Source organism: Asparagus officinalis, chromosome 2, assembly GCF_001876935.1.
Source record: "Asparagus officinalis chromosome 2, Aspof.V1, whole genome shotgun sequence".
Lineage (NCBI taxonomy): Eukaryota > Viridiplantae > Streptophyta > Magnoliopsida > Asparagales > Asparagaceae > Asparagus > Asparagus officinalis.
Genome location: NC_033795.1, coordinates 64,916,703 through 64,987,348, shown reverse-complemented (window position 1 = coordinate 64,987,348; position 70,646 = coordinate 64,916,703). Strand labels below are relative to the sequence as shown.

The window sequence follows — 70,646 nt, the reverse complement described above, 5'->3', positions numbered from 1 at the left end:
CGTATAGTTCGTCGACTGGGTCGTACGCGATTCTCCAGTAAGTCAAAGACCCCTCTTACGGAGAAGTACCAGTAACTACTCGACCTTGGACTGCGGGTAGAAAAGTTCAGAGCCTGTTAGTCCTTCGCGCATGAAGGGTGTCTTCAATGAGCGACTTTGAAAATGAATGACAAGGCATTATATCTCAAAGGAAGCCTTATTCATCAGAACGACGATATTAGAATGGGAGGATTATGCCAACACAAGTAAGGTTGTCCGTAATCATATCGATGAGTATATACTATCAGACTGGGGTGATGGATAGATCTGAAGAGAAATATCAGGGGAAAATAGATTCTTCGTATTGTCCATTGCTACTAAACCTTATTAAGGCTAATGTCAGAAGATTGTAACTGATCCAAAAGACTACCTCGCAAAGGATTTCGTGTTTGAAAGATTTCTTACAGAAACGGTGAACACAAATCAGAACGTCTTCCGTAAAAGAAAGCGACCGCTTCCAAGAACCGTGAATTTAGAGAATTCACGATTAACATGCCCAGAAAAGGAAATTCCACGCGACGCTTATAGCCCTGACCTTCTTCCGCAAATATCCCAACGATTGACTCGGCCTTGCGAAACCGGGGCTATTAGGCCTAGAGATTACAACAGAATCAGAGAGGACAGTCCTCAGACGATGAGGCGTCGTGCTGAACTCTGCGATCGCTTCGGATTGCCACTATGTCTAGTTACGGGACAGACTCGAGAGTCATTCATGATCACACTGAACAGATTAGGCTATCAACTTCTTCAAGAAGCTTGGCAAAGTAGAAAGAGGATTTTAAAGTCGAAATGGAGATGGGCTGTTGCCAACGTGTTAAAGATTTACATGCGCCAAAACTCCAGCATGACCAAATCTGTAATCTAGCCGTCGGTCCGACTACTAATCAAATAGATAAGCGACCTTTTAGAGGAAAATATTAATATCGAAGTGCCATGAATAAAATGATTTGCGTGAAGATATCCTATAACGATTTGGGGCGTAGAGGGATGCGCCAACTATCCATCCTCAAAATCGCCAGAAGAGGGAGTGAAGAGGTTAGGCGAAGAACCTTAAGTGAAAGACTTGGAATAGCAAAATCAATGCTTGATGTCTGCCCAAGAATAAAAAAGACTTGGCAATCCATGATCCTACTCAGAGAGTGGACTCCATTCCATTACCGCAAAGTTCAGTTGATTAACATTTCACGCCGTTCGATGGAGCGGCTCCCCTACCCAACACTTGGGGTTCATTTTTATGCAAAGGACCGAGACGATCCGTAATGCTCATTTTAAATCGGGACAAGTCCACGCTACCGTGGGGTTCTACAGAAGGTGAGGAAGTCGCCGGAAGAGAAACAGGAGCTGTCGGAGACTCAAAACTAGTCGCGGGAGGCGAAATTTCTGCAGACGGAGGTGAACCGGCTTGGCGGTGACGCGGGCCAGCAAAAGGTGGCTCGGCCTTGGCCGAGCCAGTGTTTGGTGGCTCGGCCTTGGCCGAGCCAGCGTTTGGTGGCTCGGCCTTGGCTGGCCGAGCCAGCAGCCAGTGAGTTGGTTTTTTCGGGCCTTGTTTTGGATTTTGGCCTCCAGATTTGACTTGATTTCGTCAGTTTATCGTCTGCACCATTTGCTTGTAGTTTCTTGGCCTCTTGCACCAGAATTCTTGTGTGCGCAAGTAAAGCATGGCGCTTCTTGATTCGTTCTTCAAGAGTTGAAAGTGTTCTCTTAACGGGGACTCATTCATTCGTCGTTGGTTTGGACCAGTCGCCAGCTTGCTGCCGTGGCGGTTGGCGTCTTCTAGACTTCAAATCCGCTTCATAGCGGATTCCATCAACTGGCTCAGAGGCTTTGGCCAATTGGCATGCAAGGCGTTGACGCCGTCTTTGGCGCGCCCTCTTGGATAAGGTCGGCTCTTTTTCGGTAGCAACTTCAGCTTTGCAAGGAGTGTCTTGAGCCGCTGCGGGATGAGGTCCTTGGTTTTGCACCTTCAAATCCAAGTGTCCTCGACCTTTCCTCGTGGAGTTTCTCCTATTCCTATGAGGGGAGGATGATCGGGAAGAGGAGGATAAGTATTCTTTATATTTTGCTTGGTCGAACTCGTACTCGACCTCTTCATTGATCGGGATGATGATCTTCGGTTGCGACACTACAGCTTTGGCAGAAAAGCTGTCGGCTCCCACTGTGGTCGCCAGTTTGTTTGTGTCAAAAGTTACCTTTTCCATTGTTTTCAAAACCTGTTACACTGTTTATCGATTACAAGTTCAAACTAAAAGAAGAGTTGATCTTTTTATAAGTTCTCCTTACAACAAAAAATAAAGATTACAACTTTATCAAACAAAACGTTGCAGTAGTTTATCTCCCGCTGCTTTGCGTGGGATCTTTGCCTGTGCCGGGGATGTGTTACTCCGTAGACCACCGCAGATCAAACCCGATCGACAGTATAATTACGCTCTTGTTTCACGAAGGAAACAATTGCGGAAGCGACAATCACGACCAAGCGAGATTGTGGCTCTTCTCGAGATTAAAACCGAGTTTAATCCGGAGGAAAGAAGGGAAAAGAATCACAAACCTTTCGAATGGGTTTTCTTTATGAAAGTGTTCGCCAAGCTCTGATGATTCTCCTCTGAAATTCATGGTTAACTGGATAATTTGATAGCACCTCACCTTCTCAATCTCAGATCCTCTTTAAAGAAGACCCTAGGCTTCTATTTATATGCTTTTGGAGATGTCTCTTGATGTTTAAACGTTATCTGCAGTTTATAACTGTCTAAACGTGTTTAGGGATAACCTCAAAACAGTTGGAGAGGTTTTGGGACGAAAGAATCCTTAAAAATCATCGAAATCCATGTTTGGGGAGGTTTTGTATTCAGTAAGAGTCCTGGTGGCTCGGAACTGTGCGAGTCGCCATTTGGTGGCTCGGAACTATGCGAGTCACCATTTGGTGGCTCGGAACTATGCGAGTCACCATTTGGTGGCTCGCATAGGTGCGAGCCACCATTTGGTGGGGGGAGCCCCAATTGGTGACTCGCGCCTACATGGGCCTCCAAGTGGTGTTTCATTCACTTTTTTGATACTTTGGCGATTTGTAATTCTTCCAGTTCCCTTGTTTTGCGTACACTTCGTCGCTTCGCTGACTTATGCATTCTATTGATCCAATTCATACACTTATTGATGTTGGATAAATTCCCTTGACTTGGATAATAACGTTTATCGTCTTTTCCTTGTCTTGAACTGTGTTTAAGGACTTATAGGTAATTTTTAACCCCTACAATAAACTGTTTGTTAAACATCATCAAAATAAAGAGGCCAACAGATATTAGCAAAGAAGTCTCTCATTCCCTTTGTCAAAGGTTCGTCACTCACTCCTTATGATTATTGTTTGTTTGGCAAACAACATAGAGTTTCTTTTAGTAAGCCTTCTAAAAGAAAAGATAATATCCTAGATCTAATTTATTCTGATATTTGTAGTCCTATTGAGGTGGAGTCCTTGGGTGGTAATAAGTATTTTATCACATTTATTGATGATACATTACGGAGGATGTGGGTCTTCTTATTGAGGATAAAGGACCAGGAGTTTTCAGTCTTCCAGTAGTTTCATGCCATGGTGGAGAGGCAGATAGGAAAGAAGTTGAAGTGTTTGCGCACCGATAATGGAGGAGAGTACACTTCCATTGAGTTTAGAGATTATTACTTCAAACATGATATTCGACATTAGAGGATAGAGCCTGGCACATCGTAGCATAATGGAGTTGTAGAGAGGTACAATAGGACTATTGTGGAGAAAGTCAAATACATGTTGAAGATGACGAAGTTACCTAAAAGCTTCTGGGTTGAAGCTGTTCATACTGTATGCTACATAATCAACATGTCTCCTTCGGTTCCTTTGGGTTTTGATATTCCACAAAGAGTTTAGTCTGGAAAAGATATTTTCTATTCTCATTTGAATGTGTTTAGTTGCAAGGCGTTTGCACACATTCTGAAGGAGAAGAGACAGAAGCTAGATGATAGAGCAGTTCCTTGCATCTTCCTTGGTTATGGAGAAAATAAGTTCGGCTATAAACTATAGGATCCATAAAAGAGACGAATTATCAAACGAGCAGATGTAATTTTTTAGGAGGATCAGACTATTACAGATCTCGGGAGAGTAGAGCAGTCAGAGAGTGTTGCTAATGAGATTCCAGATATGACACCCATTTCGTCTTCAGTACACTTACATCCTATAGATATTGAGCAGGTGCATGATGATAATGTTAGGACTCATGTTTATGAGCCTACTATCTAATCTTATTTTTATGATTTAAAAAAAATGTCTAATATCATTTGGCTAGTGTTCGTACTTACCTATTAGGTATTTTAGACAAATAACATTGTCGGAGCTTAGTTAGACTTGCGCTTACATGATCATATCTATTGGATAATGGAAGGAACATGGATTGAAGCCGTCGCAACTCAAGCCAAGATTCGTATCGCTTCATCCCCACAAACCAAGTCAAGATTAATATCACTTCATCCTCGCAAACCAAGTCAAGATTCATACCGCTTCAATTACTTGGGTATAATATTTTAGGTTTATACTTTGTGTGGTTATACTTAAAGCTCAAAATTATACACACACATTACTTTCGTTTCATTGTTTTCATTTTAAGAAAATAATTTATTTTAAAAAAATAATGTGTTTATGGATTATTAACTTAGTGATACTATTTTACATCTTCTCATAAATCTATAAATCCATTCAAAAGAATTTTCAAGCTTGTTTTAAATCGTTTCATTAAAAACTAAGTGTTTGACATTTTCGTATTTTCAACCGGTTTACAAAATAAATGAGTTACTCATAAATGGGGAATGATATTTCAAAAATTCTTTTTCTAACATGTTCTATTACATGTTTATAACAATTTTCAAAATTTTATCATTTTTGGAGTTGATTAACTATGTCAAATTGATTTTACAAAATCGAGTGTTTCAACAGTTTTTAGAATCTGTAATATCTATTTTAAAATAGTGATTTCTCACAAATAAAATGTTATATTTCTAAAATTCTTTCTCTAACATATTTATCTACATGTTTAGAAGCTTATCTAAAATTTTCATAATTTTTGAAGTTGATTTACTATTTTTAATCGATTTTAGAAAGTTAGATACGCAAAATTCTAGAAACTGTCAAAACCTGAAACTGTCGACTTTATCAATCGACTTACACCTGTAATAAGTTGACTTATGGGCTCTTTTCAGCCTGCAATGGCTAGTAATGGCTAGTTTTGATAATTTCTAGTTTTTAGGGGTTTTTGGCTGGTTTGAGAGGCTATAAAAATCTATCAACTCTCATTTTATTGTTTATGGATGTTTAAGGGAGTTTGAAAAGAGTTTGTTTCAAAGTTTTAAGTGTGTTTAAGTTTAGTTTTCAAGTTGGTTTATGTAAAGAAGTTTACACAAGAGGAAAAGGAGATTATTTATTCTTGTTTGGGCTTCAATTTCTCATCTCTTTCACTCTTGTTTTCAGAGAAGTTTTCTCTAAACTTAATTTCTAGCTTTATATATATATATATATTACACAAGAGGAAAAGGAGATTATTTATTCTTGTTTGGGCTTCAATTTCTCATCTCTTTCACTCTTGTTTTCAGAGAAGTTTTCTCTAAACTTAATTTCTAGCTTTATATATATATATATATCATACACCCTTTAAAAGAGGAAGTTGTGAAAAAACTTTTCTTGGACTACATTGCCCATATTCTTTTTTGATATTATATTCTAATCATAAATTAACTAAATTAATTATCATTATTAATTAATCATATTACATGCCACTACAATTTTGTCAAACTTGGCCCTAAAACTTTCAATGTGTAAAACCCTAAAAATTTATGTTAATATAATTAATATGAGATTAATTATGATTTATGTATATTTATTTTGATAAATATAGTTAAATGGGGTATGAGTATGATACCATGTGTTTTGAGTATAAACAAGTTCATTCATGAGAAGGAAAAGAGTCGAAATATGCACAATGGCCAAATATGTGTAACTGGAAAATTCCAGTCCGGTCGACCACCGCGGTCGACCGCAGTCTGGCGAAACCTGTAGAAAGTCAGATTCCTGTTTTGAGTTGGTTTTGGTTTTCTAAAGCCCATATTCGTTTTTCCTGGTTTATATATCAAACTTTCACGAATTTTCTTAGTTTTCTAAGAACCCTAACGGCCACCAAACCCCCCACAAACCCTAATTTGATTCTTGGAGAATATTGGAGGCTTTCAAGTGGATTTTTCGTGTGATTTTGGCTTTTGGATTGGAGATCTGCTTTGGCTTGGCATCCTAAAACGTTTTCTATAAGTTTCAGGTAAGTTCATCTCTGCTAATCCCCCTCCTAATTTTTAAAATGTTTTAAAGGGTTTTTAACATGTTTATTAGAGCTAAATTGACTAGTTTATGAATAAAAGTCAATTCTTTTGTATTATATGTATAAAGACTAGGTCTTTCCATGTTAAAAAGTTTGAGAACAAAATTTATAGAAGTATTCAAGAGCTGAGAATGATTTAAAATGTTGTTTAAAGTGAAGAAAGATGTTTTGTTCTTGTTTCAAGTTCTCATGCATAAATTAGGGTTTTGAAAATATTTTTTTGCAAATAATCATGTGGTACATGTTGATATTGTTTCCAGAAGTATTTAACTGTTTTTGACATGTTTTATAAAAGTTTCACATGTTTAAAAACAAGTGTATATCACAATTTATCGTCATGATCATTAACTGTGCAGAAATCTGCACAGTCTGGAATTTTGGCTCACGGTCGACCACGCCCTAGCGGCGGTCGACTGCGTGTAGGACAGAGGCCTGGATAGGCCCTGGAACCCGTTACGATCGACCGGCGGTCGACTGCGTGTAGGACAGAGGCCTGGATAGGCCCTGGAACCCGTTACGATCGACCGTCGCAAATTCGCGGTCAACCGCCAAGCTACATATGGCCTGTGCATGTTTTAATTAGACTATTTTGATTTTTGAGTGAGTCTCTCAACCTTACACTGTTATGATAAAATGTTTATGAGCTGTTTAACATCTGAAATATCAGTAAACATCAGATATGGACACGTACACCAAGCTATATACACGTATGTTAAAAATATGATGTGTTAACATGATAAATAAGAAAAATACACAAATATTATGTTTTCGGAATAGGGAGATGAAACCTATTTTCGTAGGGCGATTGAGTAAGAGTATTACAAAAGTATCGTCATATTATGTTTCCGGAATAGGGAGATGAAACCAATTTCCACAGGACGATTGAGTAATAGTATTACAAAAATATCGTCATATTATATTTTCGGAATAAGGAGATGAAACCTATTTTCACAGGGCGATTGAGTAAGAGTATCACAAAAGTATCGTCATATTATGTTTTCGGGATAGGGAGATAAAACCTATTATCGCAGAGCGATTGAGTAAGAATATTACAAGAGTATCGCTAATGTATAAAAGATGCACATTTGTAAGTAATATAAATTATAATTTGGTTTTCATTTTTGAATACCCGCGAGTAGGGTGCTTTCTCTGAGACCGTAACTTACACAACATGGTATTTGGTTGGTTTTTGTTTGGATGAGTTCCTTTTATGTTAGATCCATCTACCCGAGTGTAGATCAGGATGAGATATTTGTTCTACATGTTTGAGGTTTGGAGTGTTTTTCTTTTGGTTTATTGCTTTCATTCATAGGGTTTGGAGTTAGTATTTAGGGAGCCACAATTTGAGACATGGTATATACATGAGGGTTTCCTTATTTTGATTATTTCGCTCGATGTACTAATTCTAGTGTTGTGATTTCCTAAATATTAACTTCCAGCTAGAATTTTATGAATGATTTTATATGTATATGTATTAACTCTATTTTCTATATTCTCCTACTCCTTCCCTTGGGGAGAGGTGGAGATATTCTCGCTATAACGCTTTGACGCTCGTTGTTTCCCCCTTTCAGGCAGCGAGTTAGGCGCACGAAGAGTCGCAGGTTGATGGGATTTCCTCATAGATTCCATCTAGCTATTTACTATTTAGTAGTTATTTCAGAACTCCACAGTTAGTTGTTTATGTTCAGACTCTAGACTTGTATTTCATTTTGTAGAGGCTGAGAGTCATAGTGATATTTTATTTGACTCATTGTACTTGAGGTTTATTTCAGACTCAGAGGTCTTTCTATTCTATTTTAGTTGGGCTCACTAATAATTATTCTCATGCTTCCTCTGTGTATTTCTGGCTTTACTCTATTTCTTTTATTTGTCTGTCTGTACCTTTACCTATTTATTGTTTCCACTAGAGAGATAGTAATTGTGATGATAAAATATGTCGTAGCACGGTGTTTGGTGCTTGACAGGTTTGACAATCTGGGTTTCACCTTGGACTGTAGCCTTGTGTGAACCCTGGGGCGTCACACAATGTTATTGTAAAACTCTCATATTAATTATTAATAATGCTTAATACTATATTAATAGACAATTGCAAGTTAATAAATTATTTTGGAATGAGTATAAAATATAGAATTGTCCTAAAATTATATCGTGACACTCACATAGGAAAATTATAAAGAGTATTCTTGCGTGCATAAGTAAAAACTATAATTTTAGAAAATATTAGGATATCTAAGCGCATTAAGATATAAGTGGAGGTATATGAGTGTAAATTTCTAAAGTTGTAAGCTATTTATGTTTAATTAAGCCTATAAAGATTTGAATCCTTTGTTAAACACAAGCAATAGTTTGTAAGCTATTTATGTTTAATTAAGCCTATAAAGATTTGAATCCTTTGTTAAACACAAGCAATAGTATGTGATCCCTTTGATAAATAATATATTGAATCCTTTGTTAAACACAAGCAATAGTATGTGATCCCTTTGATAAATAATATACATCGTATAATATAAGGCCAGAGACTTAGCTTATATTTATATAGTACAGAAGATGTGAAAAATTTTAAAGATCATATTTTGAATAATTCTCAAGAGATTGAATTATAAATGAAATTATATACTTCGCTTAGAATCATACTCCCTTTAAAAAAATTAGGATATTTTAAATATCCTAATTAAAAAAAAAGGATATTTAAGTGCATAAAGATACAAGTGGAGATATGTAATTGAAACTTTTATAAACTAAAATTTATTTAATTTAATTAAGCCAATAAAGATTTAAAGCATTTGTTAACCACAAGCAATAGTATGTGATCCCTTTGATTAATTTAATTAAGCCAATAAAGATTTAAAGCATTTGTTAACCACAAGCAATAGTATGTGATCCCTTTGATAAATAATATTCATCATATAATATGAGGCCAGAGGGTTAGCTTATATTTCTATACTAGAGGAAATGTGGGAAAATTAAAGTATCATATTTTGAATAATCTTAAGATTTTGAATTATTTCTAAATTTATATACTTTGCTTAGAAAACTTTAGAAGAGGCTTTTGAAGGACTACTACAAAGTATTGGGCATCACATAAATGCCGGACAAATAAAATCCATGATATTGGATTCTAATAATCGGGGTTATGTAAAAAATATCTGGGTGTCATATGAGATAATGCTCATACATAATACAACATTTTAATCTATAATCTTAGATATTGATGAATTTTCAACATAAGAATTTGCGTCAAGATATATGCTTGAGATTTGGGAGAGTTGAGAATGGAGAGATTTAGGATATAAATTGTGACTTTTGTGACTTATGCTTTAGTTTTGGTTTTCAAACACAACCTAATACCAAGCCCACAATCAAATTAATGACTCGATTTTGTTATACCAGTCAATATTTTCGAAGAAAAAATCCACAAAAAATATAAAACCATAAATATTACTAAGATAAAGTATTTAACCTTTGATATCGGTCGATAGAGCGATATATCCGCCAATATTTCATATATTGCCTATAAGAGTAATATTTAAAGGTAATTTAGATATCATTTCATTGATTTTAAATCTCCAATAATTCTACATTATTTCCTTAAAATTTTAAAATTGATTATAATTTAGGTACTAATATAGAATTATAAAATATTTAAGCTAAATTTAAAAGAATAGTTAATTCTTTGAAAACTCTCTCAAGTATGTGGAATGTCTCAAAAAAACCACTCAACTAATTTAATTTGACAGAGCCTCCTAACTATAGAAGTGTTGTAGATAACCACTCTCAACTTTGGTATGATTTTAGAAAACACCATTCAACTTAGCGTGTCTTATAAAAACTCTCATGGTCTTTTACACATCTCTTAACAAACCCCCTTAATGTAAAAGAGTTTAATAAACAATTTTGTCAAAATTGTTAGACCCTAGAGGGGGGGGGGGGGGATTAGGGTCTTATACTAATCTAATCCGATTAAATGCTAATTAAAAAATATTAACAAGTTATCCTAGCAAGTATGAAATACAACAATGTATATGAGCTAGGATAAGCAATATGAACAATAAGATATATCCTAACAAAGAGATATAGGCAATGTATGTGCAAGGATATATAAACTCAAGGGTAAACAATCTAAACTAGATAGTGGGCAATATAATCAACAAGCAATATACAAATGCGATATAAGATATGAACATAAAAGGAAGTGCGCCAATGCAATCACAAACAAACAATATGATTACGGAGTTCGGTCCCCACGACCTACGTCTCCGCTCCTCACCTCGAGGAGATCTCCACTATCACAACCGGGTTTTCTACGTTCATCCGAACAACGTTTACACCTCACAATACAATCACTATGCAATCACACCTCACACACTAAGTATTGGTCCTAGCCCGTGTCCTCCTCCTCAAGTGCTCGGTTACAACCTCTCCCTAGGCACGTCAACCGACGCCACTCCTCTTGGATTCGACCCCGTCTCTCACCACACACTTCTCTCGGTGTACAAGTGTATTACAAGTGAATCCTCACAATTAAGCACAATATAACAAATGATTGTTCTCTCTAGCAAGGTGAGAACTCAATTAGGCTCAACTCAATGTCACACTATCCCACAACCTAATTATATAATGTATGCAAATACAATAAGCTCAATGGTTGTGTGTGTAAACAAAGAGTAAATCAAATCAAGCTAAACTCAATATAAAACTAGCTTTAATAGAAATGATAATCAACAAATAATTATAAATAAAAGCTAGAGTTGAGTTTAGGAAAACTTCTCTAGATCAAGATGGAGAGATGGAGATATGAGCCCAAACAAGAAGATAATCTCCTCCACTTGTGAAAAACAAAACAGCTTTAAACCAAACCCTTAAACAAGCTTAAAACAAGCTTAAACCCTTTTTCAAACCCTTGTTTAAAAACTTCTTAGTTGTTTTGAAAGAGAGCAGCAGTAGGGTATTTATACCCACTCTAAATCTCAGTCAAAACCCCAAGCCAAAAGACAAAAACAGCCCCAGCAACGGTAACAAAACTAGCCGTTGGAAACAGAATTGAACGAGCGGTGGTCGACCGGAAATTCTCGCGGTCGACCGCGATCTAGGTCTGAAACAGAGAATGCAATCAGAACTTCATCGGTCGACCGGTGCGGTCGACCGATGGAGCTCTCAGTCGACCGTATCGATCGACCGACCAACACTCTGCTGCATGCTGACGAAAGAACAAATGAGCGGTCGACCGGTGCGGTCGACCGAAGACTTACACAGCAGAAAACTGATATTAAAACAGATTTTTGAGACTTTTGAAAATATGTTAAAAATAACAAATGAAGTCCAAAAATAATGAAACTTTAGGAAATGTATATAAACATGAAAACAAACATGTTACAAAAAGAATTTTTCAAATTGCATTTCCCATTTGTGAAAAATCATCATTTTTCAAAATGGTCCAAAACACGAAAATGTAAACATGTGAATTTTGACATTTTGGCTAAACCATGTTTTGAAACTTTGCACAATAATTATATAGACTTAACAAAGTATGTATATGATTATTGTTAAGTCTAAAAACTAAGAATACAATATTTTCACAAAATTACATATTCTATGCAATAAATACCAAAACACAATAGTAAATATGAAATATATGATTTCATATTTATAAACATGAAAACTCAAAAACTATGTATGTATATATATATAACTATATATATGCATAGAAACCAAAACTTATGTATATATATAACTATATATATATACGAAGAAACCAATAAATGTGTGTGTATAAGATATTAAGCTTAATGTACTTAACACACATAATATAAATCCTAAACTAAATTACCCAAGCTTGATCTTGATCTTCATTGAGCTCAACTTGGTACACGTTGCGGATGAAGCTAAACTTGGATTTTGAACTTGAATTGTACGATGCTTCACTCCACAATTTTGCCAACCTCCTCTTGATATGATCGTGTAGGCTCAATCCATCCAACCTCCAACAAGTTGTTTGTCTACAATGAATAGATAACACAAGCACTAGACAAACAACATTAGTTGTAAATTGTTTGTTAAACATCATCAAAACAAGAAGGCCAACAAAAATGCCCTATTAAAGAAAATCATTTTAGTTAAAAGAAACTCCTAACCGATAATAAAAGGATTACGGCCAATTTATAATTCTTTTTACCTATAAGTCTTCACTTTTTCTTTCATCTAGCAAAAAACCAAGCCAATTCTTTTATGGTTGAGGGATATTTTGGTCTTTCTAAGTCAAGTACTTATCACATAATGAGTTCGACTTAATGATATTAGTTTTGAGGGGTTGATTGAGAAAAGTTAAAATTAACATTAAACAAAGCATAATTTAAGACACATGTGATATCAATCTTATAGAGTGGATTTTATAGCAAGTCTATTAGTATCTCTAAAAATATTTTGCTACAAAATTCACAGAGAGAAATTTAATTTTTATTTGGGATGACTATGTGATCCTTGTGGTTCTCCTTATCTTTTATGATTTGTAATAAATTGTTTAACAAAATAAATTAAGTTGTTTATTTTATATGTCTCACCTTTATGAAGCATATAGTTTGGATATGAGTGTTATTAGATTCTTTTAACTCTTTATTTTATATGTCTCACCTTTATGAAGCATATAGTTTGGATATGAGTGTTATTAGATTCTTTTAACTCTTTAGCTTAAATTTTTGGATATTATTCAATATTGGATAGATCTATATTATTTTGTTAAGATACAATCCATATGTGTACAAAATATGTTTAAATCATCTCAAATTATATTTTATAGTTTTCTAAAAATTAGAGTGTAATCGTTTTGACAAATTAATTAATTAGTTGAGAAGATGTAGGAAGATTATAATATCAGATTTTGGAATTGATCACATAATTTATATTTTCTTTAATTTCTTGATTGAATTTGCACATCCTAACTTTAAAAATTCTATAAAAAAGTTTTGAATATCTATAATACTCGGTCGCTAGATAATAGAAAGTAAAAGTAGACAATAGGCACGAGTGATTTATTTATAATTAAACAAAACCCTCTATGACTAGATAAACCTATCATTTTACGTTGATGAATTCAAGATTTATTTTTTAATTAATAATTATAGCTTTTTTAGATATTGGTGCTTACATAATTAATATTTTAAAATTATAATTCCAAATCATTTAATTGCTCTTAGATCATTAATATTTTAAGACTTTAAACCTCAATAATTATATGTAAGGTAAAGTGTTGAAACTAACACGATTTTATATATTAAAATATCTGAAACTTTTTAATATATTATGATAATCATAAACTTTTTTGCAACTACGTTATAGTAAATACATAGACTAAAAATCTATTATTATAATATTTGACCACATGCATTCCACCTAGTATATATATATATAATATATATATTAATATATATATATAATATATATATATATATATATATATATATATATATATATATATATATATATATATGTGAATACTTATGTCAACTTAAGTGATAGGGAATAGTGGTGTCCACCAAAGTTTTAACACACTCATATTGCCTAGGGATCATTGTATTATATAAAAATGTGTTTTATATTAATAAATGTGTGGCTACAAACTTTGGTGGACATCAACTTAAGTTGATAGGAGTCTTGCTCTCTCTCTCTCTATATAATATATATATATATATATATATATATATATATATATATATATATTTGTTGTTGATTATCATTTTCATTAAGCTAGATTTCATATTGACTTTAGTTTTGTTATTGCTCATTGATTACACACACCCACTTGAGATTAAGTATTTCATACATAGTATATTGGGGTTATGAGATTGTAACATTGAGTGTGAGCTTAATTTTGTTGTCATCTTGTTTAGAGAAAAAACACTTTGTATTTGTGCCTATTTGTTGAGATCACTTTGTAATATACAAGTACACTGAGAGGAGTGTGTGGTGAGAGACATGGTCGATACCAAGAGCAGTGTTGTCGGTAGTAAAGCCTTGAGAGAAGTTGTAAATCTGAGCCCTTGAGGGAGGCGACACGTGAGAGACCAACACTTGAGGTGATAGTGTGTGATTACATTGTGAGTGATTGTGAAAGTTTTCGATGAGCTAGAAATCCGATTGTGTAAACGTTTTCGGTGAATATTAAAAATTGGTTGTGATAGTGGAGATTCTCCTCGTGAGTGAGGAACGGAGACATAGGTCGAGGGTGACCAAACTTCGTGATCATATTGTGTGTTTGAGTTTGCCTTGACGTATTATTTGTGTTCATTGCTTATTGCTTTCTATATCGTCCTTGTCTTATGTTTATATCGCCCTTAGTTTAATTGCATATAATTGCTCACATATCTTGTTGTATATCATAATTGCTAGGATATTATTAATAAGTTTTAAATGATATTAATATCAAATTAGATTAGCATATATATACCCTATTCACCCCCCTCTAAGGTAATTTCATTTGGTATCAGAGCTTTGTGCTCTTTGATTTGTAGGTTAACCGTATTGAGTTAAAGATCCTAGCTTTATATTTTTGCTAATTTAGTTTTGAGATTTATTGCATCTTGATTTCATATATATATATATATATATGCATAGTGCACCTAGTTTAGGCCATGATGTTAATATTGCTCCTTCATTCAATGCTTTCTCCTATGCTCAATGGTGGTTTAGATTTAAAATATTTATTAGATCTAAAAATATTAAATTGTGGGAAGTCATTGATGAAGCTTATGTTGTGCCTACCTTGGAGAAATCTAAGTGGAGCAAAAATAATAAAAAGATGTTTACAATGAACAAGATTGTGTTAGAATTTATGCTTAATGCTTTTAATTCATCAATTTCTAACAAGCTTGCTCATTTTAATAGTGCTTACAAATTATAGAAATTTATAGAAGCACATCAAGGGAACTTGGAGGAGATTCGACGCGTTTTGACGGAATCGACTTCAAACAATGATAGAGCATCATCATCATGCACATGACCACTAGGCGATAGCCCTAGTGTGGTATGAGATTCGGAATTCAAAAGTGAATTATCCATTGATGAACTCGCATGTGCATATGATAGATTAATGCATGCCTACACTAAGTTGCATAAAATTTTTATTGATTTAAAAAGCAAGCATATTGAATTGAAATCCGATCATGAGACACTAGTATCAAAATTTAATATCATTGCTAATGAAAATGTAAATCTTAAAGTTGAAATCCGATCATGAGACACTAGTATCAAAATTTAATATCATTGCTAATGAAAATGTAAATCTTAAAGAGAGCAATAAAAAATTAAAATTAAAAAAAAAAATTTAATATCATTGCTAATGAAAATGTAAATCTTAAAGAGAGCAATAAAAAATTAAAATTAAAAAAATGCTAGTTTATTTCATGAGAAAAATAATGTCATGTTAGAAGTAGAAAACATTAAAAATAAAGTTAGTTCTTTTGCTAACACTTATATATGTTCTACTTTTAATAAAAATACATTTGTGGAAGTAAATAAGTTGAATCATGTTAAGGACCGCATATCTTCTTTAGATTCAACCCTTAAAATATACATTATAAATAATAACAAGCTTATGAACTTGTGTGCAAAGTTCTGTATAAATTCTTCTAAAAAACCAACACACTATGCACACATGTATAACAAAATTTATAAATACTCTATTTGCGACCGTAAAGGCCATCTTGCAATGCACAAAAACCCTCAAAATCCAATAATATTGACACTTGTGCATTCCATCAAGTTTCATCACATCATACACATACACATGCACATAAAGTTCATCATAAACATACTCATGTATATAAATGTGACTATTATGGTAGATTTGGTCAAATATTGTTTTGATTTGAGACAAGTTTCATTTGCAAAATGATTTTAAAATACCATTTATATTTGTAAATGATTTTCGTGCACAACCACAAAGTCAATGCAAAACATTTCAACATTTTCATTGCATATATTACAATCGAAAGGGTCATTTATATGAATATTATTTTGATCGTGTTAGTGCACTAAATACGCCCAAATGGGATCATAACCCAAAGGCATTAAACTTTAATGATAGGGGTCATGCCCCTAAACTTGTCAGCACAAAAAATATTTGGGTGCTAAAACAAAACTGATTATGTTTATTTTGTATTTTTGGATTTTTAGGTTTTATATTTTTAGCAATGTAAATTGATAAGATTTTTAAAACCACTCATATTTTCTCTTTAAAAGAAAGCATTTTCAAATATATATATATATATGTTTGAACTATGTAGTTTTTGGTATAATTTGGTTTGTACTTATGAGATCATTGTAAAATACTTTTATGATGATATTTATGTGTTTGAGCTTATGGATCATTATTTGTGCTTTATAATGTACCTTTATGTGATTAGCTTTTTATGTTTGCTCATATAATTATCATGCTTACATTTCTTTGTGATGCAAATATGGATTGAAACGAGCTCTAAGAGCTTGGTATGATTATTTATCTAGTTTTTATTATAAAAAATAATATTATTGATATTCGTTTGTTTTATCATTAACATAATTCTTTCAACATTTGTGGATAAAACATATAAATATTTTGACATTACTAGTTGCTTAATCACTTGTTCTTCAAAAATGATGATTTATAGATTAAACATGTTTTAATGGTTTAGATTCGTATTTTATTTGATTGTTTTGATTTTTATTTGGACTTTCATGATTTTCATGATTCTCATGATTTGCTTTCATTTGAAAATATTTTTCATGATTCTCATGTTTTTTTCACTATTTTGATTTAATAAATCTATATATATTACTTTTATTGAGACACTATTTTCATAATGATATATCTATATGTGTTTCTTGTATCATTTTTGAATGTGAGTTGAGATTAATATATTTTTAAATATATCTATGTTTACTCACAATTTGATGCATTATTGCATATATCATCTTGAGTCCTTTATTTGTTTTATCGTTTCCATTGATACATGGTATGTGGCATTTTGATAGGGAGAGCTCTTTTCCCTATATTTATTTTTATACTCATCCATGCTTATTTGTAGGTGGTTTAACGCTCTCTTTCTTTCTTGTTGTTTTTCCCATTTTGAAGTTGACAAAGGCGGAGAAACAAGTCATTTGTGAGTATTTATGAGTATTTTGCTTTATTGCATATTTTATATATACTCTTTGTGTAGATTGTTTGTCATCATCAAAAAGGAAGAGATTGTTAGGACTCATGTTTATGAGCCTACTATCTAATCTTATTTTAATAATTTACAAACAATCTCTAATATCATTTGTCTAGTATTCGTACTTACCTATTAGGTATTCTAGACAAACAACGTTGTCGAAGGTTGGTTGGACTTGTGCTTACATGATCATATCCATTGGAGGATGGAAGGAACATGGATTTAAGCCATCGTAATTCAAGTCAAGATTCATATCAATTCATCCTTGCAAACCAAGACAATCAATTGAAGATCGATTACTTGGGTATAGTGCTTTAGGTTTATACTTTGTGTGGTTATACTTAAAGCTCAAATTATACACACACATTGCTTTCGTTTCATTATTTTTATTTTAAGAAAATAATGTATTTGAGAAAATAATGTGTTTATGGATTATTGACTTAGTGATACTATTTTACATCTTTTCATAAGTCTATAAATTCATTCAAAAGAATTTTCAAGCTTGTTTGATATCGTTTCATCAAAAACTAAGTGTTTGACGTTTTCGTATTTTCAACTGGTTTGAAAAATAAAAGAGTTTCTCATAAATGAAGAATGAAATTTCAAAAATTCTTTTTCTAATATTTTCTATTACATTTTTATAACCATTTTCCAAAATTTTATTATTTTTGGAGTTGATTTACTATGTCAAATTGATTTTACAAAATTGAGTGTTTCAACAGTTTTTAGAATCTGTATTATATATTTTAAAATAGTGATTTCTCACAAATTGGAAGAGATATTTCATAAATTCTTTTCTAACATGTTTATCTACATGTTTAGAAACTTCTCTTAAAATTTCATTATTTTTAGAGTTTATTTACTATTTTTAACCGATTTTAGAAAGCTAGATACACAAAATTCCAAAAATTACCAATACCTGAAACTGTTGACTTTGTCAGTCGACTTACACCTGTAATAAGTCAACTTATGGGCTCTTTTTAGCTTGTAACGGCTAGTAATTGCTAGTTTTGATAATTTCCAATTTTAGGGGGTTTTTGGCTGGTTTGAGAGGCTATAAAAAGCCCTCAACTCTCATTTATTGTTTATGAATGTTTAAGAGAGTTTGAAAAGAGTTTGTTTCAAAGTTTTAATTGTGTTTAAGTTTGGTTTTCAAGTTGGTTTATGTGAAGAAGTTTACACAAGAGGAAGAGGAGATTATTCATTCTTGTTTGGGCTTCAATTTCTCATCTCTTTCACTATTGTTTTCAAAGAAGTTTTCTCTAAACTCAATTTCTAGCTTTATATATATATATATATATATATTTATTTATTTATTTATTTGTTGTTGATTATCATTTTTATTAAGCTAGATTTCATGTTGAGTTTAGTTTTGTTATTGCTCATTGATTACACACACCCACTTGAGCTTAAATATTTCATACATAGTATATTGGGGTTGTGAGATTGTAACATTGAGTGTGAGCTTAATTGTGTTCTCATCTTGTTTAGAGAACAAACACTTTGTGTTTGTGCCTATTTGTTGAGATTACTTTGTAATACATAAGTACGCCGAGAGGAGTGTGTGGTGAGAGACATGGTCAATACCAAGAGGAGTGGCGTCGATAGTAAAGCCTATAGAGAGGTTGTAAATCTGAGCACTTGAGGGAGGCGACACGTGAGAGACCAACACTTGAGGTTGTAGTGTGTGATTACATTGTGAGTGATTGTGAAAGTTTTCGGTGGGCTAGAAAACTGATTGTGTAAATGTTTTCGGTGAAAGCTGAAAGCCAGTTGTGATAGTGGGGATTCTCCTTGTGAGTGAGGAGCAGAGACCTAGGTCGAGGGTGATCAAACTCCGTGATTATATTATGTGTTTAAGTTTGCCTTTGTGTATTATTTGTGCTCATGGCTTATTGCTTTCTATATCGCCATTGTCTAATGTTTATATCGCCCTTAGTTTAATGGCATATCCTTGCTCACATATCTTGTTGTATATCATAATTTCTAGGATATTATTAATAAATTTTAAATTGACATTAATATCGGATTAGATTAGCATATACTCTATTCACCCCCCTCTAGGATAATTTCAGATGTCAGTCAAATACCAGAGCAGGGAGACAGTGATCAAGATCACGAGCAGGAGGCTCCTTAGTAAGGGGAGCATCACCAGCAGTAGGAGTTTGCAGAGCCATAACTTAGGAGATCAGCTAGAGAGCATAGACCATCTATGAGATACCCTCTTTCGGAGCATTCTTTACTGACAAAAAATGAAAGTACCCTAGAGGGGGTGGGGTGGGGTGAATAGGATAATTGCTAATCTAATCCGATATCAATACCAAATTAAAACTTTACAATGTAATATCCTAACAATATTGTAAAACCCCGAAAATTTTAAAAGTATTATTATAAATGATAATCAATGAGTTTTATTATGATTGGTGATCATTCTGGGATGAATGGATCAGATTGGAATCGATTTGAGATCGATTCGTAGTTTCAGCCTCGGTATCACGAGTCTACTGAAAACTGATACTATTTTATTTTTAGTAATTTTTCTATTGATCAGATGGGCATGAAATTTATGCCATTGATCTTAGAATGCTGAGACTGTGCTGTGGTTAAAGTCTCGTTATGTCTTGACAACGGAGACTGAAACACTATTTTAAGACGGTATCAAGTCCGTTAGCATCTGTCGTATTTATATTTTTAATAATTTTTATATTGATCAGATAAATATGAGAATTACACCATTAATAATAGAATATTGAGACGGTCTTGTGGGTAAATTTTTATTACTTTCTGAGAACGGAGATTTAAAACTCAATTAAATTTTTATTACTTTCTGAGAACGGAGATTTAAAACTCAATTTTTTAAATAATATAAAATTATAAATGTTATTATTTATTTATTTATTTTCCTTTTCTTTTCTTCTCTCCACCTACCCCCACCTACCCCCCTCCTATAAAAGCCTCTCCCCCCTCTCTCTTCTGAGCACGCAGAGAAGAGAAAAAAGAGAGAGAAAGAGAAGGGGAGAGAGAGGGAGAGAGATAAATTTTTATTACTTTCTGAGAACGGAGATTTAAAACTCAATTTTTTAAATAATATAAAATTATAAATGTTATTATTTATTTATTTATTTTCCTTTTCTTTTCTTCTCTCCACCTACCCCCACCTACCCCCCTCCTATAAAAGCCTCTCCCCCCTCTCTCTTCTGAGCACGTAGAGAAGAGAAAAAAAGAGAGAGAAAGAGAAGGGGAGAGGGGGAGAGAGGGAGAGAGAAAGAGGAAGAGAAAGAGGGAGAGAGAAAGAGAGGGAGAGAGGGAGAGAGAGAGAAAGAGAGGGAGAGAGGGAGAGAGAGAGGAAGAAAAGATAGTAAAAGATAGAGGGGACTTTGGCTATTCGGAGAAAAGGAACGGATAGTGATTCCAATTTCAGAGTTCAATAAAGGCAAGTTCATCTCTTTCCAAACCCATCCCCAGTAAATTTTGATCTTGATGAATATACATGATATTGATGAATATACATGATATTGATGAAAAGACATGATATTGATAAAAATTGATGAATATACATGATATTGAAGAAAAGACTTGATATTGATGAAAATTGATGAATAGAATATAAGACCAAATTCCTAAAGACATGATATTGCTAGCTAGAACTATACATACATGCCTACCGTTGGAAATACTGTTACTATTTTATACGTATGGTACTATTCATACATACGGTACTATTTATATGTACGACACTATTCATATGCACGGTACTATTCGTAAATACCGTACTGTTCATACGTACGACACTATTCATGAGTACTATTCACACATACTGTGGTACTATTCATAAATACCATACTGTTCATACGTACGGAACTATTCATAAGTACTATTACTATTCATGCATACTGGGGGTACTATTTATACGTACTGTTATTGTTCATACATACGACACTATTCATAAGTACCGACACTATTCATACGCATGGGTACTATTTATACATATTGTTACTATTCATGCATACGGTACTATTCATATGTACTGTTACTATTCATGAGTACGGATACTAGTCGTAAAGTACTGTTGCTATTAGTAAGTACTGCTACTATTCATAATTTGTTATTATAGCAGATAGTCAGGGTTGGTAACCCTGACCATTTACTGGACAGTTTGGCCCAGTTTTATTTTCTGGAGTTTGTTTGCGCCGTTTTGTGACGCGATCGCGGAGTTTGAGCTGCTCGATGTTATACTTACAGTCATGAATATGACGAAATACGCATTTGAGTATCCTACGGGGATTATGACGAATTGAGATCTATTTACTTGTGAGTTAATACACCGCAAATGAGACTGCGATGATACCTATTTGTCGATCCGCACGGTGATGCGATGATACCTATTTGTCGATCCGTATTATGATGCGATGATACATATTTGTCGATCCGCACGGTGATGCGATGATACCTATTTGTCGATCCGCATGGTGATGCGATGATACCTATTTGTCGATCCGCACTATGATGCGATGATACATATTTGTCGATCCGCACTATAATGCGATGGTACCTATTTGTCGATCCGCACTATGATGCGATGATACCTATTTGTCGATCCACGTGATGATGCGATGAGTTGGAAGAAGTTTAGAATGATAATATTATAAACTATATACATGAGTATTTGGCGGATGCCAAAAGTGTTCTATTCATTGTTGAGATACTTTGCTATACAAGTACACGAGATACATATGCTGATGTCTATTATGATGCTTTACTTTCCAGTTATATTTTGATTGCTTAGTTCAGGGTTAATATTTAGTTATTTACTATCTGAGACATACGGTATATACATGAGGGTTTCCTTGTTTGGATTATTTCGCTCGACGTACTACGTCTCAAGTTGTAAGTTTCTAAATATTAATTCCATTAGATACAGGGAAAATGATCTAGGTAGACTATGATTAATAGATAGAGCATCCACTTCATCATCTAGCAGCCCTTCCCCTGGGGGCGGATGGAGGTGAACTTGCTGTAGCGCTCTGACGCTCTTGTTGTTGTTCTTTTTCTTTTATTTTATTTCTCATTTCAGGCGGCTCAGATCATCGGAGAGTCGCAGGGTGACGGAGTTCTTGCATAGTCGCCGTCGCGTATTTTTACTAGTATGTACTCCACAGTGATCTTATGTTTCCATTTAGTCATTTGAGTTTGTACTCATATTGTTAAGGCAATATGCCTTAGTACGATTTCTAATCGATTCATGTTGAGACATATCATGTTATTTTAGACTCCAGATGTATATCAGTTGTATTCCAGTTTAGTTTATTTGGGACATGATTTCATTTATGAGATATATCTTTCCGTATCATGTCTATAGTATTTATTTTCCTTATTTGCCTGTTTTTTACCTTCATTTATATTGGTTTTCACTAGAGGATATTACTGTGATTGGTGAAACATGTTGTTGCACAGTGGAGGTGCATGACAAGTTTGACATCTCTGGGTTCACCTTGGACTACCGCCAAGTGTGAAAACAGGGGCGTCACAAATATGATGTATAACAAATTATATGCAAGGATATGCATGGATAAACAATATGACTATAGGCGATATAAACAATGAGCATAAGATATAAGAGGAATATACGCCAAGCCAAACACAAACACAAGAATTGATTACAGAGTTCGGTCTAACACTCGACCTATGTCTCCGCTCCTCACCTCGAGGAGATCTCCACTATCACAAAATAACTACACAATCGGTTTTTAAAGCTCACCGAAAACTTTTACAATTCACACGTTGTCAATCCCACAAGAATCTCCTCTAAGTGTTGGCCTACCTGTGTCACATTCCTTAAATGCTTAGAATTACTACATCTTCTTAGGCTTTACAACTAACCCACTCATCTAGGAATTGACCTTGGTCTCTCCCAACTAATCCTCTAAGTGTCCTTGTGTATTACAATGTGATTTTACAATTAGTACAAGTAAAGATTTGTTCTCTAATAAGGATGAGAACGAAATTTAGGCTTACTTAATGAATTACTCACAACTCAAATATACTATATGTGAAATACTTAAGCTCAAGTGGTTGTGTATGTAATCAATGAGCAAAGACAAAATTAAACTCAAATCAATCTAGCATAAATAATATGAGAATCAAAAAGTAAATTAGCTAGATTAAAGAGTTTAGAAAAACTTCTCTAAACAAAGAGAGCTAGAGATTTGAAGATGAAATCCTTCTCCTTGTTAAACTCCTCCAAACAAACAAACACACTTAATTTACTCTTAAAAACCCTTAAACAAACTTGCAAAACCTTTTTCTAAACTTCCATAAAGAAGCAAATGAGTTATGAGAGCTATATATAGCCTCTCAAAAGAAAAAGCCAAAGCCAAAAACTAGTCGTTACAGCTATTTTACCGTTGATCGGTCGACTGGTGAAACATATCAGTCAACTGATTTGTTTGAAAAATAAAAGTCTAGCAATAGCTATGGTCGGTCGACAAAAAATGACACCGGTTGACTGACAAGAGGTGATCGGTCGACAAATTTTAAGAATCGGTCGACTTATAACTGATACACAGGTTTGCTGAAATTTTGAGAAGCTGATTTTCTAAATTCAATTTAAAATAGCAAATCAATTCTAAAAATTGTAAAACTTTGGAAAACATTTATACACATTAAGATAAACATGTTAGAGAAGAAATTTCTAAAACATCACTTCGCATTTGTGAAAACTCACTGACTGAAAATAGATATTCTAGTTTCTAAAATTTCTTGAAGAGTTGATTTTGTAAATTTGATTTAAAATAGTAAATCAACTCTAAAAATAATAAAACTTAGTAAATGTTTATATATCTAAAAATAAAAATATTAGAGAAGGAATTTCTACAATATCATTTCCCAAGAGTGATAACTCACTGTTTTACAAAACGGTCAAAAATACGAGTTTGTTAAATACTTGATTTTGATGAAACTTCTTCAAACATGTTTTGAGATACTTTTCAATAGATTAATAGACTTAACGAAAAAGATATAAAATGTGTGTATATAGTTTAAGCTTTTAAGCATAACACATAAAGTAAACACCTAAACTAAAAACACTATACCAAGCAATGTGATCTTCATGAAACTTGATCTTGGTAGCGGGGATGAAGCGATAATGTCGTTAACTTGAATTACAACGGCTTTATTCCAATTTCTTTACATCCTTCAATGGTTATGATCATGTAGGCACAAGTCCAACCAACCTCCAACATATCGTCATTAAGGTACAAATCCTTTCAACCTCCAACAAGGAGGATGTTTGTGTAGAATATTTAACAAACAAATAAGAAACACTCGACAAACGATGTTAGGAATTATTTGTTAATCATCAAAATTAGATTAGACAATAGGCTCATAAATATGAGACTTAACAAGAAGAGGGGGAGCCAGAAAGCTTTCAGGAGGCACATACTCATAAAGACAAGGACAGATGGTTCCATGCTTTGAAGGAAGAGATGAATTCTCTTGAGAAGAACGATACTTATGAGTTGGTGGATTTTCCGAAGGACAGAAAAGCTTTGAAGAACAAGTGGGTGTTCAAGTTAAAGAAGGATGACGACAAAAAGACTAAGAAATACGAATCCAGATTAGTGGTGAAAGGCTTTGGTCAGAAAAAGGCCATTGATTTTGTTGAGATTTTTCACCGGTTGTGAAGATAACGTCCATTAGGGTTATCTTAGGGTTAACAGCTAGTTTAGACCTCGAGATTGAGTAGCTTGATGTGAATACTACATTCCTTCATGGTGATTTGGAGGAGGAGATCTACATGGAACAGCCGGAGGGTTTTGAAGTGAAGGGAAAATAACACATGGTTTGCAGGTTGAAGAAGAGTCTCTATGGTTTGAAGTAGGCCAAGCAGTTTTATAAGAAATTTGATTCTTTGATGTTGAGTCATGGCTACCAGATGACAGTTGCAGATTAGTGTGTATATTTCAGGAGAATTTCAGATTCTAGCTTCATTATCCTTTTGCTTTATGTGGGCGATATGTTGATTGTTGGTCAGGATCGTTAGATAATCGGTGGGCTGAAGAATGAGTTATTTAAATTTTTTGACATGAATGATTTGGGTTCGGCACAACAGATTTTTGTTATGAATATTGCTTGTGACAGGAAAGCCATGAAGTTGTGGGTATCATAGGAGAAATATGTTGAACAATTACTTGGTAGATTCAACATAAAAGATGCCAAGTCAGTCAGTACTCTTTTTACAGGTTATTTGAAGCTTAGCAAAAAGTTTTGCCCTACTACAAATGAGGAAAAGAGTGAGATGGAGAATATTTCTTACTCTTCAGCTGTAGGGAGTTTGATGTATGTCATGGTTTGCACTCGGCCAGATATAGCTCATGCAGTTGGCGTTGTGAGTAGGTTTCTTTCTAATCCAGGAAAAGTTCATTAGGACTGTGTAAAATGGATCTTAAATATTTGAAAGGCAGTTCTAGATTGTGTTTGAGTTTTGGAGGTTCGAATGTAGTATTATATGGTTTTGCAAATGCGGATATAGCAGGTGATCTCGATTACAGGATGTCTATCTCAGATTGGTTGTTCACTTTTGCAGGTGGAGCAGTATCGTAGCAGTCCATGTTATAAAAGTGTGTTGTTTTATCTACAACAAAGGTGGAATATATTGCAGCTACAGAAGCCGGTAAGGAGATAATTTGGTTTAGAAGATTTCTGCAGGAGTTAGGCTTGAAGCAGGACAATTATCAAATCTTCATTGATACTTAAAGTGCTCTTGATTTGAGCAAGAATTTTACATTCCACTCTAGGATAAAGCACATTGATGTGAGATATCATTGGTTTAGAGAAGCCATTAAGAAAGAGGAACTAAAGCTACAGAAGATTCACACAGATAAAATCCAACAGATTTTTTAACGAAGACTGTTTACAAAGAGAAGACCGAGTTGTGTCGGCGATTGGCCGGCATGAACTCCCGTTGAGAAGTTACAAATTGGCATACCCTCTCATTGAGCTGGAGGGGGAGATTGTTGTGGGTCCAGCCCAAGATAAGGTCCACATGAAGTTCACATGAATTAAAATTCTATTTAGAAGAGGATTTGGAGGATCTAGTTGTAATAGGAATAGGTTTGGAGGATCTGAAAATAGAATTTCTTTATAAAGGAATTCTATTAATAAGAAATTGTAATTTTTTGGTGCTACAGTAAATTGTGAATAGTAACCTGAGAGAAGAAAAGAGGGGGGAGAGAGAGAGAAAAGTACATATTCCGAATAGCTCGGTTGTCCGATTGTAGTGATTCAAAAGTCGTTGTCTTCAGAACGACGACGCCGTCAAGGGTACGGTGTTAGTTTCTCCGTGGGTGTTGGAGATTTTTGGTGAGACGGGTTTTAAGGTTTTGATGCCCTAGAGATAACACAGTATCTTTCTCTTGTGATTTAATCTTCAAGTTTTGGTGTAACTTGGAGGGATTGTACTCTTGATTCATAGTAAAATATTTCTCTCTGGATTGCCCCGTGGACGTAGGCACGATTTGCCGAACCACGTTAAATCTTGGCTTTTGCTTGCTTGTGGTATTTTTATTGGTGTCGTTATTCGTTTAATGTTTAATTCCGCAGATTAATCTTCATAAATTCCCTAAGGGGGGGTTAGTCACCTAGAACTTAAAATTAGAACTGCGATAATCTGTGGGATAAAATTTTAAGGTGTTAGTCACATAGAACTAAACCTAGAATAAAATTTTAAGGTGTTAGTCACATAGAACTAAAACTAGAATAAAATTTTACAGTGTTAGTCAAGCAGAACTTTAACAAAACTAGAATTGGGATAATTGTACAAAATTATCCCACTTTTTTTATTTTTCTATACAAAAATGAGAGTTCTAGTCTCTTAAATTATTCCAAGTTTTAGCTTGGAACTATGTGGTAAAAAACTAGAACTCGTATTTATTTTGTTATTTTTTTTTCTTTACTTATTTCCTATTATGGTTATCACCATCATTAAACCATCATCATAATAATAATTGTCAATATCTTATAGTCTAACCAAAAGTTATTTAATAGTAACGAACATTCTTGTAAGCAATTATCAATTAATAATAGTAAGTTTAAAATACAAATAGTATTTATATCTTCAAAATGCATAAATATATACTTCATGATTATAAAAATTTATCCCACGTTATTTTATCAAAATATCATGCTTCACAAAATTGTTCCTAGTTATCCCACTAAAATATCCCACTAGCAAAATATTATTCCACTTTAACAATTATCCCATTTTGCATGAAAATGTCCCAATTGACTAACACCCCCTAACAGAAATAGAGAACATATTAATCATTAAAAAGCATAAGTATGACGAGGTAGAAAATCTTCAGTTGATTCCAGCGGCGGATTCGAAAATCTTAACATCTAAATGCTATAGCATATATATATTTTTGAGTTTCTAAACATTATTACATAGCAAGACTTTCAAAATAAAAAAATTCGAATATAGTGCTTACAATGATATTCTTCTTGACTTCATTTCTTGAAACAGTTTTATGATTTTAGTTAGGATATTTGAGTAGATTGAGCTATCAGCATCATTTAAAATAGAGTTATTTTGAAGTTTGAACTGTAGTAAGTTTAGATAATGGTTTGGTTTTAAATCCTAGTTTTGGATTTTTAAAGTTTTAGTATAGATAAGAGTACATTATTATTATACATAACTATGATTTTCATTGTAATAAAAGATTGAGGGATCGAATTGCAAACACCCTTATTATTTGAGGGACTAATGAGCAATTCCTAAAATATGAGGGGCTGATGTGAAACTATTGAATATCTGAGGGACTAGTATCTAAATAACCATATAGAAACCGAAGATTTTCAAATGTCCCATGAGCGGTTGGTGCTCATTTCTATCCGCAAAACACCAAACATTATTATGCCGAAGCACCAAACAGCCGTACTATTCACAAGATGAAAAATGGATCAAAATCCCAAAAATAACAGTGTTTCCTTTCTTTATTAGTTTCTCTGAGACTGAACCCAAGTCCAGAGAACCCAAATCAACTCTCAATCCTCATCCATTTGATTCAATGTCCACTGTTGGTGATTCTCCTTCATTAGAGAGGAATTTTCAGAAAAGTGAGCTTACATTTTAGACTTATGGAACTATTATCCAATAGGCCCTTGATTTTTTTATTTATTTTCAAGGTGGGGCCAAGGCCCCCTGGCCCCTACATTGGTTAGCCACTGGTTGATGCATAACTGTGTGTGATGAAAGCGAACACAAAACAAAATCATTAAGCATCAACAGCATGCTGAAAGATGTACAGACATTCATGCCCTTTCTTACATTCATCCACAACTCAAAATAACTAAGCAAAGCAACTGATTTTGACAACTAAGATCTACAAAAACCTCATAGACAGGTTCAATAAACATCAGAAATACCTTAGCTTGAAACATGCAAACATAAATAAGCAACGTTTATGATCAAAAACAAAAGTTCTAGAACACTGAAAGAATGTCAACTTGAGTTCAGCATCTCCTCAATCGCGAACCCAAGATAGTTATCGAAATGGTCAGGGGGTTCATAAATGAAGCAGGATATCACATCTCTGAGAGTTACGACACCGATAACGCTCATGTTGCCATCTACAACATAGATCCGGTGAACCATTTTGATCGCCAAGCTCTCTATCACGCTCTCAAGGCAAGCATCAGTTGAACATGTTATTGGGGGTGCCATATATTTGCTCCCTGATATTGGATTCGTCGGGCCTATGGCCTTTAAGAACTCAAGCACGGTGAGCTGGCTGCAAGAGTATAATTAAATATAAAATATCTAGATTCCGGAATGGTAGGCACAATTAATGAAGGGTTATTTTCACTCTGGTACCCCCAAGGTTTAACCTTTTTTTAAACTTAAAAAAAAAAAGAGTTAACACCAAAAAGAAAATAGAGTTAACACTTTTTGATACCCCAAAAATTTTAATTCTATTTCGCTTTGATACCTACGCCCGATTTTATTAGATTTTTTGTTAAATTTGCATTACATATAGGTCAGTTTTACCCAGTTGCTACAATACCAGCAACTAAATTTCCCCAATGACAATGGACGGAGATATCACGTGCCAAGCATGTGTATAAATTTAATAGAAAATCTTACAATATTTGATGGAGGTATCAAAGTGAAATAGGATTGAAAGTTTGGAGTATCAAAGCATCACAAAATACTTTGGGGTATCAAAAAAAGCTTTAAGAAAAACTATATCTACATATTTACTCCATTTATCTGTTAAAAAGGCCATGTTTAATCCAAGCTGGCACATGATAGTTTTGATCTTTTGCATGCAAGTGGAAAGGTTCCATGTTTATTTCAGAAAGGAATGTTATTCATATAAGTTTGTAAACCATTAACAACTTTATATCCATGAAAGAAAGCTAGATTAAACGTCAAAAACTATATTCTCCCTTGCCTCGATCCATCTATTTGGAGTAACTTCATGTCCAAAAGAAATATTTGTGAAACTATTGTATCCTCAATTTTAGTCATTGTTTCCAACTAACACAGAAATATAGCAATGTAACAAGTAATCCATTGCCAAATTTACTTCAGCAAATTTCATTTACCCAAGGAGAGCCTAAAGTCAAAATTTTGGGTTAGCCTGTTCTAATTTTGTATCAACAGAACTAAATTGTAAATTTCACAACACGTTAATATCAATACCTGAAATTAGAGAAAAGTTCAGGCTTGAGCAACAGGAATCTGATATCACGCATGCTCACATTTCCGACAATCTTTCTGGTAGGACCTTCTGTAACTGGAAGGCCACCTATTTGATTTTCTTTCATGAGCTTGAAAGCTTCCAGGATCAACTCATCGCTATTGACATTTATAACCTGAAATAAGCCACCAGAAAATAATGCCCCTATTTTCTTGGATTTATGTATAAAATCAGAGGTGAAAGCAACAAATTTTGGTGCAACTTATTTCAAAAACTAGGGTAAATTTCACGCGATCCCTCTATTAGTTGGCCCATTTGGAGATAACCACTCTGAACTCCTAAAAACCACGATCCGGGTTCAATTGTCCCTAATTCGCATGGAACGCGACCCTGTTTATAATTCAAACCAATCAAAATTTTGAAAAAAAAAATATTTTAAAAGAATATACAACAAAATAATGAGAAATTAAGCAAATAAAGTATGCATGATTCTCAAGGTTTTTTTAATACCATTTAGCGATATCAACTAGCATATTCCTTAAATTTGACTCCTGCAAAACCTCTAATTCCTACATTTAAGAACCGAGCCTAACGCGTACCCATACCCTAGCGAACGATATAAGCCTACTCCACTCGTACTCGATTCCTAATGAGCGGTGTACCATGCTCCCATACCCATCCTATGCACCGGAACTAACCGGGTTCCTCACCATCGGCATTTTTTTTTTTTTTTGGGGGGGGGGGGTGTCTACTTCCGTGAAGCGCAAAAGGTTAAGTGTGAGGCTGTGATACCTTTATATCAAAATGAGACAACAGATAGGAGGGTCATCTGAAATCTGCCCATTCAAAATATGACAGTTTGGGAACCTATTTCAAAATAAAGGTAATTTGGAGGAAGAATATCAGAAAAGCTCTTTTTCAATTTTGCAACTATAGATGTATCACCTTATCATTTGACATGAAAGGAAGGCCCAAATCTGGAAGACGACGGGATGCAATGCAATCGAACCACTCACTTCCCCTGCATCGCATTAAACCTTGAACAACAGCTGACTGCGTAATAAGATTCCTTATATAAGGCTTTCCTGCTTCAATAACTGGAACATTTCTCAATCTGTATTTTGACAGAAGCAATAGAACAGTAAGCATGGAACTATCCACTCCCACAGGCACAAAAGGGGCCCACCTGTATGGCGTAACAACTGACCCCACCTGAAAATACAGGTCACTAAAAGCTTAAAAAACAAGGCATGCCTGGCTGAGAATCGAAGAAAGAATTTGATTTATCATATACAACAGCACTCAGAATAGGAACTACTGTGAATTATTTGTAAAAGCAAGCCCCAAACGGAACAAATACACAAAAAAAGCAAACTATCGAAAATCACATTTTAATCACATTTCTATTGACACAGAGGTGAAGGGACCATCGAAAATCACATCATAGATTATTCCTTTTATTAAGATAATACCTATTATGGTTTATTCATGAACCTATTATAATTTCTTGATTATGCTATTTCTATAGTCAGGATACAGCAAAGTGTTAACAAACTCCTATCTTTCACATAATCAAACTTTCAAATCGCAGTCTAGGAGAAATTCAAGCCATTTGTGATGCATAAGGTAAATCACTCTTTTTAAAGACTCATGTCATGTCAAGAAAGGATTTACTGGAGGTCCCCACCACAATACTACTTAGCACAATAAAACTTAAAGCCTTTGACCTATGGGTATGGTCCTTGACTCCTCGTATTTAACGGCTTCATGTTGCTGCTTTCTCTTTGATGTAATGAATACCTTCATCATTAAATGGAAAAAGAGAGTTCCGCAGAAACGCTTACTATGGTTAACTATTCTATAGTTTCTTTTGACTAATATAGACCAAACACATTCCTACAGAACAATTAATGTGGGGTTACTCCCTTTTTTGGGTCACAATATACTCTCCTTGTTTTTAAACATCTTTACAATCAGAACTTTCCCACCATCACGTTTATGCATAAAATATCATCAGATATCTATAGGTGGTTCAAAGATTTTAATGGTACCTTATTCCCCCTTATATTATTTGTGTTGCAAGCAAGAATTTCCCAGGACATATCATGTAACAGTACTATTTCCATCCGACCTTAAGGAGTTATGGTTCCTCCCTGAGAACTCTAACTCAAGCTAGAATTAGTAAATTACCAAATCAATTGAAACTATTATATATGCAAATACCTTTCTAGATCAAAAGTAAAGTGAGACCATTCACTTTTAGGATTGTAACAAAAGATTCAAGTGTTAATTTCACAACAAATGAACCATAATCCTATAGAACCATGGGTAAAAGTAATAGTAGATTCTTAGAGTAGAAAGAACATGATCAATGTACTTTGGCACAACAATATGAAATTTTAACATATTTGCTAAAAACATGCAAGACTTGTCAAGAATATTGATTAATATGCCACTTCAATGATGACAACCATAAAACATATTCAGGAAGCTATAAATATTGAGATTAAGTTCAGGTCAGAATCATGGTTTTCATCACAGATTCAATATATGCTGATGTCCATAGCCAAAAGAGCAAATTGCACATAGCCCCCCTTTCCATCTATACCTTCAATTGAGCTCAACACCACTCAACTCATTTATTAGCACCATTTGTTTTTCTAAAAATAGAAATACATGGGTGCTAAGTGCTAATAAATGAGTTGAGAGGGGTTATCTGCAATTGTAGGTATAGATTAGGGGAATATGTGCAATTTAAATTACCATGCACCAGAAAACAGATTTTTAAGTGCTTACTTTCGTTGACTTGAAAGGTTCTTTTTCAACAAGAACTTTATAGAAATCCTCCCCGAGATCATCTGCAACACGGGGAGCATCTTTATTCAAGTCATTTTCTGCAGCCAATCCACCAGCAACAGCAGCACTAACAGCAGCAACAGCCAGCCCAGCAGCTGCAACTGGACCTGCACCTAAAGCCACAGCTCCAACACCAAGAGCACCGAGAGCACCGGCTCCAACCCCAGCAACTGCTACTGAGCCCGCTGATAAAGCAAAACCAGCAAGCTCTGCATTCTCTAGCACCCACAGCACGATTGCTGAGTAATCTATAATACCCAGATATTTTCCCCTCCAATCGATAGTATGTGCTGCATCCGCTTTTCTCACGGGAGCAGACATTATATTGTGCTCAGATAAAATTCCTATTGCGTCAACAACTGTTGTGTCAGATGAAATTTCAACCACTGCATTAAGAACAAGGACCCAGCGAGGCTAAGTATTATATATGAAGCATACCATACTAAGAATTTTCCTATAACACAACAAATGATAAAAGGTATATACGGTCTTCCCCTGTTAATATCAATAGACTGGAAATGGTTAGTAAAGGACTAAAACTAAACGGAGAACCTAATTCAATTAGCCTAGCTAGAAATACCTTTTCCTCCTGGAACTTGTGGGAAAGACGAAGCCGGAATGTGTGCAAATGCTGAAGTTAAAGACTGTTGTAAGGAATATTCTAACTTTTTCTTAGACTGGATAGTCTCGAAGTAAGCATCACAGTTTGGAATTTTTGAATGAGATCCAGCTTGGTGCGCCATTACGAAGAAAAGAAACTTATACTGTCAAATGCTTCCCACAAAAGAAAATCTATTGCAAAGGGAGACACTCCTCAGTGAACAAGCTGCATGATATAAGCATATGTAACATTATGCCATAATAGTATCCAATGAAACAACTTTACATCTTCAGAATAAATATTTATATGAAAATGTGGTTTCTATCAAAAGTTTATTCAGAAAATATGCATATGTGTCAAAGAGCCATTTTTTCCGCATTCCAGAGCGAGCTGCTTTCTACTATGAGAACCACATATAGAGTGATAAACTTCTTCCATTTCTCTCTCCAATCAGTGCCCAGGAAGCTTGGGTACAGTGGGAACTATAGACAAAGAGCTGCAGTACAACATTTTCTCTATGAACCAAAATATTTGTTGCTTACTCCTATCTCTGTTTCCAATAAAACAAACCATGATTAGAAGCTATGGTATATCACTTACACTATGCCTCATTGGTAAATTCAATTATTTACAGAAAATTATACCATTACAATCTCCTCAAATAGACTCTTTCCTTTCGGCAAAATAGCCAAATTGGTATATTTTGTTGACCCTCGGTGACAGATTGATATATATATATTTTTATTTTGATAAATTGGTATATTATCTAGACTCCGGTGCCAAATTGGTATATTACCTGGACTTCGACACCAAATACCCCTTAAGTTTGGCCGGAAAATTTCTCACGTGACGGCTCACGTGACGCCCAACTGGCAGGATTTATTGCACGAAACCCCTCATCTTGCGACTATTCTTAAAAAAAACCCTCCTCTTCCTCCTCCCCCTCTCCCTCCTCCTCCTCATCCTCTTCAACCTCTCCTCATCACCCATGCCTGCCAGCTCAGCAACCCCCACTCCTCCCCCTCTCCCTCACTCATTCCCGAAACATCTCATGAGAAAAATAAATTGAATAAATTTTACTATATTTGGATTATTCATCACCAATTCTGTATAAGAACCCAGAGAAAAAAAGGAACCCCTTGTCTCTTCCCTTCATACAAATGTTGCAGTTGCTAGGCATTGTAGGAGAAAGAATCGCAGAACCCAAACCCAATAACCCAAAATGACTACCCCATCTCCCCAAAACACTCCCACATTTCTTTCTTTCTCCTCTTTCGACCCAAAAAAGAAAGAAAGAAAGAATAAAACAATTTCTGAACATCACAATTGTCCCATTACTCCATTTTACAATCTTTTCCATTATACTCTATCGACATTCTATCCAAACAACATGGTAATGTTGCTTGTATTGAGAAGAAAACACGAAAACAGATAAGAGTGTGCATAGAGGGCATAATGTCGTCCGCTGAAGATCCATCTACGCCCAATTCGACGACGGGCTCCGAATCACCAACCGACGATGAACACGATGTCTCCCACATGGAGAAACTATTACGCAATGGGGATTTCTACATGGGCCAATGGAGAAATGACCTCCCTAATGGCACTGGCAAGTATCTATGGACGGTATATTTGGAAGAATGGTAATGAGTATGTCGGTCATTGGAAGGCTGGGGTAATTCATGGACGTGGAACCCTAAGTTGGGCAAATGGGTACAAATATGACGGTGGCTGGGAGGAGGGAGAGAGGGAGGAGGAGGAGTGGGGGTTGAGGGTTTGCTGAGCTGGCGGGCGTAGGTGATGGGGAGAGGTTGAAGAGGAAGAGGAGGAGGGGGGTGAGGGGGAGGAGGAAGAGGAGGAGGGTTTTTTTAAGAATAGTCGCAAGATGAGGGGGTTTTGTGCAATAAATCCCGCCAGCTGGGCATCACGTGAGCCGTCACATGAGAAAACTGGCCGAAAAATTTAGATCTGGCCAAACTTAAGGGGTATTTGACGCCGGGGTCCAGATAAGGCACCGGAGTCTAGATAATGTACCAATTTCGCACCGGAGTCTAGATAATATACCAATTTGTCAAAAAATAATAATATACCAATCTGTCACCAAGGATCAACAAAATATACCAATTTAGCTATTTTTCCCTTTCCTTTCTCGAAGTTATTCAGTTATCCGCTCCTTGGCTGAATGAGCTGGAAACATTGAAGCACCTATCTTACCAGTGGTCAGAATTTAAGGGTTTTTTGCAAGGATCAATCTTCTCTGTACTTCTAAAAATTTGTCAACTACTGATGCAAGGTTAGTAGCTAGCCAATTCTTTCATGGAAAATTCTGTCAACATTCTCATACTCTGCCAATTCTTATTTTCATGGAGATTGCTGACAACATTAGCATGCTCCTGAATAGCTAAACCCCATTTTTATGGCGAACAACCACGATGAAGATAACTCACTTTGCAGTAGATATACTGATATTTCAATAGTTTACAAACGGGGTTTCCATGGTTGCACCTAAAGCTCTCGTGACTATGTAACTATGGGGGAAAACACCCTATCCCCACTCTCTCCGTCAATTCTGAGATTGTATTGGACACGCTCCCTAATGAGCGGTGGACATGAAAAACTATATTTTTATTGATTAACAGGCCAAACTGATGTCCAACAACACCCACTACTAATTAATCCATTACCTGCTCATAATAAACGCTACTTAAATTGTATATATGAGACCATCCACACGCACATTCACTTCAGTATATATGCAAAAGAAAATGACTAGGCGACGATAAATTTTCTAACAATTAAGGTAAGAGTAACAAAGTGATCCGATCCAAAAGAAAAAGGGGGAAAAAAGAGAGCAATGTGTAAGAGATCTAGGAGAAAATCACCGCAAAAGCTTGATGCTAATGAGAGAGAGGGAACCCAAATCCCCTATAAAGGAACATAAAACTCCCGATTTAGCGAATGACTTCCCCATTTAGTGAATGTGGGACTAGATTGACCCCTAACACAATGTAAATGCTAAACATTCTCCCGATCAATGAGTATTATACATCTGAGCATTGCCTGATTTAGTATTGTAAGCATGGCAATGGCAACAGGCAAACAAAAGCATGCCCATGTAGAATTCATTAAATAAAAACCAACAGCTATCTCCAAAAGGATAAAGAAAAAGAAGAGGAAAAAAAGAAAAACAAGCAAACAAACATTTCAATGAGGCATTTCATCAAACAACACCTGCACGCGCCTCAAACAATATTTTTAAAGGATCTTACCAATTCAATCAAGATATTGGATAGACATTGCCGCCCCCTTGATGTGCATAGGGTTTGAGAAAAAAACTAGAGGAGATCGATCGATCTCGATCAACTTTCTTGGTTCATAAGAGTTTGAAGAAGTTGGGTTTGTTACTATTTGTGGGCAGAGCGGGAGAGAGAGAGAGAGATCAGCCATCGTTGTACTGCCACATGTACCGCTTCGTATGCTGGTGGTCTCTTGTAGCAGAACTCCCTAACTTCCCTAATTTAGATGGATTTACTAATAAAATTTGAAAGTTAAAAGGGTTTTTGTTGATAAAATCAGACAGGTAAAGGAGGTTTGAGATGATCTTTGATACTTAAACGTGCGGGCGTTTCTGATGTTTTGAAAGTTAAGAGAGCTTTTCTTGTAATTGTCTAAAGTTAAGGGTTTTTTTTTTTTTTTTTGATATTTAGCCAAAATGATACATGTATAGGATGATATAATAACATAGGACAAAATGATCATCTATTACAAAAGCAAAAAAGAAAAAGAAAAAGGAGAAAGAAATCATTTCCTACCATTCGAGTAAGGCAGTTACGATAACCCGATAGGAAATTAATATTTACTTCTCTCTTTCGCATTCCCACAGATTAAGATGTACCATAATTCCAAAAAAAGAGGAAAAAAACACTTGTTGCATTGGCCCCTATGGCTGCTTTGGCTGGATTCGTCTCAATATGGCTAAAGAAATATGTTGTTCCACATGATGTCGTCCATTCTGAGGTGTTTTTTTGTCTATGGCAATGCTAGTTTGTGGGTAGAGATCGGGTCTACTCTACATAATAATTTCCAACATCCATCATTGGTTGCTCGTTATTGCAGCAATCCTCATGTTGCTACGATCTCCGGAGTTGACCTAACATATTTGTATTTCATGGTCTAGTTTGCTGGCTATTATTAGATATTGATTACGTCGGCTAGAAAGACCACTGTGCCCGGTGTTCCTTTACTGCAGGCACATGAGAGGTCCAACTGGAACTTTGAGTACTTCGATCTGATCTGGGAAAAGTTAGAGTACTTTAGTACTTCATGTTTTATCACGCCCTTCCGAGGATGAACTATGATGTGACCTTCTTGAATAGATTTGAGGACCACGACATCCTTCACAGCGAGCTTCCATCACCTGCCTTTACTTTTATGATCAACATTTATCCATCCCACCTTGTTCTTCAAGTGAACAATATTTGCTATCTTGCACCTTATCTACTAAGCCGAATTGCCAGCAATTTGGCTATCATTAGATGTATGTTGGTAGCCCTAATCTGAAACTGGGGCATGAGGGGAGTTTGGCGAATGGTGCTAGGGCATGACATTATTTTATGTTGGGGTGCATAGGGGCTTCATTCACTCTTCTGAGAAAAATATCACACGTCATCACTTTTTTGATTAGGTATAGCATTGTCAAGGTGCTGCAACCAAATTATCAATCGCAGGTGTCGTGCCTCAGACACATAAACACCTTTTTTATGGAGTCTACAAAGAAGAGACGCGCCAAAGGTTTGGAGGATTACAAGAAGGCACATCAACTAGGCGCCCCCAATCTAACATTGAATGAATATGAGATGACTGGTGAGGATATTAAGGACTTACACTGGGCTTCTCTGGCTGAGGATATGTATACACGTATCCCACAAGAGGACAGTTTCCCTCTATATGTCTTGGCTCAGGCGATTTATGATAGCAATGAGCTTGACCATTATCATCCTACTATCGGTATTACCATTGATGATGGTTGGACTCAAATATGACCCTCAAAGAAATATGACGCTGACTGTAAAGGGAAGATTCCTATAAAACCAGGCTGACTTGCTCCAAAGCCGTAGAAGAAGATACCGAGTGAAGGTCCTAGCAGGTCTTTGTTCGCTTTGTAGGCTCATGGGGATAAGAGGGGGATATGCCTACAGAGTAGGACCAGTCTGGTTTCGAGGGAAACCATAGAAATAAGGGATGAAGAAGAAGAGTAGTAGTCTCGAGAGGAGGATGAAGTTGAAGGTATTTGATTTTTCTGTTTCATATGAGTTGTCTATGCTTCAATCTTTCATTTATTACCTTGATCTTTTTCTATGGAGGGTCATCCAAGGATTGGCATATTAGTAATGAAGGGAATACAGCTGGGAACATTCTATCCTTAGAGGAGGTAATGCCAGTGGTCCCAACCCTTTCACTCTAAACCGGATGCATTCGCCTCTTTCTTTTAGGATTAACTTGTTTTCTCTTTTAGGAGACGTTTATGTTGGCCTTCTTGTTTTGATGATGATTTACAAACAATTTACTACTAATGTTGTTTGTCTAGTGTTTGTATATTCCTATGTATTGTAGACAAACAACGTAGTTGGAGGATGGATGGAATAGCGCTTCAACGACCATATCAAGAGGAGGTTGGCGGAATTGTGGAGTGAAGCATCGTACAATTCAAGTTCAAGATCCAAGTTTAGCTTCATCCGCAACGTGTACCAAGTTGAGCTCAATGAAGATCAAGATCAAAGCTTGGGTAATTTAGTTTAGGAGTTTATATTATGTGTGTTGGTACTTTAAGCTCAATATCATACACACACACACATTTATTGGTTTCCATGTATATATATAGTTATATATATACATATATGTTTTGGTTTGATAGTTTTTAAGTTTTACTATGAAACAATTGAATACAATTGGAAAACATATTTTTGTTTCATACTTAATACATTTATATGATTTCATCAATATTAATTTTATTTAGTTCCATGAAATCATGTTTTAGTGTATTATATGTGTATTTTGATAAAATACTATATTCACTATTTATAGACTTCATAACAATAGTTTACATCTTCTATTAAGTCTATAAAATCATTTTATATTATTTCAAAACATGGTTTAGCTAAAATGTCAAAACTCATGTGTTTATATTTTTTTTGTGTTTTGGACCTCCTTGCAAAATGATGATATTTTACATTTGGGAAGTCCTTTCTGATAACCAGTCACTATAGCATGTTTATTATCATGTCTATAATCATTCCCTAAAGTTTTACATTTTTTGAAATTTATTTAATATTTTTAAACAGAGTTTTAAAATTAGCAAATCAGCTTTTATATATGTCAGTTTTCGGTCGACCGCACCGGTCGACCGATCATTTGATCTTTCATCACTGGGCGACAGAGAGTCTGTCAGTCGACCGGTCCGGTCGACCGAAAGCTCCATCGGTCGACCGCACCGGTCGACTCGGTCGACCGAACTTCTCCATCGGTCGACCGACAGAATTTTTGGTCGACCGACAATAGATCCGTTAGACACTAACGGCTATTTTTCTGAGCTGTCTTCTGGGGACTGTTTTGTCATTTTGTTTGGGGTTTTTGTTGAGATCTTGAGTAGGTATAAATACCCAATTGCTGATCTCTTTTTATGTAATCAAGAAGTGTTTTAATCTAAGAAGTTTTTAAAACAAGTTTTAAACAAGGGTTTAAAGTGTGTTTAAGGGTTTGTTTTGTTTGTGAAGAAGTTTTCACAAGTGGAGGAGATCATCTTCTTGTTTGGGCTTCAATCTCCATCTCTCCATCTTGTTATTCAGAGAAGAATCTCTAAACTCATTTCTAGCTATTTATTATTTTGTTTATAATTTCTATATGCTAGATTTTAATTGAGTTTAGTTTTGATTTTGATTTCACTCATTGTTTACACACACCCACTTGAGCTTATTGTATTTGCATTCATAATATATTAGGGTTGTGAGAGTTGTAACATTGAGTGTGGGCTTTTATTGTGTTCTCATCCATATTAGAGAACAATTTATATTTGTTACATTGTGAGATTGTTAGGTTTTCGGTGAGCTAGAAACCGAGTGTGTTGTGAAGTTTTCGGTGAACTAGAAAACCGAGTGTGAGGAGTGAACGTTGTTCGGTGAGCGTTGAAAACCGACATAGTGTGGTTGTAAACGTTATTCGGGTGAGCGTAGAAAACCCGGTTGTGATAGTGGATTTCTCCCCGGGAGTGGGGAGCGGAGACGTAGGACGGAAGGTCCGAACTCCGTGATCATATAGTGTGTTTGAGTGTGCTTTGATGTTCATTTATATTTATGTTCATATCTTATATGTTTTAATTGGCATAAAATCAGATTAGATTAGCATAAGACCCTAATCACCCCCCCCTCTAGGGTCTAACGGTTTATTGGCTGGTCTTCTAGTGGTGAGGTTGGTAAGACCAACCCTGATGAGGCAATTGATCCATTCTCTTAAGAGCATGTTGATACTAATCTGCAAGGGGCATCCGGATCTTTGAGTCATACAGATGTGTCATTGACCAAGGTAGGTGTTCTTGCCGGGCATGACCTCCCGAACTACAAACTCTTATGGTTCATGCTAGAGTACCTCCTCGTTCAATCCCTACCTTGAAGATGCTCGAGGGTATAGAACCTCTTGCTTCCATTTCACTTATTTGTTCGCTTGCCGCCGGGGCATTTTAGAGATCTTTGGGTGGTGAGGTGGCCCTTGGTGAAGAACAAGTATAAACTTCCCTAGTTGCTCATGGAGAAAAAATGTTGGCTACGATAGACTAGATGACCCTCTCACCATCTCATGCTATATTTTCTGTGACAAAGGTTAACCTATTTTGTTTATAACAACTTTGGGTTATAACTTCTTGTTATGCTATAAGGGGAAGTCATAGAGTCAAGGAAACAACTCAAGAGGAGAATGTTTAGGAAGGCGGAGAGGTCCCATCCTCACTTGCCACAGATAAGGTACCTATTTTATATTTCAAAGCACCAAATTTAATATTCATTTCCTTGATAAATTCTCATTTAGGCTTATAGATGAATGTTCTGTTAGCCTCATGGTTATGAGCCTACTCCCTAATCTTGTTTTGATAATTACAAACAATTCCTAACATTGTGCGTCGAGTGCTTGCATTTATTTTGTTAGGTAATCTACACAAATATCAAAGTTGGAGGATGGATGGACTAGAGCTTTCACTATCATATCCTTTGGAGGATGGAAGGAATATCAGTATGAAGTTATTTGTAAATAAAATCATATGCAAGATCAAGCTTCATCCGCAACCAAGTCAAGCTTATTGAAGACCAATAGCTTGGGTAATTTAGTATAGATTTATATTATGTGTGATTAATACTCTAAGCTCAATCATATATCACACACATATAAATTTTGGTTTCTATGTATATATATATATATATATATATATATATATATATATATATGAGAAAAATGGGTATGCTTGGTACCAAGCACAAAAAGTAATGCTTGGTAGTGAGGTGGCATTATATATATATATATATATATATAGACACACACACACACACACACATACACACACACACACATACGTGTTTTGGTTTTCAAGTTTATATAAATATGAAATTATATTTTTCATATTTATTGTTTTTTTTTGGTTTAGCTATATTGATATAAAACAACAAACAAATTTATACACATTCTTATTTGTTTCATATTCTATTATGTTTAAGAAAATATTGCATAGAATATGCATTTTTGTGAAAATATTATATTCTTAATTTTTAGACTTAACAATTATGATATACATCTTTTATTAAGTCTATAAAATCATTTTACAAAGTTTCAAAACTTGGTTTAATCAAAATGTCAAATTTCAAGTATGTTCATTTTCATGTTTTGAACTAGTTTTGAAAAATAATGAGTTTTCACAAATGTGAAGTGCAATTCTAAAAATTATGTTTGTAACATGTTTATTATCATGTTTATAATCATTTCCCAATTTTTTACAATTTTTTTAAATTTATTTGATATTTTTAAAGGCACTTCAAAAATCAGATTTACAGTTTTAATCAGGCTGATAACTTGTTATTAGTCGAGTGATGAAGTTTACCAGTCGACTGATGAAATCGCCTGGAATTATCACTGATGAACTCATCAGTCGACTGATGATGTCTTCAGTCGACCGATGAGTTACTAGTTGCCTATAACGATCAGCTCATCAGTCGACTATCGGCCTCTAATGGCTATATTTCTAGTTTTCGTTATTTTGTCTTTTTGCTTGGTTTTTCTTGGTTTTTGGGGTTTGTATTGTGATCCTATATATACCCCTTACCCTTTAACTTCTAAACTCATCAAGAAAATTATTTATACAAGTTTACAAAAGTTTAACAAGGGTTTATAAGTTTGTTTTTAGTGTTTGTTTCAAGTTTTTGTGAAGAGATTTTCATAAGAGCAAGAGGAGATAATCTTTGGTGTTTGAGCTTCATTCCATTCTCTCTCTCACTCTTGAGAGATAATCTTTGGTGTTTGAGCTTCATTCCATTCTCTCTCTCACTCTTGATCTATAGAGAAGTTTTCCTAAACTCTTTCTAGCTTTATATTTCATTCCATTCTCTCTCTCACTCTTGATCTATAGAGAAGTTTTCCTAAACTCTTTCTAGCTTTATATTTACTTGCTTGTTAATTATTTTTATTAAAGCTAGATTTATATTGAGTTTAGATTTGTTTTACTTATTGCTTACGCACACAACCATTGAGCTTAAGTATTTTCATACATAGTATATTTAGGTTGTGGTGTTGTGCCTTGAGAGTGAGCTTATTTGTGTTCTCATTCATATTAGAGAACAAATCATTGTATTGGGCTTTCATTGTGATGATACACTTTGTAGTATACTTGTACACCGAGAGGAGTATGTGGTGAGAGACGGGGTCATCCCAAGAGGAGTGACGTCGGTAGTAAAGCCTAGGGAGAGGTTATAAATCCGAGCACTTGAGGGAAACACAGGCTATAGACCAACACTTAGAGGATGTAGAGTGAGATTGCAAGAGTGTTGATTGTAAAGTTTTCGGTGAGCTAGAAAACCGAGTGTGAGGTGTAAACATTTTCGGGTGAACGTTGAAAACTCGGTGTCATAGTGGATTTTTCCCCAGGAGTGGGGAGCGGAGACGTAGGATGGAAAGTCCGAACTTCGTGATCATTTGCTTGTGTTTGAGTTTATCATTGGCGTATTTACTTTTGTGTTTATCTTATATCGCCATTGTCTATACTCTTTGTGTATATTTCCCTATCACATTTATAGTTTGTTTATTTTACCCTTTGTTTATATTACTTATCCTTGCATATAATTGTTGCACATTTTATTTACTAGGATAACTTATTAATAAGTTTTATATTAGCATAAATCGAATTAGATTAGCATAAACCCTATTCATCCCCCTCTAGGGTGTTGATTTGCGTGAGATCAGAATAGTCTCAGAGTATCAGGATGTCTTTCAGGACATACCTAGGTTGCCTCTAGTGAGAGAGGTTGACTTTTGCATCAAGTTGCAGCTAGGCATAGTACCGATATCCCATACACCTTATCGTATAGAACCTGCTGAGACGAGAGAGTTATAGACTCAGTTAGAGGAGCATATTGCTTAGGGTTTTATTCATCGGAGTCATTCTCTATGGGGAGCACCGGTCCTTTTTGTAAAGAAGAAGGATGGCAGCCTTCATTTATGTATCGATTATCGTGAGTTGAATAAGGTCATTATCCGGAATAGGTATCCTCTATCGAGGATTGATGACTTATTCAACCAGTTTGTAGGAAGCATAGTGTTTCTCAAAGATTAACCTTCGATCTGACTATCATCAGTTGTGTATACGGGAGATGGATATTCCCAAGACCGCATTTTGACTCAGTATGGGTCTTTTGAATTTCTTGTCATGTCATTTGGGCTAACTAATGCACCCACAATATTCATGGATTTGATGAATTGGATTTTTCATCTGTATTTGGACCAATTTGTGATCATTTTCATCGACGACATCCTCATTTACTCGAAGTCAGAGGCCGAGCATGAGCAGCACATTCGATTAGCATTGCAAACTTTGCGGGAGCACCAGTTGTATGCTAAGTTTAGAAAATATGAGTTTTGGCTTTCAAATATCAGATTTTTAGGCACGTCATTAGCAAGGAGGGCATTGTAGTTGATCCAGCTAAAGTCGAGGTAGTTCTTGGTTGGGAGCCACCGAAGATCATTATAGAGATTTGTAGTTTTTTGGGGCTTACCGGTTACTACTTGAAATTCATTCAGGATTTTTTCAAGATTGCTACCATGTTGACAAGCCTTACGAAGAAGGATGTTTAGTTTGTTTGGGGCCCGGAATGTCAAAAAGCCTTTGAGACTTTGAAGGTAAAGTTGACTACAACACCAGTGTTGATCATTCTGAGCAGTGATAAGGCTTTTGTCGTCTATAAAGATGCATCGTCGTCGGGTGTGGAAGGTGTTTTGATGCAGACTTAGAGAGTAGTAACTTACATCTCACGACAGTTGAGGACTCATGAGCAGAATTATCCCACTTACGATTTATAGTTGGCAACGGTGGTTTTCGCACTCAAAGTATGGAGGTATTATCTTTATGGGGTTCAATTTGAATTATTTACAGACCACCATAGCCTGAGATACATTTTCTTGCAGAAGAAACTCAACCAGAGGTAGCAACGATGGGTCGTGTTTATCAAGGATTACGAGTTCGTGTTTCAGTATCATCTGGAGAAGGCGAACGTCATAGCAGATGCTTTGAGCAGGAAGCGTCGTCACAAACTTGCAACTTTGAGATGCTCGTTATACCGAGACATTCTTACCCTAAGTCAGTTTGACTTTATACCAGAGATTGACGGATGTAGTACATTTTTGGGCGCGTTAGTAGTACAGCCATAATGGATGGATAGAGTGGTCAGCGCTCAACTGGAGGACTCTTGGATTCAAACCCGAAAGGGAAAAATTTTCAAAGAGCTCAAGGCAAATTAGACCATCAGATCAGATAGGGGGCCTTGAATGAAAGGTCGGCTAGTAGTTCTAGATAATCCGTAGTTGAAGAAGGATCTATTTGATGAGGCACACCATACCAGATACATTGTGCATCCAAGCACAACTAAGATGTATAAGGATTTGAAGAGACACTTTTGGTGGAGCAGCATGCGTAGTGATATTACAGAGTATGTATCTAAATGTTTTACCTATCAGCAGGTGAAGGCAGAACATCAGAGACTCGCGGGTACCCTACAGCTTTTACCCATTCCTGAGTGGAAATGAGCATATATTTTTATGGATTTCATTATAGGATTACTGAGGTCTAGCAAAGGGAATGATTCCATTTAGGTGATTGTTGATCGATAGAAGAAGTCGACGCACTTCCTACCAGTTAAGACAACTCATACGACGAAGGCTTATGCGAGGATATTCATATAGGAGATTATGAGATTGCATGGAGTTGCAGAGATGATTGTATCGGATTATGACTCGGTTTTCAAATCTCATTTCTAAAAGAGTTTCCAAAATTCTTTCGGCAGCCAGCTAGCTTATAGCAGTATTTTTCACACACAGATGGATGGTCAAATAGAGAGAGTTAACCAAGTGTTGGAAGACATGCTTAGGGGATGTGTGTTGGATTTCCAAGGCAATTGGGAACATCATATACCATTAATTGAGTTTGCCTACAATAATAGTTATCAATCCACTATAGGTATAGCTTCTTATGAGGCATTGTATAGGAGTCCATGTAGATCCCTGATTTATTAGACAGAGCCGGAGGACAGCTTGCTACTAGGACTAGATCTTGTTAGACAAACTTCAGAGAAGATATCATTGATTCGGGAGCGTATCCTTGTAGCACAAAGTCGGCAAAAGAGTTACGCGGATCAGAGGTGATGATCATTAGAGTTTCAGGTTGGAGACTATGTTTTGTTGAAGGTGTTACCTATGAAGGGTGTCCAACGGTTTGAAAGACAGGAAAACTTATCCCGAGATATGTTGGCCCATTCCAGATTGTGGATCATGTTGGAGCTGTTTCCTACCGACTAGACCTTCCATCGTCGATGTCCGGAGTGTACGATGTTTTTCATGTTTCGATGCTCAAGAAGCACTTACGCGACGAGGAGTAGCAAAGAGTGTTTAATGCGCCAGATTTAGAGCTTCGGGTGGATTTAACTATGGTTGAGACCCTAATTCGCATTCTTGCTGGGGAGGATAAGAAGCTTCGAAATAAAGTGATCCTATTAGTTAAAGTGTAGTGTAACTAGAAAGTACCTGAGGAAGCTTCTTGGAAGCACAAGGAGGATATACGTCACGACTACCCATACCTGTTTGAGCAGGTATATTATGAGTTATAACATTATTTATCTTTATGTTATCTGTATAGTCACATTTATTCTTAACACTGGAATGTGGGTATTAACACTTAGCTCCTAATCATTCAGAACATATAGTATATACATGGTGATTCCTTGTTTGGATTTTTCGCCTGACATACTAGTTCCCTTTAATTAGAGGTTAAGTAGGAGTATTCACATTTTAGATGTTAAGTGTAAACATTACGTATATGACACATATTTTTGTAATTTATAATTGCCAAATTTCGAGGATGAAATTCTTTTTAAGAAGGGGTGAATGTAAAACCCCGTAAATTTAGAAATATTATGGAAAATAGTATTACATGATTTTTTTATGGTTGATATCATTCTAAGATGAATGGGTATGTTTGAAATCGATTTGAGATCGAGTACGCACATATAAGTGTATATATATAAGTGTAAACATGCGTGTATGCATGAATTAGTCGGTAGAAAATATTACACTGATCAGTCGACTGATGCCAAGTGATCGGTCGACCGATGGTCCCTGATCGGTCAACTGATTCTTGGCGTTAGTCGACCGACGAGTGCACATAAACTAGGTTGTGTTTCAGGTCAGGTCAGTTTTTGGGCCCAATTACATGAGTATATATATGCATGTTTTTCATGAAAATTTCTTCTTTTTCATCAAAATCTCTGAACCCTAGCAGTAGCCACCTTCCCTCTCAAAACCCTAACCCTAGTTTGCGAGTTTGGGAGAGCTTTGAGGAGCAAAAAACCTAAAAGTGGACGGGATCGCCGGGTTTTGGTGAAGGAGGATCGTGTCGCTCGTGTGCGTGGAGTTTTAGCACGAATTTTGAAGCGAGTTTCATCTCCTCTAAACCCATCCCCTATTTTTCTTGTTTTTTTTTGTTTTTATGGGATTCCTAAAACCTATTTTATGAGTAAAGATCACACCTTTAACTTGTAAGATATAAAAATTTGACCTTTCTAATTTAAAAGGGTATGAAGATAGTTTCTTTAATTAGGGTTCATGATCTGAAGTTGATTTAATATGAGTTTTTGCTGACTTAAATTTATTTTCATGGTGAAATTACAAATATAACCATGTTAGGGTTTCTAGTTTTTGTCAAATTTGATAATTGTGTTCTCATGTACCAAAGTAGACCCTAAATACCTTAAATAAGATTTAGCATACGAGTTTTATTAGAGAAATTTTGATTTATAATGAATGTATGAGAATATTTAACTTTACTCAGGAAATCTGGAAAATTTGCTCCTGTCGCTCGACTGATCAAAGCAATCAGTCGACCGATTAGCCCCAGTCGGTCAACCGACATAGGCATTCGGTCGACCGATCAAGGCTGATTCGTTATGCTTGTATAGTGCACGTCACCATCAGTTGACCGATGGGATACAATCATTCGACCGGTCTTGTGTAGTTTTGTACACTTTATTCTTTTCTCACATGTTTTGATCATACATACGAAGTATGAGTCGCATATCGATACACGTGCGTTGTTTACGAGAGGACACATATTGGATTTTGAGCACGCACGAGCTATTGGAGGTGCGTAATCTAACATTTTGAGTTTTGTCATGATAGAGAGTAATGTATATTGCATTTTATGATAGATTGGATGCTTGAGTGGGGTTAGTTGGTATCCCACAATGAGACCGCAGATGGACTATATTCAAAGTGTGTTAGTTGGAATACTATAATGAGACCATAGTAGACTACACTCTGTTATGCATTATTATTTTCAGAATAGGTTGATATGCATATTTCCATTGGGTGATTGAGTAAGGTAGTGAGCCACAAGATATTGTGAGCGCCTTACTCAGCATCATTATTTTTCGTATTGAGAACCACATAGATTTGTATTTATGCTCCCATGTTATCTACCTCGAGTGTAGGGTATAAGGTTGAAGTTTTTCATACACGACGTATACTATACGAGATTCTTTTATCGGATTCTGGTTCTTGTTACTGTGCCACTTACCCAAGGGTAGTGTGAGGTTTTTGACATGACTTGGTTTGGATGAGGCTTGATAGTGTATTTCTTTTATTGATTATTGTATTCATAGGATCTTGGAGTTGGGATTTAGCCATTCACAATTGAGATACATGAGTATATACATGAGGATTTCCTTGTTTGGATTATTTCGCTTGACGTACTCATTCTCGTGTTGAGGATTTCTAAATCTTAATTCCCTTAGTTCATGATAGATGATTTATATGTCTATATGTACTCACGTGTATTTTTGTTCTCCTAACCCCTTTCTCCTGGGGGCGGTGAAGATGTTCTGGCTAGCGTTTTAATGCCCGTTGTTTCCCCTCTTTTTAGGTAGTGAGTCAGGCATCCGGAGAGTCGCAAGTTGACAGAGATGTAGTTTAGCTCACCGTCATTTATTTACTAGATATTTAGTGCTCCACAATTAATTATGAGTTTAGTTTTTCTTTAGAGATGTATTTCATGTTGAAGGCTGAATGCCTTAGTACTATATTCAGTTGACTCTTATATTCAGAGATTTATTATTTTATTTCAAATTGTCAGATATACTTCTTTGTTTCTGTTGGAACATATTTATATTTATTATTGGATCTTCTCTATATGGTGTTCCTTTCATTATCATCTTGATCCTATATGCTTTGTACCTACACTTAATTATTGTTTGACTTAAACTAGAGATATATTACTGTGATGGTGAAATATATTATTGCACAGTATTAGGTGCATGGCAGGTTTAAAACCTTGGGTTCACCTTAGACTTCAGCATTATGTGAAACCAGGGGCGTCACAAAACTAACTATAATTTGATTGTTTAAAAGTATCAAGTGAATTAATTCTATATTAACCTTTTTAAATTGGCAAGTTGACCAAATATTATGGGTATATTTATTACAAACCCTCACAAGACTATAACTCGTCCACTAGGATAACCTAGGGGTTTAAATGCTTATTGTATGTGCTAAATATAATTGCATTTCCTGTGAAAGTGAGTTAGAAATTTTTTTCCTTTCTTTTTATTTTTCTTCTTTGCTAGAGGACTAGCAAAAGTTTAGGTGCAGGGTATTTGATCATTATATTTTATTATACTTTTATACCCTTATTATCTATTGTATTTTGAATATAATAGCTACTAATAAGCTTTTTTATCTTCATTTGTAGTAAATAAAAGATTCAAGAATAAGAGCCCAAAAAGAACTCAAATCTCTCATAATTCAATCCCTGGTGAAGCCCAAGAGGTTTATGCCCACACACACAAGAGAAATTTAGCCAAAGGAGGAGCAGCTAACAAAGTATCAGGATGGGTATCGATATGAGTATCGATAACAGTATTGAGATTGGTATCGAGACTAGTATTGATACCCGTATCGATACCTACTATACAGTTATGATTCAAAGACTGAAATTGTATAACTTGGGGATTAAGTTTAAGCCAAGAGCTAATATTGATTGTAATACTCTATAAATAGAGGTAGATAGTGAGTGTTTGAGTGTGGAAATTTTTTATAAAAAGTTTATTTGGAGAGGAGGGTTACTCTTAGTTGAGAAGACCTTTCAAAATTATAAACCTTGCTTGTAATTGGGAATGTTGAGAATAGTATTGTTGATAATGGAGCTAATCAGTTCAACATGTTTAGAGTTGGTGTTTTTCCAGGTTTTGAACTAGTAAGACAAATTTCAAATCCAGAAGGTTGCAATTCTTATAGATCACTTGTGCATGTTGTGTATGCCAAAAACCCAGAAGCTGAATCTGGAGTTGATTCTGAGGCAAAATCAAATCTTTTGGTTGGTGAAAGCAGCAATATCACTGGCTCTGAACATGTACATGTGGTGCATGTTCAGGCTCCAAGAGCTGATACTGGTCAGACAAATTTCTGGGTTGGTGAAAGTAGCAAAATCTCTGGCCCTGACCATGTGCATATGGTGCATGTTCAGGCTCCAAGAGCTGATACTGGTCAACCACTTAGTTCTTCTCACATGAATAAACCCTAGACAATTGTTCAAAGCAAAAAGGGGGTGAAGCATCTGCAATCAAAAAATTCTTTCATATCTTTGGAAAACGACAATTGTTCAAAGCAAAAAGGGGGTGAAGCATCTGCAATCAAAAAATTCTTTCATATCTTTGGAAAACTTGGATTTTGATCCCTCTACTTTGGGTAGAGGATATGATAATTAATGAATTTCTCCTTTTGGAATGTAAGAGGATTAAACAAGTCCTCTATGTTGGCCTTCTTGTTTTAATGATAATTTACAAATAATTTACATCTAATATTATTTGCCTAGTGTTTGTGTTTTATATTTATTCTAGGCAAACAATAAGTTGGAGGATAGATGGAATCGAGCATTCACGATCATATCAAATGGAGGTTGGCGGAATTATGGAGTGAAGCCTATGCAATTCAAATTGAAGATCCAAGTTCTAGCTTCATCCGCAAGAGTACCAAGTTGAGCTACATCGAAGATCAATCAAGCTTAGGTATATTTAGTTTTAGTTTTAGGTTTCATACACACACATACACATTTTGGTTTTGTATATATATAGGTATATATATACATATATGTTTTGGTTTGATAGTTTTCTAGTTTTAATATGAAACAATTGAATATAATTAGAAAACATATTTTTTGTTTCATACTTACATGCATATATATAATTTCATCAATATCAATTTTATTTTTGAAATGTTTGCAAAATATGCACTTTTATGAAAATATTGTTTTATTGGTTTATAGACTTAATAACAATCATATACATCTTTTATTAAGTCTATAAAATCATTTTGTATTATTTCAAAACATGGTTAAGTTAAAATGTCAAAACTCATATGTTTACATTTTTTATGTTTTGGACTATTTTGTAAAATGATGATATTTTTCATTTGGGAGGTCCTTTTTAAAAACCAATTTTTGTAGCATGTTTATTATCATGTCTACAATCATTTTCCAAAGTTTTATATTTTTTGAAATTTATTTGATATTTTTAAATAGGGTTTCAAAATTATCAAACTGCTTCTAAACTTATTTTTCTCATATATCAGTTTGCGGTCGACCGCCACGGTCGACCGCCCCTGAGTCCAGAGACTCAGTATGTTTCTTGATGGCTCACGGTCGATCATGGTGGTCGATCGGATGCAGTCCAGAGAGTTTTGCGGTCGACCACCACGGTCGACTGTCTGTTGTCCAGAGCCCTTTCTTCGTTTCTGTGCTGCTCGCGGTCGACTGTGAGATTCCCACGGTCGACCGCCGAACTATCTGTTGCACTCCAACAGCTAGTTCTAGCTGTGTTTTTCTGTGGGCTTTTTGGTCAGTTTTGTGGGGGTTTTGCTTGATAATCACATTTTATTACAATTTTATACCCTCATTATCTATTTTATATGAATAAATATACTACTAATAATTGTTTTTATCTTTTAATTGCAGGTTAATGAAGAATAAATCTCAAACTCCAATCTCTCAACAAAAACCCGTTGATTAAATGAAGAAATGAAGCAAAGAAGCCCATTGGAAAATCAATTTCCAAATTATCCAAAAGCCCAAGAAGTACCAAAGCCCAAATCAAATAAATGAAGAAATCAAAGATTTGTCCAAGCCCAAAGCCCACAAGAAGAAACAAGTTCGGACAGCAACCAGAGAGAGGCAGGCATCGATGCCTGCATCGATGGGGGCATCGATGCCCGCATCGATGCCTGTATCGATGCCAGCATCGATACCCCTATCGATGCTGGTATCGATACGCTGGGCAGTTTGTTATGAATCAAAGGCTGAAAATTAATATTTTTGGATAAGATTTCGATCCAATGGCTCTCATTCACTGATGTTTACTATAAATAGGGGTAGAAAGTGAGGGGTTAGAGGTGTAAAAATTTTTGTAACTCCTTTTGGAGAGGAGGGCTACTCTTAATTGAGAATGCCTTCCAAATTTATAACTTTTTATTATAATTAATAATAATAATTTTTTTTACCACTTTAAATATTTCTTCTCTTTCTTGGATGATGAAGATGGAGATGAAGAATTATTTAGAGGTTTGCATTTCTTTTCTTTTTCTCTTTTATTTCTTTTTTTATTGCTTATTAGTTTAGATTTATTTCTATGCTTATAATTAGATTTTATTTTCTTGTTAAATAGCCAAGAGGCTAGAACCCTCTTGCCTTAGATTTATTTCATGCTTATAGATTAGATTTGTTTCATGCTTATAGAGTAGATTTATTTTCTTGTATTTAATTCTTGTAATTTATTTTAATTCTTGCAATTTTATTTTGTAGTTTAGATTTTGCAGTTTATTTTGTAGTTAGATTTTAATTTCTTATACTATTCACCTTGAGGCTAGAACCCTCTTGGGTTTAGTTTTTTTTTTTGTTTTTTTTTATTTTGTTTGATTCGCCTTTAGGCTAGAACCCTCTAGGGAATCACCCTTTTCTAAGAAGTGAGTTCAATTTTAGATTACACATATCTATAATTAAACCTAACATCTTTAATTTCTTGCATTTTCTTTTATTCTTGAATTTTATTTTTCATTCTTGATTTTTATTTGATTTTTCCTTCTTGCCTTATTAATCACATTCATTCTTTGTCACATCCACTCTCACTTACATTTTTTGCCTATTTACACTCCATTTTCACTCTCTCAATCTCTTCACAATCACATTCACTCATCACTCCTAATTGTCATGCACACAACATAAGAACCGATTTTATATTTTCTCCTACAAAATCGTCTTCCTCGTGGGATCGATATCTTTATACTATAACTTGACACGGTTGTACACTTGCAACCTTTTTGATACATGTTTATGCCGCATCAAGTTTTTGGCACCGTTGCCGGGGAAAGGTGCTAAAATAGGATTTTATTGTTTTGGTTCTTTAACTTGTGTGTTTTCTTGTGAAGGAACCGCTTGGAGCTTGAAAGTCTTGGATTGAAGATCAAGAACTTAGAGAATTGCTTCGGGTAAGTCCTCTTTCTAGTTTTCAATTCCACCCTTTTAGTTAGCTTCATATTTAGAGACAATTAGGATTTAAAAAAAAAACAAAAAGATTTTATTTTTGTTGACCATAATAAAATCTACCTTTCACTTGGACATTAACTAACAAGATAATAAATTCAAACAAGAGCTCTTTTCTCACAATTGATTGTTGTTGACCATAATTAAAAAAAATATAAAGATTTTCTTTTTTATCATCCTTTTTAGTCGCTTTTAATTTTTAGGGTTGCATTTCATATAGTGTAGGAATTCACCAAAGTGATTGTAGCACTTGATTTGGCACACACTTAAAACATTCTTAAGGGCAAAACCCATAATCAAGATAAGGTAAGGGATTTCATCACCCTTTCCTTAGCCCACAAATCACTAATTCCTCACTTCACAAACCCAAGCCTTCTAAAACTCATTAGACGTTGGCCCCTAAGGATTCGAGCTCAATAAGGAACAAGAAATCCTTAAGTGAACCGGTTTAAGTTTTCTCAGATTAGTTGGTGTCTAAGGCAAGATTTAGGGGTTGCGTAAAGCGCTAAAAAAACTAATTTTCTTTCTTTTATTTAAGAAAAAAAAAGAAATATTTGGGTGTATGCAACAGTGGATTAGGGATAATACACATCGATTAATTCGCTTTGAACCAATCATAGAAATGGAGCATCCTAATCCACCCGTTCTTCATGATATGTGCTATCCCATTAGGAATGCAATCCCCTCTTGTATTAGGCTCCCCGAAACAAATGGAATAAATTTTGAGCTTAGACCGCAATACATAAACATGCTTCCCAAATTCCTTGGTAATGAAACAGAAGATGCATATATTTTTATCTCGGAATTTGAGGAAGTGTGTATTATGATTAAAATGAGAGAATTAACCGAAGATGCAATTAAGCTCAGATTTATTCCATTTGTCCTTAAGGACAAAGCTAAAAAATGGCTGTACAGCTTACCAACAAATTCCATCTCAACTTGGGAGGAGTTTGTCATCGTTTTTCTTAAGAAATTTTTCCCTATTCACAAAACGGTAAAGCTTAGGAATAGCATTCAAAACTTCAAAATTATCCCGGGAGAGCCATTCTGGAAATATTTTGACCGATTCAAAGATCTTTTAATCTAATGTCCTCATCATGGTCTAAAAAAAGGGCGATTATGCCAAGTCATATATGAAGGATTGGACTATTCTTCTAAAACATCTTTAGAATCGATGTGTCAAGGAGATTTTATGAGAAAAAATACCGATGAAGCTTAGGAATTCCTAGAGAGTCTATCCGAGAAAACAATGCAGTGGGAAAACTATGATGACAGGGTTTCATCTGTTCTATGATGACAGGGTTTCATCTGTTCCCCAATCTAAGTCTAGTGGTCTTTCTCTGGAGTCAAACATTGCTTCTGAAGCAAAGATGGCGACAATTCTGCGGGAGTCAAACATTGCTTCTGAAGCAAAGATGGCGACAATTCTGCGGAGGTTAGAAGCCTTAGAAGTTAAAGAATGAGCTCCAGCTCAAATCAATCATATTTTTGCCCCGGGATGTCATAACTGTCAGTCTTCTATCCATGTTTCAGAGGAATGCCCTCTCCTAAGAAACAACCATGCTTTAGAACAGATGAACGCTACATTCCAGCACCCTAGAAATGATCTATTTTCTCCAACCTACAATCCAGGTTGGAGAAATCATCCCAATTTTGCTTGGAACCAAGGAAATTCTCATAAAAACCAAAACTTCATTCCCGCATCGAACCAACAATTCTCTAGGGGAAACACTGTCCCGTTCAACTCACCAAACAATTTCCAACAAGCTAACCCAGTTTTTCCAACCCAACATCCTCATCCTCACCAGCCTACAAATCAATCAAATTCCGATCATGACAAACGTTTGAGTGTCTTAGAAAAGGGTTTAGAAGCTATGATCAAAGCTTCTACACAAACTACCAACATGTTGACCCAATCATCCACCACTCTAAATTCATTCATGCAAACCACCGGCCAAGTGCTCAACTCGAACACACAAGCCATAGCCCGAATTCTCAAGTCAACCTGTTACAAACCCTAAAGACAATGGATCCAGATCAACTCATCCAGCTCATGTGAATGCAGTTCACACACTGCGATCAGGAAAACAAATAGACAATCAAGTTAGAATGCCACCGGATCAAACCCCTTCTCCCATCCAACACACTCCTTCCGACGAAGCAATTCCTTCTGATGACCAAAATGTTGAACTTGAGATTAAGCCTGATCTAGATAGGTATAGGCCCGTTGCCCCCTTTCCAGATAGACTCAAACCTAGGAAAAACTCCCCGCAGGTTGAGAAAATCCTAGAAACATTCAAACAGGTCAAGATCAACATCCCTCTCCTAGATGCAATCGAACAAATTCCCTCTTATGAAAAGTTCTTGAAGGACTTATGCACTAAGAAAAGAACCACCAATGTCCCCAAGAAAGTCTTCTTAGCTGCCAACCTCAGTGAAATTTTTTCGAAACCTATGCCGTTGAAATATAAGGACCCTGGTTGTCCCACAATTCGATGCGTCATAGGTAACACTCACATTGATAAGGCATTTCTAGACTTGGGAGCCAGCGTCAACCTCTTTCCTTATTCAGTCTATCAACAGCTAGGTGTAGGAGAACTTAAACCGACGAGATGCACTCTACAGTTAGCTGATAGATCCGTAAAAATTCCCAAAGGACAGGTAGAGGATGTTCTGATCAAAGTTGGAGAGTTCATTTTTCCTGTTAATTTTATTGTCTTGGAAATACAGCCCGTTTCCAATCTCAAAAGTCAAATCCCCGTCATTCTAGGAAGACCGTTCTTAGCCACCTCAAATGCTTTGATAAATTGCAGAACCGGTCAGATGAAACTATCTTTTGGGAATATGACTGTTGACCTCAATATCTTCAACTTAGGGAGACAGCCTAGTGATCCATCTGATGAACCCATGGAAGTGAATTTCATTCAAGGAATATCCAGTGAACAACAAGAGGGAGAGTGTGAGTCTGATTCAAATGCATCTGATTTAATGATTGAGGAGCTTTCTGATGACGAACTTGAGATAGAACCGCTGGTCAATCATGTTTTTGCTGTTGGCTGGCAACGAGAACCTTTAGAGATAGAACCCCGAGTCCAGCTTCGCCCATCTGTGGAGGAACCCCCTAAGATAGAGCTCAAACCTCTACTTGAAAATCTAGAGTATGCCTACTTAGGGGAGAACGAGTCTTTACCAGTCATTGTTTCTTCCGATTTGACTACCGATCAAAAGGAAGCTCTCTTAGATGTTTTAAGAGAGAATAGGGAAGCCATTGGATGGACCATGGCTGATATCAAAGAGATTAGTCCAACCATTGTTCAACACCGAATCCATTTGATAGATGATGCCAAACCTACTAGAGATGCTCAACGTAGGTTAAACCCAGTAATGAAAAAAACCGTTAGGAAAGACATTCTGAAATGTCTCGGTCATGGGATCATTTATCCCATTTCTGATAGTTCATGGGTGAGTCCAGTCCAAGTTGTTCCAAAGAAATCTGGGATCACCGTGATCCAAAATGAGGCTAATGAGCTGATTCCCACTCGAATCCAAACTGGATGGCGAGTCTGTATTGACTACCGAAAGCTCAACTTAGCCACTCGGAAAGATCACTTCCCTCTTCCTTTCATTGACCAAATGTTAGAGCGTTTAGCAGGACACGAGTTCTACTATTTCCTAGATGGATATTCAGGTTACAATCAAATCCCTATCGCTCCCGAAGATCAGGAGAAAACCACCTTCACTTGCCCATATGGAACATTCGTATACCGATGCATGCCCTTTGGACTGTGTAATGTACCGGCCACATTCCAACGTTGCATGATCAGTATTTTTCCGACATGGTAGAGCGATTTCTCGAAATTTTCATGGATGACTTTTCCATCTTTGGTGACACATTTTCCCAATGTTTGCATCATCTTAAACTGGTCCTAGAACGGTGTAGGGAGAAAAATCTGACTCTCAATTGGGAGAAATGTCATTTCATGGTCAAACAAGGCATTGTCTTAGGACATGTAGTTTCCAATAGGGGAATTGAAGTGGACAAAGCTAAGTTAGATCTCATTTCCAATCTCCCTCCTCCCAAAACAGTCAAAGATGTCAGATCATTTCTTGGTCATGCTGGTTTTTACCGACATTTCATCAAGGATTTCAGCAAAATTGCTAAACCCTTGACCAACCTCTTAGCCAATGATACATCATTTTTCTTCTCTCCCGACTGCCTCAAAGCTTTTGAATATCTGAAAAAGGAGCTAACCACAGCTCCTATCATTCATGCACCAGACTAGACCTTACCATTCGAACTGATATGTGATGCATCCGATTCTACGATTGGAGCTGTTTTAGGATAACAGTTTGATGGAAAACCGCATGTGATCTACTATGCCAGTAGGACTCTGAATGATGCCCAGCAAAATTACTCTGTCACAGAAAAAGAGTTTTTAGCTGTAGTCTTTGCCTTAGAAAAATTCAGATCCTACCTCATCGGTTCCTTAACCAAAGTTTTTACAGACCATGCCGCACTAAAGTATCTTTTGACCAAAAAGGATGCTAAAGCACGGCTCATTAGATGAATTCTTCTTCATGCCGCACTAAAGTATCTTTTGACCAAAAAGGATGCTAAAGCACGGCTCATTAGATGAATTCTTCTTCTTCAAGAGTTTGACATTCAAATTCTTGACAGAAGGGGAACAGAGAACCCCGTAGAAGATCACCTTTCTCGATTACCGAACGCACCAAGATCAACCGTTCCGATCAATGAGCATTTCCCTGATGAACAACTCCTACAAATCCAATCTGTCCCATGGTTCGCTGACATTGTGAATTACATAGTCATGAACCAGATCCCTTCTCATTGGTCCAAACAGGATAGATCCCGTTTTCTCTCCCAAGTAAAATACTTTTACTGGGATGATCCATATCTGTTCAAATACTGTCCTGATCAGGTCTTTAGGAGGTGTGTTCCCACGAAAGAAACTAGGAGTGTTCTATCCTTTTGCATTGAACAATCATGTGGGGGCCACTTTGGCCCGAGAAAAATAGCTGAAAAAGTTCTTCAATCTGGGCTGTATTGGCCCACTCTCTTCAAGGATTCATTCGAGTTTTGCAAAACCTGTAACCGCTGTCAGCTTTTAGGAAAGGTCACTAGAAGAAATATGATGTCCTTACAACCCATCTTATCAGTTGAACTTTTTGATCTGTGGGGTATCGATTTCATGGGACCATTTCCAAATTCCTTTGGAAATGTTTACATTCTAGTAGCCGTTGAATACATGTCAAAATGGGTTGAGGCTGTGACGCCCCTGGGTACACACAAGGCTGCAGTCCAAGGTGAAACCAAGAATGTCAAACCTGACATGCACCACACCGTGCAAGAACATGTTTCACCATCACAATTAACATCTATCTAGTAGAATTAACAACAGGTGTAGGTACAAAAGTAAGTGAAAGATAACACAAGAAATACTGATGAAATGAAATCACATAAATATCTCATCATCCAACATACTGAGTGAAAGATAACACAAGAAATACTGATGAAATGAAATCACATAAATATCTCATCATCCAACATACTGAAGTACATAGTCAAGGTCTGTGTAGATAAACTGGAATACTCAACAAGTCTCAAATACAAATATCTGACAAAAGGAAAAAAGGCAAACAACCTTTACAACTTCTAGAACAAGACCCTCAAATGTCTACACAAAAGAAAATCTAAAGTGGAGCCCCAAATAAAACATATAACTAACTAGACAGCTGAAGCTAAAATGCATCGCCATCAACCTGTGACTCTCCGGGCTCCTGGCTCGTTACCTGAAAGGGGGAGGGACAACGAGCGTCAAAGCGCTAGCGAGTAACATCACAACCAACCCCAAGGGAACAGGGCTCGTTGTATAAGAAAATACAGATAATATATAATAGATCTAAACTCATTGATCTTACTAAAGAGGGTTTTAGTAATTAGAAATTTACAACACGAGAATAGGTACGTCGAGCGAAATAATCCAAACAAGGAAACCTTCATGTATATACCTTATATCTTAAATTGTAAACCCCTAATCACCAAACCCGAGGTTCTAATACAGAAACAATAATAAAAGAAATACAACAAATCTCAGAACATAAGTGCAGTGCTATATCATAGCCTACATGAATATCATGCTAAAATTTCCACATAAGTGTTATGTCAAAATCTACATAATTATCATGTAGTGAGCTGCTGTACTGAGAAAGTCATATGCAGGGTTAAGAACTATATCCGAAACAGGAACTATATATTGTAGTTTCCAAACTCATGAAATAAGTGGCAAATGTCCAACACGAGGACTGAAATGGATTATAGTCCATCACGAGGACTTTTATGGATTATAGTCCAACACGAGGACTGTGAAATGGTGAAAAATATCACTGTGACATATACTGAAATCTACTTATATAAATCCCCACTCAAATCAGTGTGTAAGTCCCCAATTTATACCCTCAGGTCATCTATCATGCATGGATACATAATAAGACTAGAAACCAGTGTCAGATGATCCAGGAAAAATCTCGAATATGAAAAAAATACACAGAACAGGAAATTTGCAACAGACAGTTCGGCGGTCGACCGACTCGGTCGACCGCACTCTGATACGAGCCTGGCGGTCGACCGCTAGGCATTTCGGTCGACCGGCTGAACGTCGCGATCGACCGGTGCGGTCGACCACAGACTAATTCTGCCCCTACAGCGAGCTCAGCGGTCGACCGCACCGGTCGACCGCACCGGTCGACCGCCAAGCGGACAGAAACCAAATCTGGGTTTTCTGTCAGCTGCTAAACCTGAAATAAAAACTTGATATTTTACGATAACAAGAGTTCTAAAGTTTCAAAAATCTTACAGAAGATAAACAACTAATCCCAAGCTTGAAATCTACATTTCCAATATTCTAAAATACATGAAAAACAAGTCTAAAAACGTTTTAATAACAGTAAAAATGATTTAACTCTTGTTTAGGCAAATTTCAGATCTAGATCTTTATAACACAGAACATTTGTGAATTTTTATAAACTGAAACCAACTGAAACCTCTGATTCTTGTTAACCATATTATAGAGAGTTCATTTTTATACAAAAAAAATACCATTTTGGCTCATCAAAACTCATAAAAATTCAAAAGAAAACCATAGAAAACAGGGGTGAGGGATTGGGCGAGATGATACTCGGCTGAAGCTGAAGGAGAACGTTTTCCTTCGCTGAATCCCACCAAGAACTGCTGCAAATCCTCAAGAACTTCTCCCAAATCACCAAACAAAGGGGATTAGGGTTTTAGGGAAGAGAGGGGGGGGCTAGGGTTTTGATTTTAGATCTCAAAAGGGGCTCTCTCGGATATATTAGTCTATATACCAACTCACAAACCCGACCCGAAACCCGTTTGAACCCGAACCTGAGAAAACCCTCTGATCGCTGTGCGGTCGACCGACGCGGTCGACCGCGCAGCACAAAAATGCCTGGTGCTAGGCATCTCACATGCTGGCCATATCACTCGATTTCTCTCACTTATAAACACCTGTTGCGGTCGCCGCCAACCACGCTGATTAACTATAACCACTCTCTATCATAGTATATCATAATAATCAAGCCTGATAAGTGGTATAGTGTAGTATAAGTAAAGTGTATAGGTATCCCGGGTGGCCCCGCGGCCCCACACTGATATATATTATATATATTATATTATATATAGTCTAGTATATATATATATATATGGCTTATTTATCACAACACACGAACAGATTTATTCACTATTCTATCTACCCACCAACTCATTATAGAAATTTTGGGGTTTACATTCTTCCCCGCTTAAAAGAAGTCTTCGTCCTCGAAATCGGGAATATTATAACGAATCTGGCGAAATGAACTACTAGATAACATATAGCGATAATTTATACTTACGATCTATAAATGATAATATTCTCGCTCAATGATCCTAATCTAGCGCTTGCACCCACTAGTACATCCGGCCCCGTGAAAATCCAAACAAGGAACGCCCCGCTATAACATATACCTATTGTTCCAAAAGATTAACAGAAATTAACGCGCAAACAATATCTTCATTCTAGTGTTCAAATATAAGACATAAACCAAAAATCATAGCATCAAACGCAATATAATCATAACCATACATAAGAATGTAATTTACCTGCGCCTCAGACCCAAGTGTGGGTAGCCCCGGCTAGACCCGCATACCTCTTCGCGGCCTCCAAGAATCTCCTCAAGGTGCCTCCTCGGTTTCCACTGAACTTTCACCTAAGGGAATCACCCTTATTCCTAAGTCTCTTTGTCCTCTCCTGCAAAGTATACAAACCGGAATCTCCAAGATAGTAGTCAGGCAAATGCCGTCCTGAAGCTCAATCTCGTGTGTATCGCAATACTCCGATCGCTGCTACCTTATCATGGCAAGTGTTTCTTGGCCATAGAAACATCGAATACATTATGTATACTAAGACATCGATGCTAGGAAGAGATTCTAGTCTGTATGATCACAACTCCCAACCGGCTCCTCAGAATCTGAAATGGCTGCCAATGTATCTCAGGCGCAAGTTTCCCCCTCGGCCCAAGATCGCTGTAAACGCCTTTCATAGCGATACCGTCATCGCATGAACCTGAGTCCTCCCCACTGAAACTACAAGGGTCTTCGCCTTTATCTGGGGCATAACTCTTCTGCCTACTGCTGAGCGGCTAGAATATGCCGCTCCCTGATTAATGCTACCTTCTCGTAGTCCCTGCCTCACTAGCATCTGGGCCGCAGAAGCATCAAGCTGTCCTCGTGGCTCCTCCCAAGCATACTCGGAATCATAACAGGGTTCCCGTACAATGCTCATATGGAGCCATCCCGATCGTCGCTTGATAACTGTTGTTATAAGCGAATTCTACCAATGGAATATGATCCTCCCAGCTGCCTTGGAAGTCAATGACACATGCCCTCAACATGTCCTCCAATACCTGATTCACCCTCTCCATCTGACCATCCGTCTGGGGGTGGAATACACTGCTATAAGATAGCTTGCTGCCAAATGAGTCCTGGAAACTCCTCCAAAAATGTGAAGTGAAAACCGATCCTCGATCCGATACGATCGTGTCCGGAACTCCGTGAAGTCGAACTATCTCACGAATGAAAATCCTCGCATAAGCCTCGGCTATATAAGTGGTCCTCACCGGGATAAAATGTGCTGACTTCGTCAACCGGTCCACTATCACCCAAACAGAATCATTCCCCTTCTTCGACTTCGGCAACCCCACAATAAAATCCATAGAAATGTCTGCCCACTTCCACTCTGGAATGGGTAAAGGCTGAAGTGTCCCTGCCGGTCTCTGATGCTCTGCCTTCACCTGCTGATAGGTAAAACATCTAGCCACATAGTCTGAAATCTCTCTACGCATACCGCTCCACCAGAAATGTCTCTTCAAATCCTTGTACATCTTGGTGGTTCCTGGATGCACTGTGTACCGAGTACGGTGTGCCTCATCAAATAACTCTCTCTTCAGCTCTGCACTGGCTGGCATAACCAATCTACCCTTCATCCGTAGACCTCCATCAACTCTGATGGTCCAATCAGTCTTAGGCTCTTTGGAAATCTCCTCCTTTCGGATTTGAATCCAAGAGTCTCCCAACTGAGCTCTGACAACTCTGTCACTCCAAGATGGCTGCACTGACATAGCTCCCAAGAATGCACTGGTACTACCAACCTCAGGTCTGAAGTCAAACTGGCTAAGAGTGATAAGATCCCAATGTAGCGAACACCTCAAGACCGAAATCCGATGCCGACGCTTCCTGCTTAATGCATCTGCTACGACGTTCGTCTTCCCCGGATGATACTGGATCGCGAACTCGTAGTCCTTAATAAACTCAATCCATCTCCTCTGTCTCTGGTTGAGTTCCTTCTGGGAAAAGAGGTACTTCAGACTCTGGTGGTCTGTGAATAACTCAAACTGCACCCCATATAAGTAGTGCCTCCAAGACTTCAGTGCAAATACCACTGCTGCCAACTCCAAATCATGAGTGGGATAGTTCTGCTCATGCACCGTCAACTGCCGAGAGATATAGGCTACTACCCTCTGAGTCTGCATCAATACGCCTCCTAAGCCTGCTAACAATGCATCTGTATATACGATGAATGTCCTGTCACTGCTCGGAATAGTTAAAACCGGCGCTGTAGTCAACTTAGTCTTTAAGATATCAAAGGCCTTCTGGCACTCCATGCTCCATATGAACTGTACACCCTTCTTCGTAAGGTGTGTAATAGGCGTCGCAATCTTCGAGAAGTCCTGAATGAACTTCCTATAATATCCAGCTAAACCCAAAAAGCTGCGAATCTCTGTCACCGTCTTCGGTGGCTCCCAATCAAGAACTGCCGTGACCTTAGCCGGGTCCACTGCTATGCCCTCTCTACTGATGATGTGGCCAAGAAATCTGACTTCTAAAAGCCAAAATTCGCATTTGCTGAACTTGGCATACAGCTGATGCTCCTGAAGAGTCCTCAATGCTATCCGTGGATGCTCCTCGTGATCCGCCTCCGATCTCGAGTAAATGAGAATATCATCGATGAAAATAATCACGAACTGATCTAAGAAGGGACGAAAAACCCGGTTCATCAAGTCCATGAATACCGCGTGTGCATTGGTCAACCCAAATGGCATGACCAAGAACTCGAAAGAACCATATCGAGTAAGAAAGGCGGTCTTGGGAATATCAATCTCCCTAACCCGCAACTGGTGATAGCCAGAACGAAGATCAATTTTTGAGAAATACTGCGCACCCTGCAACTGGTCAAACAAGTCATCGATCCTAGGTAGTGGGTACCTATTCCGGATAGTGACCTTGTTCAACTCTCGATAATCTATGCATAATCTCATACTACCATCCTTCTTCTTCACGAAGAGGACCGGCGCGCCCCACGGAGAATGACTCCGACGAATAAAATCCTGAGCTAATAACTCGTCTAACTGGGTCTGAAGCTCCCTCATCTCAGCTGGTGCCATACGATAGGGTGCGCGGGATATCGGGGCTGTGCCTGGCTGCTACTCAATACAGAACTCTACCTCTCTCACTGGAGGCAATCCAGGTATGTCCTGAAAGACATCCTGATACTTCGAGACAACTCTAGTCTCCAATAACTCAGTACCCTGATCCCGTCGTATCACCTCCTCGATGTACGCTAGGAATGACTCCGCGAATCGGTTGCCCTGAGAGGTGGCTACAATCATCTCGGACCCGTCGGACGCTCGCAACTTGACTGTCTTCGCAAAGCAGTCAATACTAATATGGTAGGAAGACAACCAATCCATACCAAGGATGGCATCGAACTCGGACATATGCAACACTATCAAATCAACTATGAACTCTGACTCGTCCAAACTGACGGTACACCTCCTACAAACACTCTCTAGAAGCGATACCTCACCTAAAGGGGGTGGAAACAGATAAAGGGGTGTCTAGAGGCTGAGCTACGAGCTGGAGTCTAGCCATAAATGCATGCGATATGAAGGAATGCGAAGCTCCCGAATCGAAAAGAATACGGGCGGGAAAGGAGTTCACAAAGAACGTACCCTCCACTACTGCTCCGCTAGCTCCATGGTCACGGGGAACTACTGCATAAACCCTGCCCGTGGCTGAAGACTGCTCTGCTGCTGGAGATGGGGAATATGGGACAATCTGCCCCTGAGGAACCTCCTGAACTGCTCGAATCTGTCCCTCAGTCCTCTGAGCTGCTGGCAGTGCCTCAAGCCTGTTCTGCTAGCCCTGACCTCTGCCCTGCTGGCGCTGCTGCTGCTGCTGGTTCGGACCGTTGCCCTGCTAGGCTCTTGCTGGTGCGCTACGACACTCTGATGCCTTATGCCCGACCTTATGACAATTAAAACAAGATCCCTGGAACTTGCGCTGCTGATGCGCTCTCTGATCCTATTGGGGTCCCCTTTTATAAGGGCCCTGATGCTGTTGCTGCTGTCCAGAAAAAGGTCTCTTGTTCTTGCTCTTATCCCCACTCTGTCCTGTCTTGGCCTTCCCCTCCTTATCTTTCTGAAACATAGTAGTCTCAATCTCCTGAGAAGTAGCAGCCTCAGCTACCTCTCTAACTGAATAAAACCTCCTCGACACGAGGTACCGTCGGAGATTAGGGTGAAGCCCTGCTAAGAACATCTGAGCCTGACGCTCTCCCGTCTGCCACATGCCCGTGAAATATAGCAACTCCATGAACCGGCTCTCAAAATCTGCCACTGACATGTCCCCCTGAGTCAATCGGGACAACTCGAGCTCCTTCCCAGTCCGTGCTGTGGAAGAAATGTACTGTCCATCAAAGAAGTATATAAAATCCTCCTATGTGAGGGTCATCCTCTGCTCCGGAGTAAACTGAAGTCGGTACCATCTCCCGGCATCTCCCTTCAGGCTGTAGGATGCCAGCCTCTGCTTCTGTACTGAATCTACACCGAGTATATCGAGAATATTGCTCACATCCTCTTTCCACTTATGGGCTGCAAGAGAGTCTGGTGACCCCTGAAACTCTGGTGCCTTCATCTTCTGATATCTCTCCACCATACGGAGCCAAACCTCCTGCTCTGTGGCTCTATCTGGGACTGCTAGAGGAATGGCTGTAGGCGTGACCTCTAGGGGCCTCTCTCTGACAGGAACGGCCGGTATCCCCTGCTGCTGAGCTACCGGTGGTGGTGGTGTCCGTGGTGTTATATGAGTCGTCACCAACTCCTCAATGGCTGGCATCCGGGCAATGAGAGGAGCCATGATGTCCACCAAATACTGAGGAGCCTGCTGCAGCTCGGGTGGAGCCTGCTGAGGCTCGGACTGAGAGCTGGCTGGCTCTGATGGAGTCTGCTGTGACTCTGCCTGGCTAGCTCTCCTGGTACGAGGTCTACCACATCCTACCATCTATCTCTCTCTCTCTGATGATAAGAAAAATAAAGTTTATGAGTCAAAACAGACCTTTATAAATAACGTATCACATTGAAATTTTCACAACATATAGTATTCACACAAATACTTTGAATTTACACCAAATAGTTGTCATAAAAAAAAATTTCACTCATACTAGGAAATCCTTGTGGACTCTATACATGAACCCTAAGAAACTCTATCCTAGCTCCACGACTCGACACAGGATGATCCTAAGGATACGGGAACTAGAGCTCTGATACCAACTGTGACGCCCCTGGGTTCACACAAGGCTGCAGTCCAAGGTGAAACCAAGAATGTCAAACCTGCCATGTACCACACCGTGCAACAACATATTTCACCATCACAATTAACATCTATCTAGTAGAGTCAACAACAGGTGTAGGTACAAAAGTAAGTAAAAGATAATACGAGAAGACTGATGAAATGATAATAATCAACTTAATGTCTCATCATCCAATAAACAGAAACATATAGTCAAGATCTGAGTAGATAAACTGGAATACTCAACAAGTCTCAAATAAAAATATCCGACAAGAAGGAAATAAGGCACACAACCTTTACAACTTCTAGAACAGGACTTTCAAATGTCTAAACACAAGTCTACTGTGGAACTCCAAAAGAAAATATAAAACTAGTTAGACAGCTGAAGCAAAAATGCATCGCCATCAACCTGCGACTCTCCGGGCTCTTGGCTCGTTACCTGAAAGGGGGAGGGACAATGAGCGTCAAAGCGCTAGCGAGTAACATCACAACCAACCCCAAGGGAACAGGGCTCGTTGCATAAGAAAATACAGATAATACATAATAGATCTAAAATCATTGATCTTACTAAATAGGGTTTTAGTATTTAGAAATTTACAACACGAGAATAGGTACGTCGAGCGAAATAATCCAAACAAGGAAACCCTCATGTATATACCTTATATCTCAAATTTGTAAACCCCTAATTACCAAACCCGAGGTTCTAGTACAGGAATAATAATAAAAGAAATACACTAATCTCAGAACAATAGTGCAGTGCCATATCATAGCCTACCTGAATATCATGTAAAAATCTACACAAGTGTCATGTCAAAATCTATATAGTTATCATGTCATGAACTTCTGTGAGAAGGTCATATGTAGGGTTAAGAACTATGTCCGAAACAGGAACTATATATGGTAGTTTCCAAACTCATAGAATAAGTGGAAAATGTCCAACACGAGGACTGAAATGGATTATAGTCCAACACGAGGACTGTGAAATAGTGAAAATATCGCTGTGATATATAGTGAAGTATACTTATATCAATCCACACTCAAATCAGTGTATAAGTCCCCAATTTATACCCTCAGGTCATCTATCATGCATGGATACATAGTGAGACTAAATACCAAGGTCAGATAATCCAGGCAAACTCTCAAAATACTCAAAATACACAAAACAGGAGTTTTGCAACAGACAGTGTGGCGGTCGACCGACTCGGTCGACCGCACTCTGATACGAGCCTGGCGGTCGACCGCTAGGCATTTCGGTCGACCGGCAGAACGTCGTGGTCGACTGCTAGGCATTTCGGTCGACCGGCAGAACGTCGCGGTCGACCGGTGCGGTCGACTGTAGACTATTTCTACCCCTACAGCGAGCTCAGCGGTCGACCGCACCGGTCGACCGCCAAGCAGGCAGAAACCCAAATCTGGGTTTCTGTCAGCTCAAAACCTGAAATAAAATTTTGTATATTTCTACGATAATACAGATCTAATGCCTCTATAAATCATACTGTAGGAAAACAATAAATTTTAAGCATGTAAACTATATTCCCAACATTCTAAATACAAGTGAAACAAGATTTAAAACGTTTTGGTGACAGTAAATGTGATTTAACTCTTGTTTAAACAAATTTCAGATCTAAACCTTTATTAAACAGAACATTGGTGAACTTTTATGAACTGAAACCTTTGTTTTTTGCTAACCATATTATAGGGAGTTCATTTTTATACAAAAATACCATTTTGGCTCATCAAAACTCATAAAAACTCAAAAGAAAACCATAGAAAATAGGGGTGAGGGATTGGGCGAGATGATACTCGCCTTAGATGCTGACAAATGCCTTGAAGATGATCCTCCTTCGATCTAACCTGCGAAAACCCCCTGAAAATCCTCCGAACTTCTCAAATTCACCAGATCCAGCTAGGGTTTTGAGAGGAGAGAGATGGGGGCTAGGGTTTTAGGTCTCAGATGAAAAGAGGCTCTCCTGGGTTGGATTAGTATGTATACTATTTCTCTAACCCGACCCAAAACCCGATAAGACCAAAACAAAATCCGTAAAAGCCCAAACCTGAAAACTCTCTAACCGTTGTACGGTCGACCGACGCGGTCGACCGCCACGGTCGACCGCGCAGCAGAAAAATGCCTGCTGCTAGGCATCTATCATGCTGGTCATTTCACTCGATTTCTCTCACATAGAAACATTTGATAGGGTCTCAAACACAGATAATTACGTTCATCTGATATATATATGTATATATATATATATATATAATTATTTATCATAAGAGAATTATTCACTATTAATAATTCACATATATTTATTTTAGCAAATTTCGGGGTTTTACACTAAGTCTGACGTACACAAGAGAAAACAAGTGTACGTCAGCATGCATGACACACGGCAAGACCCCACAAAAGAAAAGAACGAACGAAAACCCAATGCGAAAAACGATACAACAACAGAAATGAAAAAGAAATGTGTAACTGGATATCCAACAAAATCAACATGCAAATTCACTACTAAAACATGATAACATAAATCTAACTGCATACGGTGGCCAGGTCGAATACTAACCATCCTAAAACTCACTTGTCCACCTCTCAAATAGGTCCAAGTTCGCATCACCAGAAGATTGGCTGTTCATAATCCCCTACGCGCATCCAATCCCGTGAAACAGGCGGCTAGAGGACTACACATAATTTGATCTCGGCCTGGTCCGGACTCAGGCAAAGCTCAGGTGACGAAATAGGTCAAGGACCCAAGTGGCAAAATAGGTCACTTGGTCCAACAAACCAACCCCAGGACGAAATAGGTCTCTAGTGCGAGTCAGGAAGATAAGTCAACAATCACAGTCGATCATGTGAACCAAGACTTTCCCTCCTCAACTCTTCTGGCTTTTCTAAGTCAAACATAATCCACACTATCTCTGGTTCACCACCTAATTGCAGTCAACACACCCACACATGTCACTAGGTTTGTTCATGACGCACGAGGCCACTAATTCATGAACTACTAATGGTTCTCAAATACAATAAGGAAAAATAAATAAGTCTAACTGATTCTATGTAATAACATGATGACAAGTCAAATACATTAAAATAATAAATCACAAAACATAAAATGTAATTATGAATAGTAGAATCATGCATGCAGTTCAGTTTCATTAATATGTTGTTATTCGAACTTCTAAACTACTCATAAAATTATCAGCAACTTAATAACATCAAATATAACTACGATCAAAAAGGAAATTGAAAACTGTGATTATTTTACACATGAAATGTCACAGTCTACAACCACCAACACAAGATTCTAATTAATTAAATC

The 70,646-nt window shown here is 36.8% G+C and overlaps 1 protein-coding gene across 2 annotated transcripts; it reads right to left on the bottom strand.

Moving 5' to 3' along the window:
- LOC109831554 (SNF1-related protein kinase regulatory subunit gamma-1-like) lies at positions 28,862-37,378 on the bottom strand. 2 transcript variants are annotated; one of them, XM_020398901.1, is made up of 7 exons: positions 37,027-37,378; positions 33,737-33,982; positions 33,097-33,542; positions 31,487-31,512; positions 31,246-31,414; positions 30,303-30,475; positions 28,862-29,388 (listed from the first exon to the last, which is right to left on the bottom strand). In XM_020398901.1, exons 2-7 carry the CDS (start codon positions 33,897-33,899, stop codon positions 29,100-29,102), a joined length of 1,266 nt encoding a protein of 421 aa, XP_020254490.1. In that variant the 5' UTR covers positions 33,900-33,982; positions 37,027-37,378; the 3' UTR covers positions 28,862-29,099. The 2 variants fall into 2 exon arrangements, with proteins under 2 accessions (XP_020254490.1, XP_020254489.1); XM_020398900.1 differs by having other exon boundaries at positions 31,246-31,512; positions 37,027-37,377.

What these genes read in the sequence shown, in the direction of transcription:
- LOC109831554 (XM_020398900.1), bottom strand. Translation starts at nt 33,899, where the DNA reads ATGGCGCACCAAGCTGGATCTCATTCAAAAATTCCAAACTGTGATGCT. An exon ending in CTTTCATGTCAAATGATAAG is followed by an intron (nt 30,476 to 31,245) that starts GTGATACATCTA and finishes GGCTTATTTCAG; the next exon opens with GTTATAAATGTCAATAGCGA. An exon ending in GAACTTTTCTCTAATTTCAG is followed by an intron (nt 29,389 to 30,302) that starts GTATTGATATTA and finishes ATACTCTTGCAG; the next exon opens with CCAGCTCACCGTGCTTGAGT.